This window comes from Erithacus rubecula (genome assembly GCF_903797595.1).
Source record: "Erithacus rubecula genome assembly, chromosome: 23".
NCBI lineage: Eukaryota > Metazoa > Chordata > Aves > Passeriformes > Muscicapidae > Erithacus > Erithacus rubecula.
Genome location: NC_136675.1, coordinates 4,811,194 through 4,881,097, shown reverse-complemented (window position 1 = coordinate 4,881,097; position 69,904 = coordinate 4,811,194). Strand labels below are relative to the sequence as shown.

Sequence of the window (69,904 nt, the reverse complement as noted above, 5' to 3'; positions counted from 1 at the left end):
CATGAGGAAGTCACCCAGCTCACTGGCTCAGTGAGCTCCAGAACGGAGAAACCCAGGTATGGAGAGGGGGTACAACCTGGGGCCAGCATCCCCTCATGCCCCCCCAGTCCTGCACAGCAGGGTTGCCTCTGATTCTGGCCATGAAAACCACGCTGTGCTGCAGTGGCTGTATCCAGGGCTGCAGTTATTTCACCTCCCATCACTGCCTGCCCACACCTCGCCAACGAAGGCACTGAGTCACCAGCCGGTGTTTTCCAGCTCGGCAGGGCTGGATTCGGTACAAGCAGCACCCAGCTCCGGGTTGAGGCACAGTGAGCACGAGCTGCTGAGCCTGGGTGACCTCAGCTGGACCCCAAAGGAAACTCTGGGTACTTCAGTGGTCCCTTTTTCCTCCTCATTCCCCATCGTTAGCACAGTGAATTCTCCATCTCTCCCACACCACAATTGTCACTCACCTTGGGTCGGGCAGGAGCGGCTGTGTCCCCTCTGGCTGCTCCTCACTCTGATCCCCAGCCAGGCTGGGGACAGCTTTAAGTGCTGGGGGAGGCAGGGGCTGCCTGACCCCCACCCACCATCTCAAGCCTCCCTGTGGGACAGCAGCTGGAGTAGGGAGAGCACCTGTGTGTGTATGTAATGGGGGATTCCCTGCTGGAGCCACCCTAAGATCCCCTGCGCCGGCTGAGGGGGCTGGGGACATGTGGGAGTGGCCAGTACTGGCCTGGCTGACCCCCCTGCGTGCCCCCAGCCACATCTAATTCCATTTCCCAGGGCCCTTCTCCCACCCACGCCTGGATGAAAGCAGCAGAGGGTCAAGTTTCTGCACCCGGCAGCTGGGGAGAAGAGGGATGCCCCAAAGGGATCAAAGCAGGAATCTGCCTCCTCCTGGCTCTTTGTGCTTTTGTTGGCTTCAAAGCTGGTTTTAAGGGGAGCAGCCCTACAGCCCCCCCCCCCCCCCCAAGCTCTGTGAGCATCTGACTCGCTGCTTTGTGGCCCTGCAATTTGTGTGTGTTCCCTTGGGACACCAAAGATGTCACCCTAAGGTAGTTCAGGTGCCACCAGGGGTACCTGGGTGTCATACACCCCTTGCTCACCCCAACTCCCCACACAGCCATCCCAGCTCCCTTGCTGAGAGACACATAGGGTTCAGATGAAGTGTGGTTCACCCTGAGAGTGCTGTGCCCATCTGGGAGGGCAGAGGGTGGCTCCCTGTGGGAGCAAGATCCACAAAAAGCACATGCCTGCCTGGGCACTCACTCCTGTCACTCCCTGGGTGTGCAGCAAGGGGCCTGGCACATTGTGGCGTGGCTGTAGGATCCCACTTCAGATGGGCTCTCCCCACTGTCCATCTGCCTCTGTGCCAGCTCCTGCACCAACTCCCACATGTCCTCAGGCCTTGTGTCCAGGCACTGTCCCCAGAGATGGGTTCTCCAGCCCCAAGACATCCCTTTAGCCCCCTGGGAGCTTACCATGGAGGGGAGGCAGAAATAAACAGGGAGGCAAAACATGAAAAACAAGAGGTTTTATTCCAAAATTTGAAAGCCCCCGAGAGAGCAGAGCCAGCCCCTGCTCAGTGTGGCCAAATGCTGGAAAGAGTTGGACACTTTGTGTGAGTTCAGCAAACAGAGCTGCCCCGGCAGTGTCACAGTGGTGCCACAGCCACCGTCCCACAGCACCAGCCCAGTCCCACAGTGTGGGGACAACCAGCACCAGAGTTACCAGCACAGGTAGGAGAGGACACACTGTGTGTCATCAGCATTACCCCGCAGGATGCCACGCCTTCCCTGGAAATCCCACGGAGGCATCACTTCCCACGGGCCGGGCTGTCCGTGCTTCCCGCTGCCGTCACTCGAACTTGGCCCGGGGGGCAGCTGGGTACCCGCGGATGTTGAGCAGCAGGAGGAGCCCGAGGGACAGCGTGGCGGGGGCACACATGGCCAGCGGCTCCTGCAGCGCCAGCAGCGTGTAGATGGCACCTGGGCAAAGAGCAGAGTGTGGGGATGGGGGTCTCTGAATGAGGGTGTCCCAATACCCCACCATGTGCCCACCGGCTCTCACCGATCATGACGACGCTGAGGATGAAGTTGCTGATCTCCTGCAGCAGCTGGGGCCCAAACGCCAGCAACAGCCCGGCTGTCACCTCCAGCCAGCCCACGGCCACCAGGTACCTGCCCGGCTCCGGCACAAACCCCAAATCCTTCAGGGGAAACACCTTGGCAAAGCGCACGAACTCCGATGCCTGGGAAGGGTGGGAGGGGAGCGAGGCAGCTCTGAGCCTGGGGCTGGGGGGATACAGCCCCTCCAGTGTGTCTGCCCTGCCCTGGCTGTCCTCCAAGGGGATCAGCTCTGCATCCTAAATAACTCAACACACACCCTAAGGGGATCAGCCCAGTGCCCATTTTCCCCAGTGGGATTAGCCCTGTGCTCCAAGGGATTCTGTCTGATTCACAATGAAGGGCTCAGCCTTCTATCCAAAGTGCTCCACCCTGTAGTCCCAAACTGTTTATTCTCACCCCGCACCACAACAGGGTGAGCCCTGCACGTTTTCCCTGGGGCTCAGCCCTGCACCCCAACCTGTTCCTTTCCCCAAAGCGCTGTCTGCTTTCTGCGCCGCTGCCCCGAGCCCGCGCTCACCATGTGCCGGTGCAGGTCGGCAGAGAGCCAGTCCGAGACCTTCAGGGCGCCCGTGAGGAAGAAGAAGAGCCCGAGCAGGACACGGAGGGCGGTGAAGGCCGCCGCCATGGCGGGACGGGCGGGCCCGGGGGCGGAGCGGGGCGGAGCGGCCGGGCCCCGGTCCCCTCCCAGCCCGGCCCCGTTCCCTTCCCAGCCCCGCTCCCAGCTCGGCCTCATTCCCAGCCCCGGCCCGCACGCACAGGGACCCCTCAGCCCTTGGATGGTGCCGGAGCAGGGGGCGCTCAGATTTGCAGCATCACCCCCCAGGTTGTGACACGACCCCGCTAGCAGCTCCATCCTCCCACCGAAACAGAGCTGGAGGAAAAAGGGAACCCTCGCACCCCGCAAAAAACATCCCACAGCTGGGGCTCCGTGGGCTCTGTGAGCGGGTGTGACTGACCCATGGCAACAGCGGCTGGTTTGGGGGGCGAGGGGCTGCGGGGAGCGCGGATCGGGCAGGGCAGAGGCAGTGCGGGAGCCACGGAGCGGGCGGCAGCGACAGCAGCGACAGCAGCGACAGCAGCAGAAGCAGCAGCAGCGACAGCAGCAGCGACAGCAGCAGAAGCAGCAGCAGCGGCAGCAGCAGCGACAGCAGCAGCAGCACAGAATCAGCAGCAGCGATGCTCTGTCCCCAGAGAAGCCGCTCTGGGGCACGGAGGCGGCCGCGCTCCCCCGGCCTCTGCGTCACCGCTCCAGCCCGGCCGAGGGGAGCCGCGGGCGATGACGTTTGTGTAATTCAAGTGGAAATATTTTTTTTTTAATGCAAATAAAGCATGAGAGCCTGAAGTGTTTTCCAGGCACGAGGAAGGACTGCGGGGCATAGAAAGCAGCCTGGAGCTGCACCGACCCCAGCTCGGCCACCACAAGATGTGGCTGGACAGCGGCCAGTGGCAGTGACACTATTTTTACTCCTGGCAGCACATGATTGTTCAGCTGCTCACCCTGAGTTGGAGCTCGGGTTGGCACACCATGCAATGACAGCAACAGGGCAGGCTGCAGGCCTTAGAAAGGAATTTAAAAATAAACACCAAACCCTGAAAAAGTGAGTGCAGCAGCTCAGTGTGTGTGCAGGGCTGTGGGGCCAGGGCAGCAGGCACTGCTGCCAGGATATTGTTCAAGTGTACCTGCTCTCACTCTGTGATCTTTTATTAATTACAGAAGCTACTTAATGAACTATTTGGGAGAACAGAAGTGTCAGCCTCACCAGAGGACATCCCAGGTGATAGTTAACAGCAGACACCAGCACTAGGGAAAACCCACCCCATCCCTACAGCACATGGAATGCTGCAATTTGCTCGTAACAGGGAGCTGAGGAGATGAAGTTCAGCACATGGAATGCTGAACAGTTTCTCACAGAAGCAGCCAGTGCTGCAACAGTGGAAATGAGGACAAGTTACTGGAAAATAACAGAATCTGAAGAAAAAAGGCTGCACAAGCTGCAGAGGCAAAGACACTGAACCCCAGCCCCTGCAGGGCAGCTACTGAAGAACCACAAAAACCTCACTGAAGCCTTTTCAGGATCCAGACAATACCACAAAGTCATCAAATCAGTGAAACACCTCAGATTGCCTTCACCCAGCACCTGATTGTCTGAGGAAAAACAGCAGCAGCATCTCCTAGTGCAGCACCAATCCTCCCTGCCAAGAGCTCTCCCAGGCATTCAGATCCCTCTCAAGTATTTCATACCACTTTGTCACATAAAATTCAATTTATTTTCATGTTTCTAATCAGGACCCAGCCAAATGTTTATGACTCTTCATGCCACTGCAGGAGGAAACCCTGCTCCAACGAGCAGAGCCATCACTGGTGTATTTCATCATATTAAACAACTTGATATTTAAACAAAGGATTGTATTTAATGAATGGCAGCATGAACCACAGTGCAGCTGCCAAAGCATCAAGTGAAGCAACATGAACCATGGCAATTTGTGCTGCAAGAGCTAAACCCAGCACTGCTTTGGCCTCTAGAGAACTCTAACTCTTGGCATCTCAGGCTTAATTACTCCAGTCATCACCAAAAAAGCTATTAAAAACCAAGCAGGCACAGGTTTCTACAATACCAAACTACTTAACACACAAAATGAGAGTAAGGAATGAGTGAAATTTCCAGAAATTTGTGTTTCTCAGACCCAACAATACCCTTCGGAATAAAACAAATAGTTTATAAAAATATTTAAATATATTTTATTTTTAAGAGCTGTATGTTCCTGGTTCCTCTTCATTGCACTCAGACTTCTTTTTCTGCAAGTGCAAAGCACATGATTAGAAAGATTTTGAAAGAAAGACAGAAAACAGCAAGAACCACACAACATGGAATCACCATTCAGAATCACAGGCAATGTGAGTGCCCAATATTCTCAAGTATTCACATCAGATTTGAGATTAAATCAACAGAATTAATCTATTTTTAAGATCAGATATGGTTTTGTGTGTTTTACTACCTCACAGCAGTGACAAACCCCAGAGGATTCAATAGGAATTCACCCATTGAATCCCACTGGTTTCACACCTTAAAGATCTACTGTTAATTACCTGTGACTCCCCAGTTAAGGAACTCAGCATGTTGCTCCTCAAACAAGATTTTAAATATCTGAAATTTCACCTTGTAGTTTAGTGGCAAATTAGAGGGAAAATGTCATAAATCCCAGCTCTGCAAGTCAGTTTAATTCCCTGAACTGCTATTAGCTGAGCTCCTGCACATGCTAATTCATACACCAGGTTATTTTTTAAATTCAATGTTCAGGTATTCCAGCAAACAGTTTTTTAGCAATGTTTAGTTGAATTAACATCTGAGAAGCAGCTGCTTTATTTTCCTTTTCCCATGCTGACAATCACCAACTGCAGCCTGAGTGCAGGAATGGTCATTTTTTGTTTGATCACCTGCAGCACACAAAAGACAGAATTTATTTGCTGCTGCAGGGCTGAAAAGCCTCAGCCAACAGTTACATTTTGGCTTTACAAAAGCAAGATACAGAAATGCTATATAAAACTGAGATTAATCACACATTTCAGGCAGGAAATACATAACCCAGCACAGGATGATGGGCTAGAGCCCCCCTAGCAGTGTAAGGACACCAATACTTACTTGTCCACCTGCTCCCTTGGTCTCTCCAAACACCACTGGGCACCGTGCTGGATGTGCTCATGTTCAACTCCTCAGCTGGAAAAACATTCCTAAGTTATTATACTTGCAGTGATTTTGAAATCTTTTGTACAAACCCACGTCTAGAAAGGTATTTTTAGCTGCTGCTGTCAAGATATCAAGCCCAGGTAGAGTCAGGATGCTCAAGCCCACAGTGTGACAGCAGGGACTGTGTTCTACCCTACACATTTCATGTATCCATTGGTTCCAACTTCTCAGTGTTCCCCAGTTCAAAGGTACTCAGTGACTGAACACCATGTGTCCAAAAACCTTTCTGTCATCCATCCAGCACAAAAAAAAAAGCAATACTTACTTCCCATGGATGAGCACTCTGGTGTCACTCAGCTTTCATCTTCACCTAAAGGATAACAACTGAAGTTATTAGAGTCATACACAGCAAACTGTGGCCGTTTCAAAACTAACTTAAAAATAAGATTTTAACATACATGGACTGATTAGTTACGAGGGGGAACTTATCAATTATTCCAGACTATAACGTGGAAGAGTAAGGGGCAGAGATAGGCTAACCTAAACACTCATCAAGAGCTGAAGGAATATGCAGGCAGTTGCCTGAAGAACTGCACCCTGAGCACAACCCATAACCCCAGAGTGAGCACAGTGAGGTTTGATTGCAGCCAGAGGTATACTATCCCTTATGTGAAGGCATTGATTTTGTCAGCTACTTCAACTCTATCAGCCTATTTGTCTCCTGTAGCAATGCCCCCTCTCTTCCCTGTCCTGAGGGAATGAATGCAGTGCTTCTGCCCTCTTGGAGCCCTCATGTTCTACAGTCCAAGTGCTTCAGAAGCCAAAGGCAGACACTAGAGGTTGGCACTGTCACTGCTTTTATCCTCAGCAAGGTTCTTCTCTCCTCAAGACCCCCCTTGACTATAGCTGAGGGCAGCCTGCAGTGGTGAGAGCTGGGGATGCACAGCTCCAGTTGGGAGGCAGATCCCACCATGGGTACCAGGCAGGGACAACTTCAGGCTTTAGTCTCCAACCCACCACCCACGTGGGTTTCCTCACAGCCCCTGGGAGCAGGAGTTATGCACGTTTTGTTTTCTCTGCCATAGCAACAAACACCATGCATAAGGGATACTATATCTTTGTGCATCCTTTGAAAACTCCAGATTCCCTGCTAGCCACACTCCTCCCAGCCCTCCCCAGTTAGCTCTTCAGTACTGGTGTTCAGAAGCAACATTTATAGAGATGGGGTGTTCACAGATCACTGCAGGATTGCACAGCCAAGTCCTAACGTGTCAATCATTACCTAGCAGCAATGACACAGGTGGGAGAAGGCCAATCCTCCCTTTTTTCCTTTTCCAGGCAGCAGCTATTTAACAGCCCCACTAGCTGGTATGGAGAGTGAAAAAAAAAAAATCTGAAGCTAATTAGCTGATTCCAAAACTTGCTGGTAGTGGAAGAAGCCAAGTGATTCCCCAGAGCAGCATACTTGGATGCATCCTCCCCAACATGCTCAGCCTCATTGAACATAATGGAACAGAACACTGGCCTTCCTGATCATGTCACTGCAGCTGGCAATGATTAACAGACATGCAACCCCATTACTGCTCCAGTCCTAAAACTACTCACAGGCCTCAGTGTTTAGCTATGGGGAGAACTGCAAGCAAATCAACACTTTGTATGCTTAATGTTACAATAAAGCCCCATCCACGCTGTGCTGTGCTCTCCTGCCAGCACCAGGCTCTGCTTGGAGGGCCTAGCAGTACGCAGATGTATTCTGACACCACACTTCTGAGCTTCAGGTCAACTTTTGAGAAAAAGTGTATTTCATACACAGATAAAACCAAGATGAAACACAATGCAAGCACTTGAATGTCATTTCTTGTACCCACTTGTTACAGATTGACTTAGAGCAGACATGACTAAGTTTGCTACCACACCAAGTTTCATTATTGCAGCCAGAGCTGGTCTGAGCCCCATGGTTCAGTCACAGATTGCTTGCTCCAAGAGTGTCAAAAACCTGCTTAGTTCAAGTATGTAGAATGAGGCAGATGTGCCAATAACCCCTCCATGACATTCCTGCAGGTCAAGTATCCAGAGCACACTGGAAAAACTTAAGACAGATCTTGAGCAATGGTTTAAGATCACTAATTCAGTTTTGCTACCTGACAGCACAGTGGCTGCCAGCAGGTCTGCTACCAGATCCCAGTCCCAGGTAAGGATAAGCCATCACAAAATGGATTCAAGTCACAGGTAAAGGTAAACCATCATGAAAAGCCAAACTGACTTTGTGACAAGGTGTCACTGTGTGACCAGCTGGCATGGGCTACACTCACTGTGGTGTAACCAAAGACCTACTGCCTTTATCTTACAGTGCACCTGCTACTTCAAGGGTTCAATGGAACCTGGGAAGGTGGCTACAGCAGAGGGCAAGGCTGTCCAGCAGATCACTGTTCACCAGCAAGAGTCCTGCCTGGAAGGTAACAAAGAAGGGTCCAGAAATGACAATAACACCAGAAATGAGTAAACAAAGCAGAACTTTCCAGAACAAGGGAAAACACATTACAACACCTGTGAAATAAACTGAGTATCAGACAAGAGCTAGATCATTTGCTGGAACAAGGGATCTTGAAATTCAGGTTCAAGAGCTAATGCAAAAGAGCTGGAGATCAGCACATCTGGATGTCTGGCAATGTAAGCATGTTGATCCTGGAACACTACAGTCAGGAGTTCTACTAATGAAGAGATCAGAATTACATCACAAGACTGATGAAAAATGAAACTGTACATAACACTATGAAGATGATTCTACGAGGCTGAAGTACAGAATCTCATCACTGTCAAAGCAGAGGAATGTATCAGGCTTGTCAATCAAAGGTTAAAATAAAGATTACTGCAATGTCCAATAAGCTCTATGAAACTCACAAGGATATTCAATCACTCATTTATGTCCTCAAAAATATTCTGGATCAGTCTCAGAGCTGCTTGTACCAGTAGCTTGAGGTGATTCTCACACAGCACACGAGGCAAGAGCAGTGGTTACTGACACATTCCCACCAAGCCAAGACTCTACACATGGATGAGCTGCAGATGGGCCACTCCATCACTACAGAAAGTTTAAACGTGTTCTTTTCCAGGCACTGAGAGCACCTTGTCAACTACTGAACTGAGTTTAAGATCACATGCCCTCTTCCCCACAGTGCTTCATTTAAGAGTATCTTCGTTACATCAGAACTAAGAAAAATCCACCCAAGCCAAGTTTGTATGTACAGAGGAATCGGGTCTGGAAATCCTCATCTAAGAACCACAGTAAATTATTTCTTGTCTCTGAACGAGACAAAAATCTTCCAACCGAAAACCACACAGCTTTGATGCAAGCTCAGCATATACAGGTATGGAGTGCTGCACTGTAATTCCACAGTCAGAAGTGTGATGTCAGAATACCCACAGTATAAGATTACATAGAAAGTCACCAAGTTATATTATATTGCTTGTTACCTACCTGTACGCAGTCGGCAATGAGAATCTTGGAGCAAGCAGGAATACTACATCCGGGTCCTAATGTCCATTGCCATTTGTGGTACTACGTTCCTCACAGTTATGAACTGCAGAAATGCTGGCTAAGTGCAGTTATGTAGCAGGCCACTAGTTTAAAGTGTAAATTTGCAGTCTCAAACTCCAGCAAGAACTTGCTGCCACAGTAAATGGTTGCCAAGGAGAAGCCAAGAATTTGTCTACCACAAAAATACCACAAAATCTCAAAAGCATTTTCAATTTCTCATCAGCTGTATAAATGATTAGTGTAATGTATCTACGCCAGAAGGTAAGATTATTCTGTATTCATTTCTGAGAAAGTGTGAAGACATATGTGTAACGATACCAGTTTCTACTTGCTGCAGTTTTTAGAGCTCCAAGTGTCAAAATGGGCTCAATTTTGATAAAACAAGCTAAATTGCAACAGCCAATGTCCTCCAAGTCCAGTACAAAAAATGTTATGTGATCCAGACCATCCAAAAACAGGTCTGACCAGTAAAGCACTTTTCTGAATGATTTTAGAAGATTCAATTATATAAATCTGAGTTTATGAAAGTCCAAAACCTCATAGGAACAGATCAAAGGAATGTCACTTTCTCGCCTCCCACATTTAGTAACTTTTATCAGATTTTAAAGTTGACAAGTTTGCCAGCTTTTAAGACACCATCTTTAAAAGGTCTTGAAAAGAAGTTGGCTAGTTCATCATATGCCTGTTTAGTACATGCAACTCAAAGCAGAACTTGTTTTAGAAATTCTGCTTATGCAGCTACAACAAAGCCAGATTTAACCAATCTTTCAGATCTTTTGAAAACTGACAGATCTTTCAAATATATTTACTAATCATGGTTTTGCAGCTCAGCTATTTTAATACCTAGCAACAGTAGCTTACGTACAAAACAGGGGTACCCAAAGAAAAGATCTGTAAGGTACAAAGACAGCAGCATCCTTCACTCTTCCAAGTTACAGAACTATAAAAGAACATACTTTAGGATATGCACCAGCATCTCTTTTAATAAAGAATGACATGTAATCTGAAAAATAAACTGAAAAAATTAATTTAATGTTCACGTTCAGAATTCCCCACCTCAGACACTTTCACCTTTTGAGGGTGTCCCATGAACACCCTCCAGAAAAGATATTGTTTAAAACCTCTTCAATAATGCAAATTGCATTGATACTGCTCATTTGTAAACTATCCAATACAAGTAACTTCCAAATACTTGGTCTGCAGTTTAGGAACTGCCAATTTAGCATTCCCTCCTCAAGAGCAATTCATTGTTATAGCATGTTACCAACCCCCAAGCTTTTCTGGGTAAACAAAAAGCATTCACCAAACAAGCTCAATTGCTCTTTAGTGAGCTTCATGTACCACAGCAGTGTTACCTGTATCAGCATTTCCCAACTTGCTATTCTATTTAAGGGGTAACAGTACTTCAAGAGGGATCAGCCATCTGTACCCTAAAAGCCTGCAATCTGACACTTAAGTTTTAACCACAGGGAAAATTTAGCAGAAAATTTAGAATTAGCCAATGCTTAGCACAAGGAATGGAAGGATATTGGGAAGATTAAAGCTATTCACAGAACTCTGCTGGTTGGGGATCATGTGAAGGTACAGCCAAGCTAACTCTGTGCCAAGCAGGTTGATGTATCCTGCATTAACACCAAGGTATTTGACACTGGGAAGTCACGTTCCCAGTTTACCTGGTACATTGGAATAATAAGCAAAGCAACTACCTTACCAATGAGTCCAGAATGCTTTGAAATTCTTCTGGGGCTTAATAAAATGAACAGCAAACTAACGAATTCATCAGATCTTCTACAAAAAGAACCTTAAAGGGAGTTTATTTGCACTGTGTAGTATTAACTCTTAAAACTCCAGATTCAGATACTACTTTTGAAGCATTATCTCCAAACATCAATAATAAAAGAGCGATAACCATCATGCAAGCAAGCTGATTGCTGTATTTTACATACAGGATTTTAGGATTTGCCCACCAGCTACACAATTTAAGAATAGTTCCTGCAGTCCCCATAATACAGATGATTGTATTCTGAACTAGGCAAATTAGTCCACTGTTAGCATGAGGACATAAGCAAGTTAACCTTAATCACTCGAGTAACACTTCTGGTCTTTTTGCCAAGCAATTTCAGGCAGGTGTACAATATGGAGCAAGGCCAGATCCTGTAATCTCAAGACAGCTTAAGAGCATATAAATATCACATTAACAATCCTTTAGTGAGGAAGTCAGCCAATACAAGGCATTCTATGAATTTATTTTAAAATAACCATTGCTAGTCTTCTGCTTAAAGTCTTTGAAAGATTCCAAGCAGTAACTGCCAGGGTGGTAAGTGCTACCATCCACCACCCATAGCTAAAATATGGAATTCATTACTGCACTGCTTGCAGTGAAGCTTTAAATAATGTATCTTACAGCATTTGTAAGATTTCCATTTGCTTCCTTATCGCAGCACAATTACTGCTCAAAAAATCTGCACCTACTGCAAAGTTCAGCTACAATTTAACCCAATCTTTGGCTAGAGAGGCACTGTGGGAAGAGATCTCACTCTTCACTGCAGTTCCACACCCTGGTCTAGGTCCGACCTCAGCTCGAGGCTCTCAGGTTACTGTAACAGGTGTGGTATTCAGCCTCATTTGTTTAACCACGACTGGCAAGAAGAGTTACTACATTTAGTTTTCTATTTATTTGAAGCACAGTAAAAAAAAGGTTGGTACACTTTGGGAATTCAGTGGCACAAGGTACACTGCCATCAAGTTAGGGACGTTATACATCAAAAAAACAGCTAAATTTGATTTTGAAACACTGCATTACATAATTAAATTGTACTCGCCCAAACAGACCACTTACAAATATTAGGTCAGTAAGTTTCTAACATCCATAAAAACGTAGCTTTCTTACTAAAATGCAAGAATTAAGAAGTCGGTGTCTAAACAAGACAGACAAAAACAAACTGGAATGAAACTACAGGTCACATCTAAAATCGGGGCTTTTTGTTTGGGGCTTCATATTCTTCTCTCCCTCTACCATATCCTGCTGGTGTTCCAGGCCCCATTCCTCTAGGACCCTGGCCACCCACGGGCCCCGCACCTCCCTGCCCAAAGCGTTCAGGACGCTTTTGGAACAGAATTAACAGTTCATTATAAGTAGTTGATGTCCATGTGTGTTAAGTATATATTTTTAGAAGGTTCCGTAGTCAAGGTTCGTCGATACAATCACCATTGAGCCGATCCACAGGTACCGGGAACATAGAAAGGAAAAAAGGGTAATTTAAAAATTAGTTTATTGTAATACATGCCTTGAGGTATGTTCCCACTTGATGCATTCTCATACATCTGTTACAAAGAACAGATCCTCCCTGCAGTGCTAGAAATGTAAGCATTAGTGCAGATGTGAATTAACAACCTTTCCAAATGAGCTCTAGCAAAATTTTCAACCAAGTTAATGCAAATAGCTTGCGAACTTCTCACCTTTAGTGCAGTAAAAGCTCAGATTACATCACTGTCATTTCCAAATAAGCCTAATGAGAGAATGCAGCTCTGGTTGGCTGAAGCAGGAGCTGACATTCATCAAATGTAACAGAATGCCTACTCACCAGGACTGGCATGTGCTGTCTAGAGACCATGTGCTTTTCAAGATGGGGTTAAGACTACGGTCTGCTGACTAAACTGCAGAGGCCTTTGGCAGTACCAAAACTCATTGTGAGCACTACTGCATTGCAAGAAGAAAAAAAAAAATGTGAAAAAAGCTACTGACCAGTGCTTTACCTAACCAACGCAACTGCTCGAGCAAAGACTGGCACTTGTTCAACCCAACGTACTCCGGAGCTGCATCAGATGCAAAATGTGTTCCAAGCACTCAGGGTTTCCAGTTAGAGCTATGCACAGAGGGTTGTGTGCATCCAGGCAGTATCTCCCCTCCCACCCCACCTTCACCACAAACTCTTGGAAAATTCACAGCTTCACAGCAATTGAAAGGTTTCACACCAAGGTGTAACAGCTATGTTACTCTGCAATAAAGCAGAGACTTCAGGTCTATTTACTAGTACCTCTAGTTGCATGTACTTTGTTCAGTTATTGTATTACTAGGTGTGATCAGCATTCAGCCTACAGAACTTACACATTATGAGGTCAAAGAGAGCTTTAAATTTTCATTTCAACCAAGGTTCCCACTACTGAGTCACAGAACAATGGTAGGTGGTTTGTTACAAAAAGTATCTGCAACTGAAAATGCACACTTCAGAGCTCCTGACTTCTGAAAGTCAGCATCAATCCTTCCAAGAAAGGAGTTTCACAAATATTACTTAGGTTATTTCTGCCTAATTCATGGCAGCTTCAGCTCATCTCCAGTTCTGTTTTATCAGCCCAAGAACTGTGACAGCAATCCCCAGCCTAAGAAACTCCAGGCAGTTAATCCACCTCACTGTCACATCTTTTGACCAGACCACATTTCAGGTATTACACAAGTTCAACATGCACCTGTACCATAGTTTTCAGGAAAAAATGTACATAGCATCCATCACACACTGCCTAACTGCTCACAGGAAGCTCAGGAACTGCTTATGTATCCGTAGGTTATGGAGATACCTTAAGGCCAACAGCACTGTCTACTGAATCAATGATGCTCTGTGAAGTTACCATTCCAAAGATATGTTCCCCAAAAAGATAAAGTATCTGACAAGCTACTATGGTAGTTGAGCTCATTAAGCCAGAGGCCTAAACCCACCCAAAAATCATTTAGTTCAGCTTGTGCTACACGTGTACACCCTTTCAGGAGGGTGAAAGCACACGGGTATTGCCACCTAAGCCAGCAGATTCCCATCCTGCCCATTAAGCACTTCTGTTATCTACATCCATGGTGCTTCAGTGTAGGAGCACCTAGCAGGCTCCAAGCCCAGTCACACATGTAGTGTGCCAGAAATTAGTACAGTTTGGAAACATACCTCAGAACAGGAGATATGCTGTAGTTTTAACAGGTTCTACCTTTGTGTCATGCCCAACACAGGAAAACAGACCGGGCTATCATTCCTTTGGGAGACAGGAACCACAAATGGCTACAGTCCAGGATAACTGGAACATGCCTGAAGCTAAAAACCAGCATTTCTGCTTTTCTACAGCAACATCAGCACAGACTATGGGATATGCTGTTTACCATTGATTACTTAAATTAATCTGCTGCTGGAACAGACCTGAGCGCAGATTTTGGACTGAGCAGCACACCCAGACCAACATGCATCCAGCCTACCTAGGCTTGGAAGGGCAGAAACAAATAGTGTTACACATTGGGAAGGAGAACAAAAAAAAAAAATAAAAATATCTCTCTTGTCCACCAATACAGAACATCAAACTACTGAAAAATTACCACATTAAGCATTTTGATGAAATTTGTCAGATTCTCTAGAGTTCAAAAAATATCCTTCCAAGCCTACCAGTGACGCAGAATTTCCAAAGTCCAATGAAGTCAGTTAATTGCAAATATGCTTAAGAGCACATTTGAATTCACTTGCAAACAATTTCTGAGTGTGTAAGCTACCATAAAGGTTATCAACTACTCTAGTGCTACACACTGCCACGTTGTCCTGTGTTAAACACCTGACAAGAGAGTCAGCAGTTAACAGTGACATTTCCACAACCATCCGAACACTGGAGAACTCATTCCCAACCACAATAACTCCCTTGTGCTAAGCTAAAGGCACCACAGGATACGTTACCATGTCACTTCCCATCATAGAACCACTCATGGCTGCTTGGCCAACTCCTGGATTAGCTTCATAACCTATGCCGCCACCACCTCCCAGAGGTGGGAATTTCTGGGCTGCTGAAGCATAAGGATCTAAGAGAGAGAAATAGATAATCATATTCTGATAATTTCTAAGTCAGCTACCTGAAGTAATTATTTAAAAGATTCTTTACCTCCCATGTTCATTGTGGCAGCACCACCCATTCTCATGTCTCGCTCCCTCTGCATAGAAGAAACAACTTTTAACCTGATAATCACAACCCCCAAAATCCAAACTTTTCAGAAGACATAGCACATGTACAGCCAACTACTACCACTGCCCATACACAAACACAGTGCAATCCCCAACCCAAGGGAAGCAAAACACAATGATCTTAAAAATACATCAACAAACTTGCTGAACATGGCAATATATCCCCACCCCACCACGATGTCACTTACTGGATCCATGTAACCCATTCTACTATAATTCTCTTCCCTCTGTCTTCTCATCTGCTCCTCCATCTCCCGCTGGCGGATCATCATCTCCTCCTCCCGCCGGCGACGCTCCTCCTCCTGCCTGGTCACCCCAAAGCAGACTGTTAAACCCCAGGAGTGCAGCACATCCAACAACACCAACATCACTTGCTCCAACAATAGAAATGCACTGAGTGATTACACTTCAGAAAAAAAAATAATATACTCTATGATGCTCAAATGTTGGAGAAAAAAACTTACACAGCAGTTCAATTTCGCAAACACAAACTGAAGCAGCAATGGTGTTTCTTGAAAAATAAAAAAACTTTCATATGTAAGTAATTGGGAAAAAAAATGTGTGCATGTAACTTTGAATAAAAACCCATGAAAGCCAAACTAACCTCAGCTGAATTTCCTTGCGTTTCTGCATTTCCTGATTATGGAGTTCTTCCATACGCCTCAGCTCCTCCTGGCGCCTCATGAGGTCTGCAGGGATGAAACTTGTGAGCAGCTTTTTCACAAAATGCCAAATTTTAACTATTTAACTGAATTAGATCTGCCTCAATTGCACTGTGGTAGAAAAGTACCTTCCAATGTCACTGTTCCTACCAATACACCACTGAAATAAATACCAAAAACTAACAGTTTCTCTTTACGTCTGAAATTCTCAAGTTCACAATCAGAAATCATGAATTTACTCACTAAATCATTAAAGAGCCATATATTTAAGCCAGCATTTAAAACAGAAGGACAGAAAGAATTCAGAACCCATTACCTTGGCGCAGGAGGTTTGCCTGATGCTCATGATAAGCATCTTCCATCTCACTTTCAAGTTTATCCTTGGCATCTTTCATATTTTTTGCCACTTGCTCTCTCTGCTGTTTTTCCATTTCATCTAAAGATTTCCATCTCTGGGAATATTCAAATTCAAAACTGCCAGGCTGAGCAAAACGGGGAGGAGTCTCTCTTTCCCTGCAGAAAGGAAGATACTCAGAGTGGGCAATCCTAGAAACTCAAGGTCAATACAAGATCACAAGCAAAACAACTGAATTATTAGGGCACATCAAGGGCAACCCTGAGAATACCTGACAACCATGGGACAGAGAACTGGCTCTGATGGAACTGCTGCACTTTACACACTCAGACTGGACAGAAATAATTATCACAGCACATGTGGAGACTCCTGCACTACCACAAGCAAATTTTCAGAGTGCTGCTGCTTGCTTGCCTCATTCTTAATTGCCTTTAGACACTTCACTGCTGACAACTGCAGGTGCAGAATCCTCAAACAAGACAGGCCTCTGCCCAAGCAGGCACAACTGAGGTGAATTTTTGCAGTGCCAAGGCACTCTGTGGCAAAGGCAAATAACAGCCTTCACTTTCACTTAAATAATTCTAAAAATGCCTGAGGGTCAACAGTTTGTTTTGTCATATAAACAAACTCGAATTGAAAATTCAATAATTTGTGGAACAAAACTACCGAGTTTAAAAGCTTTCCATACACTACCAACATTAAGTATTTCAACATTCTAAATCACTGTATTAATTCACATTCTTTTCAAAGCTGCCTCTTACAAGACCACGTACAATTTTTGATCAAAGCAAGGAATTTTGAACTCTTTCTAAGCCAAGCAAGACTGACTGGATCTCCCTCCCTTTTGTGATGTGGGAAAATATAAAATTCCTACAACAGCTTTAATGCACAGATAATAACAAAAAACTCCTGCTTCAAAAAAAGATTTATCTTGATTCTTTACTTCTCTAGACTCTTTGTCCCTTTATACCAGTAGTCAGCTTACAAGGCAAATCCACATGCAACAAGTTTATACTAATCGTGGAATGAGTTAAAATTTCAGTTTATTTCTCATTTCAAACCATGACTGTAAATTTCCAAGTTCCCCTTGATGATGGGATCATCAACCCAAGACACGCCTTAAGGGAAAAGGACAGCTTTTAACAATAGCATGAAACAAATCAAGTCTGACTTCTCAAGTTTCTACATACACCAAAACCATCTGTCGAGCTGCTATTTCTTTGTAATACAATGTAAAAAACTGCTTGTGTAACACTTGGTGAATACACTAAACAAATCATTATGTTACTTTAAACTATGAACAAAAAACCCTCCCAAGAAGTGGAAATACAAACTAAAATATAAAGCCTGTTTCTGAAAATCTTTCCACACTCCCTAGTGCCAGGGGCAACCGCTTAATACGTCACTAATACCCTCTTTATATGAAAAAGATTGTGCCTACTTTTGATACATTGGATTCTTCTGAGCAAGTTTTTCTGGAAGACCATCTTCATCATCCAGTTGTTCCAACGGTTCCACAATAACTGGCCTGGGAGTGCTGAACAGAAAATACTGGGTTTACTCCTCTAAAAACCTTTACTCTTGAAAACTAGAATCCTGCAGTGTTCAGCTCAAAACTAAAAGATCCTGGCAAAGTACTTACGTTGTCAACAAAAACACCCCCTCAGTACACCGTTCAAACGCTTTCCTCGCGGCTGGCTTTGATGCGAACTCAACAATGCCTTTTCCTGTTGATCTACCTCGATCATCTACAATCACAACAGCTCTTTCCACGGGACCGAACTGGGAAAAAGCTTCCTCGAGTAACTCGTTGGATACGTAGGGTGAGAGGTTCCGCACCGACAGGGCAGCGGCGTGCGTGGCAAAGCGAACGCGGAGCTGCCGGCCCCTCATGGGGGTATCGTCCAACTCTGCCTTGGCAATTTCTGCCAGAGCTCTAGATTCCTGGGGGAAGCGCAAAACCCAGGTTTAGAAACTAATTTGTACATGGCGAGAAGGGAAGGATGAACACACAACATGAATGCCTACCAATTTAATGAATCCAAAGCCTTTCCCCTTGTTGATAAAAACCTCTCCTGGCTCCCCGTATTTGGCAAACAGTCTTTTAAAGTCTTCATCTGTGATATCAGCAGGCAAATTCCCAACAAACAACCGGCAGCGCTGCGTGTACGTCTTCTCCCCGGGCCGCCTCAGCAGAGAGAGGTTCGCTTTAAACCCCTACAAAGAATCAGACCAGTTCGAGCCACCACTGAACGCTGCACACAGAATTGCGGGGAGACCTGAGGACCCCCGGAGAACTCAAACAACAACGTTGGGACTGCACGGACACCGCGAGGGGACCCAAAGAGCAGCCCCGGCACCACCAAAGGACCCAAATCATAGTCCCGAGCGACCGCGAAGAGACCCAAACCGCAGCCTCAGCACTGCCGGGGCACCGCTCGGAGATCCAAACCACAGTACGGTGTCACCGCGAGGGAACCCAAACCTCAGCCCCGAGCAACGCGACGGGGCGCAAACCGCAGCGCCGGGACGGCGCGGACACCGGGACCGCTCGCGTCCCGCCGAGGCGCCGCCGCCTCCGCCCCGCTCCTCCCCTCAAGATGGCGGCCCGGGCGCGCGGAGCCGCCGCCATCTTGTGCCTGAGGGAAGCTGGGGGGGGCCGTGACTCACCTCGTCCGACAGCTTCTCGCTCCTTTCTCCTGAGCCCTGCTGTGGCCCGAGGCTCTGCTGGCCCGGGTGCTGCTGCCCGCGGCCCCGCGGCTCCCCGCCCGGCCCGCCGCGGTGCCCTGGACCGCCCTTGTGCGGCCCCTGCTGCGGGCCCCCTGGCCCCTTGGGGCCACCGCCAGGAGACTGTCCTTGTCCTTTCTTAGGGCCGCCGGCCGGCGTGGGGCTGGGGCTGGGCTTGGTTTGCGGCTGTGGACCGGAGGGAGACGAGGAAGGAGCCGAAACTGGCGGCTGCTGCTGTGGCTGCTGCCCCGCGGGAAGCGCAGAGGATGGAGGCGCTCCCGCCTGGCTGCCGGTGGGTCCCGCGGTGGTGGCGGAGGCTGAGGAGGATGAAGAAGGCGGAGCAGAGGTGGACGTGGGCGGCTTCGGTGGTTCGGGCTTCGGGCCCCCTCCCGGCGGTCCGCCTGGGCCTTGCGGGCCGCCCGCCATCGGGCCGCGGTTCTGTCCCATGCCCATGCCGGGCGGCGGCGAGCGGAAATCGTGGTTGGGGCCGCCGCGGCCGCCACCGCCGCCGCGCCGGTGAAAGCCGCCGCCACCGCCGCCACGGCTACGGAAGCGATCCCGCGACATGGTGCAGCGGAGGGAAGAGGAGGAGATGAAGACTGAGCTCCGGCCGCGGCGGCTGCTGCTGCTCAGCGCCCGTTGCGCAAAATGGCGGCGAGCTGGACGGCCTCGCCGCCGCCTTTGTCCGCCCGTAATATAGTGTCCCCGCCCCCGGAAGCCCCCCTCCTCCCCACCAGCCAACCACCGGCACGGGCGGCGGTAACTGAAAAGCAAAGTCACCAATAGCGTGTGGCAGTTCCGCCAACTCTTTGATCTCATTGGTAACGAGCCTGCCCTCTGTCCATTGGCGCGTTTGACCGCCGACGTTGGCAAGGGATGGTCCGTTAACCCCCCGCGCGCTGATTGGGCAGTTTGAGCGGCGGGAGGCGAAGTCACGGCGGGAGCGCGGGCTGTGATTGGCTGGCGCGGCTGTCAGTCACAGGGAGGCGCGGCCCGGGCCTGGCTGCGCGGCGCCTCAGGGCGCGCTGAACTCTGGCTGCGGCTGGAAAAATGTCAAATAAACGTATTTTCAATTACAGGCCGGAGCCTTCCTTGCTTTGAAACCCAATCTGAGATTAAAAATGCATTTAAGGGTGGTAGTGGAACCCCGGTGCCAACATAGGGAGTCACGTTCGGTCTGTCTCGTGTGAATGTCGGGCAGGGAAGCCGCAAAAAAAAAAAAATTCTGATCTAGGAACAGCGATCCGCAGTTTCCTTCCAGACGCCTTAGGAAAGCAGGACATGGCTTGATGCAAACAAAAAGCGACAGCAGTCCCCCAAAATGTACACGGTGTATTCCGAGGTGAAAAATAAAGCAGCTGTGCCGAGACTGTAGTGGTTACAGTCCCAACATTGCATGTTCCATTACAGAAAACAGGCCAAAAGCACTTTCCATCCCTTGAGTGTCCCTGTTTTCAGCAGTGCCACGCAGGGGACACAACATGACACCAGCAGGAGGTTTTTATACCTTCCCTTCAGCAGTGCTTCATTCCTCTCTCGAGCTCCCAGGGATGTTTCACATTCAGTTTCAGATCTGAAAAAAAAACAAAATCCAATCCCGTGTGAAACACGGGAATGTCCCAGGTTAATTGCACAGAACTGTGGCAGAGCTGTGATAAAACAACAATCTCATAAATATTTCTGACACCTGGGGAAGCCAAAGACCAGTTTCATTCTTCGTTGAACCATGGAATCAGAGTAGTTTGGGCTGGAAAGGACCTTAAAGCCCATCCTGTTCCTCCCACCTTCCACTATCCCAGGTTTCTCCAAGCCCTGTCCAGCCTGGCCCTGGACACTTCCAGGGATGGAGCAGCCACAGCTTCTCTGGGCTACCTGTGCCAGAGCCTCCCCATCCTCACAGGGAACAATTCCTTCCCAATCTAGCCCTGCCCTCTGGCAGTGGGAAGTCATTCCCATTTGTCCTTGTAATTTCTCTCTCTCCCTCCTTCCTGTCAGCTCCTTCAGGTACTGGAAAGAATTAAGTCTTCCCCAAGTCTTCTTTTCTCCCTGCATAATCCCATTCTCCCAGCCTTTCCTCATAGGAGAGCAACAAAATAAATGTCCCCCTGGCTTTATATTTTTTATATTTTTTAAATAAAAAGGAGCCACAGATTGATCCTGGCTCCAAATCAATGTTGTACAGGCTGTGGGACTTCCAAGCACTGCAGGATGGAAACTCTAGGTTGGTTTAAAATGCATTCTGGCCGTGGCTGTGTTTCTGGCAGTGAGTGTTTCCACCACGAGGTGTCTCGGAGGTTAAATCACTGCAAGAACAAATTTGGGACTGGCTTTTATCACACACAAGCAACTGGCATCACCTCACTGTCACATCTGGTTCAGTCTCTTCAGGATACAAATAATATTGAGTGGGAAAGGATAGAGTTTGCCTTTTTGAGTCTGAAGTATAAGTGAACTGTATTTTAGGGGGCTACTAATTTGTTTGTTTGTTCTTCAAAAGAAATAGAGTAAATTACCCTCCTAATTCTGCAAAAATCTGCTGGGCACTGCCCAGGTCCCCAGGGAATGAACCCAGCCCCGAGGCTGCCAGAGCTCCAGGAGTATTTGGACACCACTCCAGGGATGCCCAGGCTGGGATTGTTGGGGTGTCTGGGCAGAAACAGGAGTTGGACTCAATGATCCCTCTGGGTCCCTTCCAACTCAGGATGTTCTGTGATTCTATGAAAAATCTATACCACAAAAATCTGTAGAATTTGTCTGAAGTCCTCAAAGTGGCTTTGAATTTCTCCAGATCCAGTAGAGGCCAGGGTAAAAGTCCATGTTTTGCAACTGCAATATGAGAGTTTATCCTGGTCTTCAAATCAAAGAAAAACTGATGCTTGAGCAGGACTTGAAGTAAAAACAATCTCTTAACAATTACCTGTTTTATAAGTGTTCATGCTGGGCAGTTGGCTGGTTTCATATTAAAACAGACACTGAGGAAGAAAGCTTGAGGTGTTCTCCCCAGTATGTTCTGCTATAAACAAATATATCTGAGACTGGAAATTCTCTGTGTCACCTGGGATGAGAGTTGAAGTATTTCTCCATCCATCACATTGATCTGTTTATTGGGATGTTCAGTGCACACATACATTAGTTCAGTTTAATAGAAACCACAGAGAGAAGCATAAAAGGAAGAACTTCAGACCTTTGTCACCCTCAAAATATTAATCTATTTAAGAATAACATTAGTGATACTACTTCTGAGGACTTTTCATACTGTACAACTGACCTAAAAATTGAATTAAGCCATGGTAAGAAGCAGTCCATGACTAATGAGGAAAGACCTTAGAGGAATATGCCAGAGGGAATCAGGCTGACACAGAGATGCCCAAAGTTCTGAATGTCTCAGCTGCCACAAGCACAGGATAATCCTCGGGTAATCCCTGTGTGGAGCTCAGCAGGTGATTGATTCTGATAATTTTTTTTTTTCCCTAAACTATTTCCTCCTGTTATAAACATAAACACAAGACTGGCAAGGAGAAATCTGAGCTATGTCTGTATTATTAATTGCAGATTGTAGGAGGAAGGAGCAGCGTGTGTCCAAGCTGCTAATTAGGAATAATTACCCCATGAGGCTCTGTAAGTGTCCCAAGTACAAACAAACAGGAATCCCACTAACATCCCTTCCCACTGAAGAAGCAATTAAATGTTGGGAGGAGATGCCATGTCTGCACTCCCTGGGCATTCCCTGGAAAATTTTGACCAGAAGAAAACAGTTTAAGGGCTGTGTGCACAAACTCCAGTCTGTCCCAGGACTAGAGGTGCTCAGGAATTTTAAGAATCAGGAAGCAAAGGGAGGAGTGGGAGGGGAAAGCAGAGCAGGGAGGCACCCAGAAGGTGCAGGGTAGAGTCCTTGCCCTGCTGCAAGTCTGTGGTACACTGGGATAAACCTGCCTGGAAGAATAGGGATTCCTGCAGAACGTGATGAATCATTCTGGGGCTCACCACAGTGTCATGAAGAAGTGTGACCTTTGACAGAATAAAGGAGGAAGCAAAATGCCAATAGCATTACCTGGTACCTGAAGCTGAGGCAGGATGGCAGGAGTGGCCAGAGCTGCTGCAGTGGCTCTTCAGCTCACAGCCACTTTCCTTGGCACTCAATGATGAGAGTTCTCCTCTCCCTCCAGTGCTGTTTCACCTCTCCTTGAGCACAAATTAAATCTGCTTTCCAAGAGGCTTTTCCTCTGTACCACCACCAATATGCCTGTAGGCTTAAAAACAGAGAGCTCTGAGGTTGGGAAGTTCTGTGACTTGACAAGATCACAAAATCTGGATAATCTAGTCTTTCCCTCTTGCTGTCTGTGTCTCCACTCTCAGCAGTAGCTGCTCTGCCAGTGATTAGAGAGTTCAGCATGCCAGGTCTGTCTTCCAGGAGGCTCCAAGAGCCCTCCATTCCCAGTGATGTTAATTGGAGTTAAGGATGTCACTGCCTTGCAGGAACACTCAGCATGACAAAGCTGCCAATCCAGACATATCCTTGAGCTGTGGAGAGAAATGTGATAGACATAAGTAGAACTTATCCCACTGCCCTAGAGTTAACAGCATCCATGTCATCTAGTAAGAGAACTTAATTTTCTATGGTTTTCTACTCTAAAGAATTTAATTTCTTATTTCTTCAATTAAGAGAATTTAAAGCTCTGTCCCATTTTGTCACCTGCTGGCCACAGTCCTTTAGATATAGCCCAGAAATCCAGCTGTGCCCTGGACTGCATCCAGAGGAGCGAGGCCAGCAGGGAGGGGATTTTCTCAAACTACCCAAAAATATTGCATTCAGTTCTGGTGTCCCCAACATAAGGAACTGTTGGAGTAAATCCAGGGGAGGGACATGAACTTGATGAAGGGGCTGGAGCATCTTCCCTAGAGAGGCAGCCTGGGAGAGATGGGGCTGCTCAGCTGGAGAAAAAAAGGTTGTTTGGAGACCCCACAGCACCTTCCAGGATCTGCAGGGGCCTCCAGGAAAGCTGGAGAGGAACTCTGCATCAGAAACTGGAGTGACAGGACAAGGAGGAATGGCTTCCCATTGAAAAGGGGAAATTTAGGATTAGGGGAAATTGTGAGGGTGGGTACAGGTTGCTCAGAGAAGCTGTGGCTGCCCCTGGATCCCTGAAGTGTCCAAAGCCAGGTTGGACTTGGAGCACACTGGGATAGTGGAAAGTGTCCCTGCTCATGGCAGGGGGTGGAATTGGATGGGATTTAAGGTCCCTTCAAATCCAAACCAGTCTGGGATTCTGTGACAATAAATGTGTGGCAAGAATGGGATATAAATGTTACAGAGAATCTTGTTCTCACAGAGACAAGCAGAGAAACAGATACATCAACTCTGCAAAATCCCAGTTCTGAGCTGAGTTCTGCTCAATGTTTGGCTATGCATGGAATGTCAGTGGGGCAGAAGGGACTCACAATGCTGCCATGGCTCTCTCAAAAATCTAAAGACTGGCAAAATATTCTCTGTATATATATATATTTTAATCCACTGCTATTTCCAAAAGACAAACACAAAAGAGGGAACAAATAATCAAAACCTTTTTTTTTTTTTTCCATAAAAAAGGGGGGAAATTAAAATAAACAGTTTTATTCTGCATTTGGAAAGGTGATGTAGTCACAGCACAAAAACAGCAAGCAGAGTTTGAGAGTGGGCAGTTTTCCAATAAAGATTTGAGAGGAGGTCTCCAAACAACACAAATGGCCAAAGAACTCCAGAGGTTATTCATGTCATTTTCCAGTGACTCTCCAAAGACAAAGATAAAATTAATCCTGCAGTAGCATCAGGCACTTGAAGACACTTCCCAGGGGATTACTGCTCTGACCACCTGACACCTACCCCAGACCTTGAGCACAATCAGATTTTGTGAAAGTCTAACAGTTCCCTTTTTGAAAATTACTTTTGGAATCCTATTATGGCAGATAATAAGATCTAAACATCATGGTATCAAGGTGGCTGGCAGAGCCTGCAAGCAGTCTGAAATGTCTTGTGCAGGTTTTACTGATCTCAGCCCATTTTACATTTTGAGCTTGGTGCCAACATGAACTCTCCCACTGCCAAAGGACCACAGGGCTGTCATGGGGAGGAGGTTTACTTGGGATGGAAATTTAGATTTTCTGCAGGGAGACAAGAGCAGATAGAGAAACAAAAGGAAAAACCCAAAAGTGAAGACAAAAATCACATTTCCTTTCTTGTGCTTCAACAAAAGAATCTCTCATGAACCTGCAGAAAACCTCTGTTACTGTAAACTGGATTTCCATTAGAAAAACTTTCCAATAATTCTGTCCTGGCAGCACAAGAAAGGCATGGATATAGCTGTAAAATAGATAATGAGTTTTATAGGAAAACCAAGTGCAACAAAGAGAAATTTTCTGCTTGCTCTTATGGCAACCTCCACCCACCAATCTGCTGTGGATGAGATACACCCATGTCCCAAGAGGGCATCGAGCTGGTGGTCTACAGTTAAATAAGAAACTCAGTTCTCTGTCTGGGTTTTGTGCTTCTGCCATAGAATTTTTCCCAACAGATCAACCAGTACAAAAAATAAGCTTCAAAATGGTGATTTTTAAGGCTCCAGAGTAAGAAAGATCCAGAGCAGCATCAGCTGTTTGTAACAGAATTAGCTATAAAAGTCTGCATCCCACATCTGCACATTGGTCACTGTCTGTTTAAATATTTCATGATGTGTGCAATTAAGTTCTTTCCTCCCTGTTGACTGTGTGACTTCAAAAATCCAAAGTACTTATCTGGACCCATGTTCTGGGTTTATTTTCACATTTCTACACTGACAATGAATCAAAACAATTTCTTTTGTATTTATAACCAGATTCACTTTGGGGAGCTGAGAGCTGCCATATTTGGTGTGCAAAAACTGCTGTTTGGCATATTTGGGAAACAAAGGCTGTGTTATTGAGACTTAAAAAGAGGATGCAAAATAGATTTATAATTATTGTAATTAGAATAAAAGCATGATTGCACTGAACTTAAATTCTGGTCCAAATGTCATACACAGGCACAAACCATTCAAACAGAGATGAACTTCATAATTAATATTGGATCATTCCTGTTACAAAAGAGGCATTATTAATTATTGATGATGCTTGTGCTTTTCCCAAGCTGTTTCCACCTTTTCCCCTCCAGTTCATGGGGTGCTGGGGGTAATGCAGCACCTACAAATAAATCACTCAGAGGTGTTTAAGTTACTCCACACTCCTGGATGTTCTTATCAAGCAGAATACAGAGGGGCATTTGTTTGCATGAGCAGAGCTAGAATATTCTCTTTAGAGTTCAGCTTCCTCCTTTCATCCCACCCACCACCAGACACTTCCTGACATTTCTCCTGCAGGCAGAGCAAGGCAACTGCCTTTTTCTTTTTTTTTTTTTTTTTTTTTTTTTTCCTTTTTCAACGGCTGCTCCTTCAGTTATCTGTGGGTGGTGGGGGAAGGGGATGTTATCTCAACAGCAAACACAGCCAGAGCAAGTCTGGGAATGAGGGGGAGTTTCAGCATGGAAATTGGCCCCTGCCAGCCCTCCTGTGTCTGTGTGTCTGTGACTAAGCACTGGCTTTTTAAAACTTGGCTTTTCTCTTCCCTTGATCCTTGTTGTTTCCAAGCCTCCTGTTCCCCTTTGTCCTGGCAGCTCCTGACATCAGCAGCACCAGGGAAACACAGATGCCACCCAGCACGTGGAGGGACAAAGCCAGAGCTGGGACACAAACCCACATCCTCACTGCCCCCAGCATCCCCATCTGCTCAGGGCCTGAGAGGAGATGCCACTGCAATTGTTTCTCCACTGAAACATTCCCTGTGTTTCCTTACAGCATCACAGCCCTGCCTTGGAAGAGTCTGCAGCACAAGAACATCTAAAATTAAGAGGTGTTCACAGTTTTGCCCATCTCTGGGACAGAAAAGGCCACTGGCTGCTCATCTCTACATCCCTTCACAGTCAATGATGACAACAAGGACAGAGAAATGCCCAAAGCACCTCATGGCTTAGTGGTGAAGGTGGTGGTGGTGTGTTGGTGGTTGGATTTGGTGATCTTAGAGGTCTTTTCCAGCACTAACAATTTCATTATTCTTTGTGGGTACATCTGCAACAGCCATGTTTTCTTCTACCCATCTCCCAATGCTGTCCTGTTTGGATGCTCAGTGGAAAGGAAACAAGATTATTGTTGTTATTAATTCGTGTTTGGCCCAAAACACCCAGCAGGGCTGTTCCACCTGCACTGGAATTCTCTGCAGAGACCCCACTCTGGAGCAGAGGCAGGAGTGCCCAGCCCAAACCCACGGGGCTGGCAGGTTTGCAGGGTGATCTATATTCAGCTGTGCATGCCCGTGGGGATGTGCAAAGATCATTCATCCAGTTCACTGAACTGCAGCCTGTGTGTGGAGGGGGTTTTGTGGTTCCTTTTTAAATGTCACTGGTTTAAAGAGGAATAGTCTCATGCAGGATTGTGCAGCAGATTGGAATATAGACACTTCAGGGGTGAATTAAAAAGCAATTCAAAAACAATAGTGTGGAACAATCTTATCTTTCCCCTGCCTTATCCAGACATTTATCTTGGTCTGTTCTGCCAGAGTCATCACCACATTATCTATGTATTCTGCAGTTCCATTTTTAGCCACATTAGCACACAGACAATTCATGTAAAATCACAGTATCATGCAATGGTTTGGGCTGGAAGGGACCTTGAAGATAATCTTGTTCCACTCCCTGGCAGGGACACCTTCCACTATCCCAGGTTGCTCCAAGCCCCATCCAACCTGGCCTTGGACACTTCCAGGGATGGAGCAGCCACAGCTGCTCTGGGAACCCTGTGCCAGGGTCTCCTGTGAACACATGGAGCCCCCTGTTTCCTTCCAGGGAACAATTCCTCCCAAATATCCCATCTAACCCTGCCCTCTGGCAGTGGGGAGTCATTTCCCCTTGGCCTGTCAGTCCAAGCCCTTGGAAACAGCCTCAGTCCATCTTTCCTGTTCACTGGAAGGCCACACACAACCAAATCTTCCCAAAGCTGAGCCAACAACACCCAAGAACCTGAACAAGCTGCAGAATGTCCTGCTGTGGTTCCAACACCCTGCAGAGAACAGGCTCAGATGTCTCAGACCAGGGTTGATCTGGCTTTAAATGGTGTCACTGTCACCCCCTTTTGTGTCCATTGCAGCAGCAGCCTCAGCAAACCTGCAGCAGGCAGAGATTTAAACATCATTTAAATCATGGCTGATTTATCATCTATTCTAGTGACAGCATCTATTTCTCACAGAATATTTCATACAGTGGCCTGAAAGAATTTTCTGTTGAATGTTCAAGTTGTCTTGAAGTTCAGATATTTCCATCACTCCCTGATTTACTAGAAGAATCACACAAAGATAAGTTTCCATTAAAATGCTTGAGCAAGTTCATTTTATACCATACAATGGAAATTTGCAATGTAAAAGAAGCTACAGCACTTTTGTCATGCCACTGGAGTTCTCATGGTATTTGAGGTTATCCTGAGTGGCTGAGAATTTGGCACTGGGATGACATGAAAATAGAGGTTTAGTCAACACAAAAACACCCACAATTTCTAAACTTCAGCCTGAAAACAAGAAGGCAGCCTTTGCAAAACCTCAAAAACCAGAAAGAAAAAATTGAGTTTATTTTCCTAAATATCTTAATTCCTAAACCAAACTCAAACTTCTAAGGTCTTCCTCCTACTTGAATTTCTCAGCCTTTTCATTAATATTTATTCTTTATTATATAGTAAAATTACTTCCCTATTTTTTATCTTCCTAGAAAATCCCACAGAGAAATCTGTGCATTTTCAGCTGCTCCACAGCTGTACAGCACATCTGTGCTGTGACCCACATGCTTCTGGGACACCTGAATGTTCACAGTGGATTTTGTGCACAACACCTGGGGAACTCTGACATGTGCAGCCCTATATTGAGACTGTATTACAATTTCTAACTCTTAAAAAAAAATTAAATAGAAATCCCTATTAAATTTTTATTGTTATTGTATTTTGTACCCATTTAAAAAAAGATTAAATTTTTTTATTCATTTGTAGCTATCTAAAGATAAAATTACTTCTTAAAACTACTGCAAAATTTCACATCAGGCTCACAGTTCACATATAACATCTTTTTCCATTAAATAACCCTAAATTCTTTAAGAAATTTCACAAAACAACTCATCAACTAGAATTATTTTAGACTTCAGGAAAAGGATTCTTTTAATTTAGACTTGAGGATGAGCATTATTGCATAAGTGAAAAGCATTAATTATTAAATTATCACATTCATTATCTCTCTGTCCTTGGAGTGCCATGATTTCTAAGAGAGACCTGATAGGATTTCCTAAATGAATCCAAATATTCTGCATTTTTCAGGCCAGCTGAAGGACAGTGTTTATATAAGGATCACTTCAGTCACCACTGAAATGCAGCTGCAGTTCAGCACCAGCCTATAATTGTGCAAATCAGATAAACTGGGAAGTGGAGATTTCCTTTAAGACCAAGTTTTAATTAGCAGATAGATTATTTAATTGTTAAAGAGACAGGAGCACAATATCCTTATCAACTTCTGGGTGCTAGCAACGACCAATATTACTCACAATAAAAAAAACCTCAATAAACTGTATCTCACACATGGTTTTCTTAATAAACCATCAGCGTATATTACATAGTTCTCTTTTAATTAGCGTTCTACCTTCTACTGGTTAACGATTCTCTTGTTTCTCCTGCTAATTAGTGCCCAGCTCAGTGTTTCTCTTGCTTTGGGTTGGTGATTTCTTGACTCAGTGCTCCATGAGTTGGACGCTGTGATCTCCCCCTGCCAGAATTCCCCTTCTCCCAGCTGGAGTTGGTTCAGCACAATTCCCAGGTTGGGTTTATTAGTTCATTCCTCACCCTGGCAGTTCTGCCTCGTGTTTTTGTGCCCATCAATTGCGCATTTCCTGTGTTACACGCTTTTCACCTGGCTTTGTTCAGCTCCCTCTGGGCCTGAGGTCATGAGGCATGTCCAGGGCTCAGCCTTAACAAGGCAACTCTACCGACATCAACTTGTTTCTGCAACACCCGGACATCCATTAGAGCTTGTCAAGGAGGAGAACAGGCGAGAGGCCGTGAGGGCGCCGCTGTGGCCTGGCCGGGCCCTCACTCACCCCGGCGGCGCCGGCGGAGCCAGGAGACCACTGCCCGCGCACCTGCCGGTCCCGCCGCAGCCCCGGCGGCCGCGCCGCTTGGTCCCCGCCCGGTGTCGCCGCCGGGAGCCCCGCGGGGGTGGCGGAGCCGCCGGGCCGCTCCCGCCGCGCCATCCCGGCGCGTCCCCCCCGCCCCGCGGGCACCCCCGACCCCGCCGAGCCCCCGCCGCGCAGGCGCGGGCGCGCGCAGGCGCGCGGCGCATGCGCGGAGCGGCCGCGCGCTGGGCTGGTCGGGGCAGCTCCGGGAGCAGCGGCCGCGGCCTGGCGGGTCCGAGCCCCCCCCCCCCCAACCCCCCGCCGCCCTCGCCGAGCCGCCGGGCCCCCCCCTCAGCCCCGCCCGCCGCGCCGCGGAGCCCCCCGGAGCCGCCGCACCCCGGAGCGCGGGGGAGGCTGAGAGGGAGTGACCCCCGGCCCCTCGCCCCGGGCTGGGACAGCTGAGGGGGGGCGCAACATGGCGGAGGCCAAGGAGGAGGGGCCCGGCCCCCGCGGCAGGGTGAGTGGGGGGCGCGGGGGGCGCGGGCGGGGGCGGGATGCGGCGGGCGAGGCGCGGCCCCGCCGGGGGTCCCGGGGGCACCGAGCCCGCACGGGCTGCCCGGCCCCAGAGCGGCAGCGCTGCCCCTCCGGCCTCGGGGCCCTTCAGCTTCCTCTCCCCCAGGGCAGTGTCTGAGCATCACCGCCGCCAGCCTCTCGGCATCACTTAAATAATAAACTTGCAGCTAACCAGGAGCTGTCGTCACCGTCCGTCTCCTTGTTTGAAGCACGATGTCCTTGCTGCTCCTCTTAATTTCAGTTGTCCGTGTTAGGCCGAGTCAGTTAAGATGGCAGCACCATCCAGTTCTTGGGTGCTCAGGCTGTAACCCTTGTGTGACTTCTGATAGCCATGGCCATCCCAAAACTTGGCTGTAACCCTTGTGTGACTTCTGATAGCCATGGCCATCCCAAAACTTGGCTGTAACCCTTGTGTGACTTCTGATAGCCATGGCCATCCCAGGACTTGGCTGTAACCCTTGTGTGATTTCCATTATCCATACCCCTTCCAGGACTTGGCTGTAACTCCTGTGTGATTTCCATTATCCATACCCCTTCCAGGACTCAGCTCTAACCCTTGTGTGATTTCCATTATCCATACCCCTTCCAGGACTCAGCTCTAACCCTTGTGTGATTTCCATTATCCATACCCCTTCCAGGACTCAGCTCTAACCCTTGTGTGATTTCCATTATCCATGCCCCTTCCAGGACTTGGCTGTCACCCTTGTGCCAGTACCTTTAGCCATGAACATCCCAGCTCTTGGTCCTTTGTTGTCACAACTTGGGCCATCATTGTCACCCCTTGGTCTGTAAACACACTGTCCATTCTCATCTATTTGGTATCATAGAATCATTAAGGTTGGAAAACACCTCCAGGATGATCAAGCCCAACTTTACTTGAAGAATTACTTCATCTCTAAACCAGTGGAAGGTTCTTTGTGGCCTACACTTTGAATGTTTTAAGTAGTGCTGAAAATAATCTTGCCATGAGTCCTGTCCTCTTTCCTGCACACATGTAGCATTTGGTTGAAAGCTTTTTGCCAGGAATGAGGTTTAAATCATGTTTGTGCTTGTGTGGAGGAGTCCATGGCCCGTTATTAAACTGAGCTGTCCAGTTCCCTTTCCCCAAAGATGAAGAAACTTTCCCATTCACCAGCCTTGGGAAATACAAGAGCAGAGCCTCAAGTTTTCCATTGGTGCTCGGAAGAGAAGTTTAACTACTGAATTTGTATCAGGGCACTTGAAAGTTGTGATTATAGTGAAACTAATTGTTGCTGAACATTGAAACTAATTGTTACCAAATAGAACACGACCTCACAGGGTCTCACTGAGTGAGCTGTGTGAAAGTCTGACTACCCAGACATTAGGGAATGAACATCATCTGTCAATTTCTTAGACCTGTGTCTTTCAAACACTTAATTCATAGTCTCCAGGAATTTTGTGGAATTGCTCACATAAACATGCAGGTCTTTGGGGGAATCAAATCTTGGCTAGCTGCAGGAAGTGTGAAGGGAAATGGCTGCATGTAGGACAGTAACTGGAAAAATCTTGAATTCAACTTCATTGCCAGTGATGGAAATGTTAGTAGACATAATGAAACACTTTTCCACCATGAGGACAGCCAAGTGTTGGAGCAGGTTGCTCAGAGGTCGTGCAGTCTGTCTTGGTGTCTCTGCTTTCCTCACATCATGGCCTTGACATGCTCCATTTATCTGTAAAGTGGTGTCACAGAAAAAGAGAATGTTGCCTTTTTTTCTTCCCAAGCTTGTCAGTTTTCTACTGAGGAATAACAAATATCATCTGGTCAATACAATCTTCATTGGTCTTGGGAAAATTCATTTCTCTCTCCATTGACTAATTATTCCCTAGCCCCCATCAGTCTCCATCAGTTATCCCTGTTGATCATGGAAAACTTCCTGTGCTGTTGGCATGGACAAGGTTCTCTGCTCCTGTTGAAGCAGAGAACTTAAGTAAAATTTAGGAATGATCCAGGAAGGTGATGTTACCCTGGGCAAGTGAGTTAGGAAAGAGCAAACACAACTTGCTCGTGAGGCATCACCCCAAAACTGGTTTTGTGCCAAGATGTTCTTGGGGAGAAGGAATCCTGGGCTGCTCCAAAGGCTGATGGAGCCTGTGAGGAGTGAGATTAGCAAACTGTAAATCCAGCACACAGACATCTCCTAATAATTAATGAGGTCATGGAAAACCTGCATATCCCAGTTCCCCACAGTGGCCCAGTTCCCATTCTACAGGAGGTCATGATTTTGGATTCTTCCAAGTCTTGTGCCCAAGGCATAACAAGCATTTCTTATAAAAATTATTTTCCTTTGTGTGGAGAAAATAAGGACTAATTTAATGATTTGTTTAGACAGAAGCTTAGCAGTTGGTGGTGTTTTCAGAATTGTTCTTTTCAGTATTAGAATCTCTGCAATTATTCCAGAGCACATACACTGAAACTGGCATGCTGCAAATCCCATGGATAAGCAGTCACCATCTTTTAACTCATGGACTAACAACAAACTAAAGATTGAAGTTTTTGCCAGTCTAAGACTGAAAGAAGTTTATCTAATTGGATTTTTAATAGGTTTTGTTAAGTTTTTATTGTAAATTGTTTTAGAGCAGTTTCATTTCTGCCTTAAACTGTTGTGTATGCTAAGGAAAACATTTACTACATAAGATCAAGATTAACTTGAAAGATATTTGCTAATATATTCTTTGTGTAGTTTATAAAAATATTTATGGAAATTCGACTTTAATTCCTGTATAATATTGTTGTGAACAGTTCATTGTTTTGACTGGAGTGTTAATTTATTTACAACAGTTGTCAATAACCCCTTGGACTAGACAAGGCAGTTTGGGCTGTACTGAAATTTGACACTTGGGCTGTTGGAAATTAATGTGGTGTGAACAGGTGAACACTTGGCTGTCCACATCAATGAGACAGGTGTTTGCAAAAGATTTTTAATTTTGCATGATGGCAATTAAAAATTGAAGGTCTTCTCATTTATGAAGTTTTGTTGCTGAATTACTCCAGAATGGTACAAAGATGATGAAAATGTTTTTCTGCCAAGGCTTGTTCACCTTTCAAAGGATGTTTTAATGTCATAATTTTTAAATTCTCTTTCCAAAAATGAGCATGATGGATCCCGGGCATTAAGTTAAGACTTTATGTAAAATACAGAAAGTTAAATCAGCTCTTTGTGCCCAATTCAAGGCCTTTGGCATCTTTAGGACTGTGGAATTTCATTCTGAAATCACTCACAGTGTTCTTGAAGTGGTTATCTCAACTCTTTTCTCATTAAGGGTTGGAACTGGGTGATCCTTAAGGTCCCTTCCAACCCAAACCATGTTGTGATTCTACAATCAAAGACTCTTGTACCTCCTCATTCCTTTCCTAAGTAAGTCTTCCAGGAAGTTTTATCTCATGAACTTCCAAGTTTTCTGTCAAAGACTCAGTTGAGATGATTTCCATCATCCATTCCAGGAGTGTGGTAAAGTCCTAAGAGCTCACTTGTGCTGTTGCTCATAACACTTTTTCTCTAAACTCTTCAAAAGGAGGTTTCTGCAGCAGAGAATATTTCATTGAGGACATGGCAGCAGAACTGGGGGTTTTCCTGGTTTCCATCCTCTCAGCTTGTGTTCTGTCTCTAGTGCCATTCTCTTTTCCTCTGGAAGTGCTCCTCTGAAATTGCATGGGAAATGAAAAGTTTAAGAGACTCTAACTTGCTTTTCTAAACTGATATTGAGCCAAAAATTGTGTGATCTATCTGTCCTTTCTGTAAATACTGATTGAAGAGTGATGATAATATATTTAATTTTTGTTACTGTTGTCTCCTACTGCTTTAGATAAATTTGTTTAATTTTAAAAGTTGCTTGGAATATTACAGAGGTTACCTCTACATTAGATAGTTTTAAAATATGTTGTGTCTAATGCCTTTGAATTGTTAGTAAAAAAATGTATGACAACCAATTGTTTCATAACTAAAGTTCAATACATCAAGTTTCTGGTGACAAAGACAAGATTTTAATTCTGCATTTGGTCCTTTTCCCATGTGATAGGTGGTCCACAGGGCAGGATAAATTGTTGTTGCCAGAATTCCTTAATTTCCTTTGGAAAGAGAGGAAACCTGAAGCATTAACCTAATAAACTAATGTTTAGTTGTCTAAATTTAGGTGAGAAGAACTTGAAACATAATTAGCACAACTTTACAGAGTTATTCCCACAGGAGACATTTTGGAGTGCTTCCTTTTTTATTATTATTATTTTTTAATAACTTATTTGTGTACTCCTGCACACCTTGATATTTCTTAAAAGAGTTGAAAGTACATGAAAAGATTTCATCTATATTGAAATTCATCTTTAAAATGCTGCTGTTTGCTCAAAAGCTTTATGAAGTATAGTTAATGCAGGCTGTTAACAAGATTTGATTGTGTTTAATTGTGGAAAAAAACAAAAAGGAAGCCAGAGTTAGGAAGGTGCTTTGAAGAATGAAACAGATATTTTGTCTTTTTAAGGACAGAAATACTGAAATGGAATTGGATGCACATCCAGGCTCACCATCAATTGCTGTTGGCACTGAGCTCCCAGGAGAAGGGAAAGGATTTGCAGGACCTGGTGGAGCTGGGAACACAAACCAGCCTGGGCAGGACATGATCCCACTGTGTTTATCAAGCTAAAAGTGCTACAGTTGTAAATTTTCTAAATTTGTGCACAAAACCACCTTGTGGGTTTCTTAATTGAGGGCAGATTCTAATGACGAGCAGGGAACTTCAGGTTCAAACAGTTCACTCTCTTTAAAGATTTATTTATGGTGGGTTTGGTTTATTTTTTTTCTCCTGTTAGTAGCAACTAATTACTAACATAGTTAATCATCTTTTTGGAAGAGACATTGAGTAATGTTCCTGAGGTTCTGGTGCTGCTGCTCCACCCTGGATTGTCACCTTTGGTATTTTTTTGTTGTATTCAATGGACTGGCTTTGCCTAAACAACGTGGTGATGGCTCTGTCTTCATGAGCTGTTCAGCTTCTGAGTTAAATGGAATTAAGGGGATTCTATGCTTTGCAGAAAATAATCTCCTCACTAGCCATACTTCTGAAAGCTTTGGCCAAAAGCACCCATTTGTGATCTGGACAGTGCTGGCCTGCTTGTGGAATAAACTAAAATATGTAAGTGGACTGAAACACTTGATTTGGAGTAACTGTTGAGCATCACAGCATAAACATAGATATTGTGACACAGACTCTACTCTGATATTGGGGATTTTTACATCCTTGTAATTTCCATTTAGTTTTCATGCCTTATACTGTGAGAAATTGGAATTATTTTTATTTCTGTTCATTTAGAGCCTTAGTGTAACCAAAATCCCAACCTTAGTGGTTGGTTGTGTCTTAACAGCAGCAGAGAAGTTCAGCACAAAGCCAGGGATGAAGTTTTGAGGGAAGAAGTTCTTTGTTTGGAAACAAAGTTTTTCTTGTGGATGTCTTGGTTTGTTTGCTTGCCCTTGTGTTTTGTGTCTGTGTGTGTTTCTTAATTGCAAAGCCCAAAGCACATCAAAATCTGGTGTTTTTGCAAAGACTTTTGCAAGGAAGTTTGTTCCTTAAAACAAATAATAGAAAGAAATTCTTCCCTTTGAGGGTCATGAAGCCCTGGCACAGGGTGCCCAGAGTGGCTTTGGCTGCCCCATCCCTGGAAGTGTCCAAGGCCAGGTTGGTGTTCTGGTTTGAAGGACAGGTGTCTGCTAAAAAAAGCAGGAGCCTCTCTTGGAGAATGTAAACCCCCTCCTTCCAAATTATTATGATTTTGAAATTAAGGGGCTTTCAGGCAAAGATATGGAAATAGGAATAACAGTTCTTTACTAGGAAAATTAAAATAGAAATACAGTATTACAAAGAACAATCCCAAACACTGCCAGAGTCAGAATCCAAGCTGACACAGTCAGTCAGTCAGGGTGGTGGCACAGTCCCATTCCATGGTGGCTGCATCCTCCTGCAGTGGCAGATGTGGTTCAGCTGGAGCAGTGCTCCTGGAGAAGGTGCAGTTTCCTCTGAAGGTCCAGAGATGATTTGGAAGGTCTGGCTTTGCTCTGGAATCCAGAGGAAAGAAGGTACCTTGGTGTCCAAAATCTCAGTTTATATCTGGGTAGGAAATGTTTGTCTCCTCCCCCTGGCTGGAGCATCTCCCAGTGGGATGATGGAATTTTATCAGTCATGCACTGGGACTCACTGGTTCATTAACAGCCCATATCTTCCTGGAGGGAGGACGGGTCGTGGAAAAGATAAAGATAAAAAAAGATAAAGAACACTGCCCCGCCCTAACAGATGGGCCATTAGCAGAGAATATCTCCTACAGTGATAAGAATCAGAGCCCCACGTGTTTTCAGCAGATGGTGATAGAATACAAACTTTTGGTCCCATCCTGTATTGCAGCTTAAGACAGTTGGACAGGGCTTGGAGCAACCTGGGATAGTGGAAGGTGTCCCTGCCCATGGCCTTTAAGGTCCCTTCCAACCCAAATCAGTCTGAGATTCTGTGATTGCAAGGTGAAACAACCATCGGATTTGGAGCTGCTTCCTCCTCAAATCCGTGTTTTTGTGGGTGAGTAGGAAAAGGGCTTGGATCCTCCTGTGTTTTTTGTAGGTATAGATTAAACCCACCAATATTCCAGAAAAAATAAGGCTCTCTGCGACTTCTGTGTGTTTGACAAATTTATTTTACCCCCATATATGGTGGTTACAGTATGCAGTTTCTGTGTGTGTGCTGGGTGGGGATGGAATCTATAAGGTTTCTTTGCAATTGTCCTGGGAATATTCCAAAAGCTCAGGAATATCAGAAAAGCCTGGTGACAGAAAGGATTGTTAAACTTCCATGCTGAGCTGCTCCCTGTGATTTTTGGTGAATCATCCAGAATTCTTAAAATGCAGAAATGAAAGGGGAGCAGCACGTGCCTAAATCATCTTAAAAATTGAAGATGTGTAAGCGAGATACAAAGTAAAACTGCATTTAGGGAGCCACAAGCAGCTGGGAAATACCTGCTTTTTTTACATGTACTGGAGCTCATTTGGGATTTACCTTTAAAAATTCCCATCACCATCTCCACCTTAAATTCAAAGCAATCATTTTAAGCGTTGAGCGTGAGTCCAGGGGAAGTTGTGGAGTTGAGGCGTCTCTCCCAGCAGGGCTCGGGGGGTCCCGGGGCCGGCCCAGGGGGGCTCTGCCGGCCCCGCCGCGCTCGCCGCTGTGCCTGTGACCCCGCCAGCTTCTCTTCCTGCCGCAGCCTTTCTTTTCCTGTGGCAGCCTGGCTCTTTGTTAGCCCGTCTCTCCCCTCTCCGGGTGGGATTCCGCAGGGCTGTGTTTGGGTGGGAGCAGCTCCGGCAGGAGCCGCTGGTGATTCTGGCAGAGCTGCGGCGTTTGCTGCCTGCCTGCCATCCCTGTCATGTGGAAAAGGTCAGGGGATGCTTCCTGAGCTCATCCCACCTGCCTCGAGAATAGCAATTGGCGTTTCAATTCCTTCTTTTCTTTTCTTTCTTTCTCTTTTTTTGTTTTAAACAGTGTCTTGTCAGTTGAATGAATTCTGGAGTGGGGGTTATGCTGTGCACAGAGGCACAAGGAAATTACAGGCAAACTGAGAATCATCTCTGACTATTTTTAATTGCAGTTCTTTAAACATCTGCTTCCTTTCCACAGTTTGCTTATGGGCATGTTAAAATCTAGGATCAAACTTCAGAAGCTTACTAGAAAGATGTGTCTGTGTGTGTAAAGTAGTTACACTCTTGTTTATTTTTAATGGAGTTCTCTGCTTTGCATATAAAGCAATACTTTAGCCATAGGCAGCTTCTCTTTTTATACTGCACAAAAATAATCTATGAACTGTTTGATTTATGGGTGCCATGACAATGTTGAACACCCTTAAGGTATGGATCAGCTTTTTAGTTATTTCAAATGAGCACATTGTATTGAAGTGTAAATGTGTGTCCTTCTGTCCCCTGCTCCCAGCAAAGGCAGCTTAGTGCTGAGGCTGTGACACTGCTCCCTTAGAGTCTCATGTGCATCTATAAAAATACAGTGACATATCTGGTGCAATTTTTTTTTTTTAATAAAAGCAATGCTGTCTTTATTTATAGAAGAGTTAATTTTAAGCAAGGCACATTGCTTTCAGAAATACCTTATTGTTTTGTCACCATTTCTTTATTCTTGTTTCATTTCATTTGTTCATGTATTTGTTTTTTACAGCCTGAGTAGACAGAGTACTACTTTGTGTGCAGTGCTAGCTAATGAGGCAGTCACTAAGAAGGATATAGCCTAAAACATTGAATTTCACTAATACCAAACTCAAACTGTTCTGTATTAAACTCTTACAGAGTTAAATGATTAAAAACTCTAAAAATTATTATTCTCTGGCAAATATCAGTCGAGGTGATTTAATGAAGGTGTTTCAGAATATTGTATTATTGAGTTTTGTTTTACAACTGCAAGTGTGTTTTGAGGACTGAGTTGAAGAGTTGAAGCCTCAGTATTTGGGCAGAAAACTCTCTGTTGCTAACACTTTCCTTTTGGAGTTATCAAGGACTTAGTGTGGGGTATTGAGGTTCTTCTCTCCTTAGATCTGGCTAAAGTGACCCAGGGAAATGCCATCAGTTCTACATTTGCCCCTCAAGTACTTTTGCTTCACTTCTCACTAAATCTTAAAAAATCTGAGCAGAAGAAATAAAGGGAATTAATGGTGATGCTGGCTAATGAAAGGAGGAAGCCTGAGGACTAGAGAGAGGGAATTGTCTTGCAGAACTGTAATAGAATAATATAGAAATAGTAAGTTGGGTGTTGCTGTTCACATTTCCCTGTGATACAAGGCCCTAATCCAGTTAAAAGCTAACATACCTGATTGATTAAAGTGACACATTTTTGTAATTGGTGATATACAAAATTTCCTCCTGAGATGGCATTAAATAAGGCTGCAGTGACATTGAGGATGGGACTAGAAGTGTCTAACTGAGAGAATACCCCACATTAATGCAGAAAAAAAAAAAAAAGGCTCTAATTTCAGGGACAGTCCAGTTATAGACTTATAGAATGAGTAATTTGTGGGGTATAGATGTGTATATATATATATATATATAGTGTGTGTAGATACATATGTGTACACACACACAATCATCCAAACACTTTCCCTGGTTTTCTCTCTTTGAATTTACACTATGTGGGAGTTCTGATGCTTTTCACAGTCAGAAACTAGAAGGAGGCTTAGATAAGACTGCTGGTATTGTCAGATGCTGCAGTTCCTGGTTATAAATATTTCCAGGAAATGCTTTTGACCCCAGACACAGATCCTCCTCTTTATTTGAAAATCTTCTGAAAGAAGAAAATATCCAAGATAATCTCTTTTTTTCATAGCCTCACAAAATAATGTGTAAAGAAACAAAAGAAGGTTATTTTTTTTCCCTAGGATGACCTTGTGTTTGGATTCTCTCCAGGTAGATTGTAAATGTTTTCCAGCTTCTCTATAATATTTATGGGAGTCCCTCATGCTCTTGCAGGTGGCCCCTTGTGCTGACTTGCCTGTTAGTGTTTCTTTGAATGAAACAATTAGAGAGATCCACAGTGCAAAATGTATCCCTTGCTAATACCAACATTCCTGGGGTTGTGAGCTGTTGGTAAAAATTTGTTTCCAGAGAAAGAGGAGAAGGAATAGCTAGGATTTGGATGTGTAAGGCAACCAGGGTTCTGTAGGACCTGGAATACTTTCCCCCAGGTGCTCTGGGTCTCAAAAGAGTTAAATAACTACTTTGATACAAATCTGCTCTGAAAAAAGGATGAGCTCATGCTTCATATAAACTGAAAACTCCTTTCATCCTGCCATCAAATTCTGTTGTGACATTTTTGGAGAGAATAGAGAATTTCTGACAGAAAGCAAAAAAGGATCAGAAAAGGTCAGTGTAGAGTCAAGGACTCTGGGCTATTGTTTTTGCCTCCCAAAACTTTCTGCTCTGTTATTATTATCAAATGGCAACAAGTTCCTTTCCATGTTCTTCTCTAAAAGCAGCCCACCCTCAGCAGCCTGTGTGAGCACTTAGTGTATCCAGTATTTATGGGGATTAGTTTTACACCTGTGTAAACTTAGTTGTCTGTGAATGGGCTTCTAGATCAACATTAAACTTCATCTCCTGACACTCCTGAGATCATAACAGCAGGAACAGAGCTCAGGCCTTGCAAACCTTCCTGGCAGGTGGTTCTTCACTCTTTTCCTTGTAGATAATTACATGGAGGAGACTAGGATCTGCCTTGTGGAACTGTAACCTTCTTTTGTTTTGGTTTGGTTCTGTGTTTCACTTTTCCAGCCTCAAGTGTCTGCTCAGAGAAACTGGAAAGTTCTGGTGCAGTATCCAACTGACTTGATACCATGCTGGACAGTCCTCACTATTCCATCTGTGTCCAGTTAAGCTGAAGGAGCTACCTTGTCTTTGCAGACCTGCAAGTGGTATTGGAAAGGGTTTTTTTGCCATCAAGTGACCTCTGGGACAGTCTGTTATCATCCTTTCCTAGTGCTGGCTGCTACCAAACTCATAGTTCCCATCACAGTCCTGAGAAACACCAGATTTATCAACTAAATGTCTTGAGTTAAAAGAAATTAGGGCTCATCCCTTTGCTATCAAATCCCATTACTTTCCCTAAGATGGCTTAAGAATTGCAGTGTGAGCAGGATCTACCAGGAAAGAAGTGTAGAGCTGGCAATGCAGAGAAAGGAGAGAGAGCTTAAATGAATTCCTGTTATCTGTTGAGCAGAAAAGAAGGCTGCTAATGAGTTGGACATTTCTGAAGGAAACTTTAATTATCCTTCTCCAGGCAGCATCCAAGCATGCCAACAACTCCAACATCTGTCAGAGGATGTTTAATGCAGACAGATGTTTGTGCAGCACTCAGCATCTGGTTCTTCTGTGCTTATGCTCACACACTTGTGCTGGGAAGTTCAGCATTCCATTTCCCTGTTCCTGGAAAGGGGACATTCCCTGTTCCTGGAAAGAGGACATTCCCTGTCAGAGAGGTGAAACCCTTGGATCTGTGCAGCCCATGGCACTGGGAGCTGCCCATGCTCCTGGTTTTCATTTACAATGTTCAGAGGGAATGAAGGCTTGTACAGCATCAGGGCAGATTCTGTGGCCTTGACCTGGTACTGGTATCCCAGGCAGAAGAGAAAATTGACATTCTTTTCCCTCTCCTCTGGGAAGCAACACTATTTCTAAATTTTCCTTGTGTGCCTTTTCTGTGCATTCTGAACTTATTAGGGTTAGTGTGGCTTCTCAGTGATTTAACACTCTTAATTCATGAAGATTTGCTTGGGTCAAGGAAGGAAGGAGGAGGAGGAATTGTGATCCTTCTGCTTGGTTTTCATCAGATACTTTTTAGCAAAGTACATGGCAGCTGACCAAGACAATGACACAGTGCTTTCCTTTTTTACAGTTTGAAGATAAATCTGATGCGGTATTTGATATTACAGAAAAATGTAAGTATTTCTATTTATTCTCTAATGTCATAGTTTCACAAAGCCTTCCTTGGAAGTGTCATTGCTGCTGAACAAGACTGTCTTGCCCTCATCCTAGCCCTTCCTGCTTATTCCCTCCTGCATAGCCTTCTCCACAAGTGCTGCAAGTGAGGTGAATGGAAATTAATGTTTTTTCTTTCTTTGGTTAGTTTTACTCAGTTCAGCTTCTGCTTCAGAGTGGTGAGGGGGACAGAACTGTTCCTATGTCAGCAATATTTCCACAGTAATGTTGGCCTGAGAAGGCTGAGTGTATTCAAGGAATTCCACCATCAGCCAGATTAGGACACTCACCTTTGTCACACATGAAGTTAGTCCATTTTCTGACTGTTCACTGGGATTTTTTTCTCTGTAGGTGCTGAAATCCTGGATGCAGAGATGTCAGAGGATGCTGACCACAGCTTAACTCCCGTCCTCGACAGCTTGTCCTTCGGAGTGAATCGAGCAGGACCTGAAAATTCACTGCAGGGTGATGATCATGATTATTTTCTGAACTCTGGGGATCTTGCAGGCATACCTGTTATTGGGAGTGACAACGAAGATGATCAGAATTTCACTCCAAAAGACACTCTTTCTTCAGCAATTCCTGATGAAGATCATCTGGAAGAGGGCAAGAGAGTTCCAGATCATGAACTGGACAGTGAAAAAGAAATTCAGGTTCAGAATGCAATCCAGAAGGATCTCACTTCCCCCTTTGAGCAGGGCCCTGTATTTAAATCCCTTCGAAAAGATTTTAGCATAACACGAGATAATGGCAAAGAGACTTTTTCAGCAAAGGACAAGAATAGAGAAGGACATTTGCAAGATAATGAAAAACGGTTGGAAAAAATCCCTAAAGATATGGATTCTAGATTGAAAAGCAGTATTCTTGACAAAGCAGGTAACTGTTGACATCATAGACCTGGCTGCCCAGCAAAGAGGAAGAAAGAACTAGAGAGAAATCAGCAATAGGGCTAGTTATTAAAAACATCACCTTGTTGAAGAGAACAGGCAGAGTGTGTGTAGGGGAGCATTTTATGAAGAACCCTGAAATCCAATGAACTCTGTGTTAGGAGGAGGATTTGCAAAGGGCTTGACAGTGTCAGGGAGATCTCATCCACCACAGCTGGTTACAGAGCCTCAACAGATCCTTTGTTGTTGTGGTTTCCTAAACCAAGCTGGGTGACAATTCAAGCTTCCTTTTGGTTTTTCTCACTGTTTCTTATAGACCAGGGGACTTCTTAAAAGAAAAGGTGATGAAGTTTAGGTGAAGTTGATGGCCAGTAAAGATTTTTTTGAGTGAAGCACTAATTCTTCACTAATGCCTAGGCATTTCAAGCAGTAGGGATTGGTAGTATCAGGGAAAGGCTTGCTAGAAAGGAGTTAGTGTCTGCAGGAACTAAGCCAGAACATAGCTTAAAATCTGCTTTTCCTGGGAGGCTGCTCCCCTTCTTCCTCAAATACTTGTGTCTTGGACTTCATCCAGCCAACATGGAGAGAACCTAAGATGCCTAAAATCCCTTTCTCATTTGACAGTTACCATAATCTTCCTGCCCACACACTTATTTTTGACTTCTGAAGCTCTGTAAGTTACAGCAGAACAGTGAATGAAGGAGTTAAGAATAACCAAGCAGGAACACATGATTTAATCTTATTCAGCAGAGGGAGGGTGAGCCAGCATGAGGGACTCCTGGCTGCTTGTTCACATTCTGAGGTTTAAACTATATTTTCAGCAGCAGCATCTTAGAATCAATGCTTCCAGGTGGCACCAATGACAGAGAAGTAATAAAGATATTTTTTAAAACAAAGAAAAGTTACAGATGTATCTCTACTTTTACCTTCAGTTAGAAATCAAAGGAAGAATGTTTCTTTACATAAAATGTATTTCAGAAAGTTGTAAATACCTACAGTTAGAAGATCAGATAAAGCAGTCAGTAGCTGAAATAGGAATGATAAATGTTCATGGTAGCATCCAGTATCCAGGCAAATCCAAAATTTTTTAATGATGCATTCTAAAAAAGCAGAAGATGTTATTTCCTGAGAAGAGGGGAAAAAGGCAAAAGATCAGAACAGCAAAGAAAAAGCTGGAAGATGTTGCTCTGAAAAGTATTTCCTGATTTAAATGTCAAAACCAGGGGAGTTCAGAACCTGCTGGGGCGTGGAAAATTCTGAATGAACAATTTACGTCGGAAGTTTGTGACTATTTTGCTGGAATGGGAAAATAATGATCCAATAGAATAATGAAAAAAGAGTCAATTCTCTTCAGGGATTACCACCTTACCTACAGGGAGGAGAAAGGGAGTAGTTTCATAGTGGTGAGGTGCTGTCAGACACTGGGGTTGGGGAGCAGGATGAGATTCTGATAGTTTTAAAGGAAATGCATTGGAACCTGTATTCATTTCTATTTAATGTATATGTTTTCCTCAGTTCATAATCAAGTAGAAGAAACATTACGGACGCAGTTAGTGCCACAAACTCCAGAAACTAACTTCAGGGTAAGCTATAGATCTTTCAACCACTTTTGCAAGCACAGCAATATGCTGGAATAATTCAAAATACGTATTTTTGTATTTGAGTGTAAATTTGAGTGTGAAGGAAACTGATCTTCTGACTCTTAGGCATCTTTGCTACTTAAACAGTACATATAATTTTGTAAAATTTTCCTGACCCTCTGTTTGGATGGAGGATTCTTTTGGTAGCCACTTTCCTGTTCAGCATGGTTGGAGTGACCGGTGAGCCGAACCTACAGCTGGATGCATCCACTTGACCTGCTGCCTTTTTTCCACATGAGCCAGGGAACAGCTGTATCCACAGGAGACACACCCAAACAACCAACTTACAGAGCTGGGTGTCTTCTGCTTTGGCCAGAAGAGTGGAAAGCACTGGGGGTGGGATGAGAGAGGGGGCTGCAGGGAGCTTGAGGCAGCAGCTGCTGCCCAGCATTTCTCCCACCTTGGCAGGACCCAAATCTCTTGGTCTGCAGCACAAACTCCCCTTGGCAGCAGCCCAACTCCTCATGGCAGATGCAGGAGGGTGAATTCTTTTTCATATTATTGTTTCAGGAGTCTAGCTACCTATTTTCTAGTAAGGAATCTATTGGACAAGAGCTGGGGAATTCCTTTGCACCAAATATTAGAATTAAGAAGGAGCCTTTGGATGACGAATATGCTAAAGCTATGGCCCCACAGCAGGGACTGTTAGACAAAATTAAAGATGAACCTGGTAATTCTGAGGTAAGTTTCCCATTGCATTTCTCATTTTGGTCTGACAGCTGACCTCTTAAGCTGAACATAAATTCAGCAGTTTATTTGGTTTGTTGACCGAAATTTAACTTGAAGAACGTAGTTTAGTAGAAGGATTTTTCCCTCTTACACTACTATGAAACCCACCCCCCTCAACTTTTTGATGTCTTGTTACCTTGTCTCTGAAAATTTTTTTCTTTTCAGTTAGAAACAAAGCCAAGTGCTCTAAAACTTCTGTAACTAAATCTGTGGCAACATAGATGCTTTATCTAACTAGGAAATAAACTTTAAAATCACGTTTTGTAAAATAATTTAAGAATAGTCACAATTAGAGATAGAAATTAAAGCAGTGCTATTGCTGCTCCTCCCTTCTTAAAAGTTACCTTTGCAAGCACAGTAGCTTGTTCTTTTTTTAAATTAGCACTTTAAGGTCTTAGCCACAAGTCAGTGAAGTCAATTTAAGTATGTGTTAAAGCAACTTTCTCATTCAAGACTGACACTTTTTATGATGATGCAGGAAAAACTCAGTAATTGCACCCTGGAGAAGGTCTGACCTATGGATTGAGCAGTGCTAGGGCCAGGATTGCTGAGCTGCAGCCAACCTCTGGTTTGCTGTGTGACACCAGGGAAATGAGCTGTGCTGCAATTCCTGTCTGCTCACTGCTCACATCTGGCTTATCTATCAGACTTTTGATGTTCAAGGCGTGCAAAACTTCCCAAAGTGATGCATCCCTTTGCACTGACACAGGAGTGTTGGTGTTCCTGTGCAGGTGTTGGTTTTTAGCATCAGTCTTTGTCCTCTGCTCTCTGGGCCTGTCTTCCCAGCACTTTCTCTTCTTTTCCCATAATACCCTCGATTTAATAAGTAAAATATTTGCAACTTCAGATTTTACTGTCCTTCTGATGTGTTCAGTCTCTGTGGGGTTTTTTGGGTTTATTTTTCCTTGAACCTATAGAATGTCAAACCACGTGTAGATTAGTTAAATCTGTCTCTTCTTTTGTCCTCCCAAGATGGCATCTGCTGTGTGGATTTGTGTGGAATGCAAGGAGAGATGTCTGTGGTTATCAAAGATCATATTAATAAGTAAAAATGAAGACTTGAAGAATTTAAATGTCAAATATCGTATGGTTCAAAATATTCCTTCCTGGAGTAAAATCCTGTGATTATCAACTCTGCCTGATACTGGAAAAGTAGGAGAACTGAGTTCATTTTGTTTTGCTTTAGAATGGAATTACTATGGGGGGGATTTGATGGATTTTTAAAATATATTTCCTGAAAGATTAAGAGCATTTCTTGCTGTAACCAATAGTTGGAGCTGAAGGTTTTTGGCTTTCAGCACTTGTTATGCTGCTGTGAAACTGCTTGATCATGCACAGTTGATGTCAGGATTTGCCTCCATTTCTTTTCCTACTCTTAATTGCAGTTAAAATGCTTTTAAAAACTGTATGTCTGCAAATGGTTAATTTTTAAATAATAGTAATAAAACTGGTGCTTAAGAATCTCATCATAGCATGCCCATACTTAGCTTAGAGCTTCTCTACCTGAGATTAGATTGTTCCATTTCTGGTGGTTCACATGATCAAGGAATACCACTGCCTATCTCCTGGGAAACATGTTGAGAAATAATTTGGTTGTCTAGTAGAGAAACTTCCCAGTTTTCCCACAGGAGTGAGAGGAGTGCTCAGTTTGAGCACATGCTCAGTGGAGGTTGTTGTGGGATTTTGGGAGCTGGCAGAAGCTGAGGGAGCATCTCTGCCACTGGGAAGGAAGAGCTTCCTTTAGCTCAGTGATTCTGAATTGGTTTCCCTGGCAGCCAGGCAGCAACAGTGCATTTAGCTCAGTCATAACATGACATCATGCCTCACTACTCCCAAATGACTGTAAGCAGGCTAAATCTTATCATCTCTGTAGTTCCAAGAGATTATGCTGTTCAGCCTATTAAGATTTACATGTGGAGTGTTCCAAGCAGCTTTCTGGCTCAGATTTCTGGGGAGAGCAGGAGCAGGAAGTGTGGTGTCAGTGTGAATAGCTGCTGGGGACTAAGCCAGTCATTTATAGCATGTCAGCTATTCCTGCAGCAGCTGTCCAGGGCTTTTCTCAGCCTCTACCAAATGGGAGGTGATTCCCCTTGTGCTGGAGCTGGGATGTGATGGTCTGGCCTTGCTGGTGCCAGCCTTGGTCTGCTGCAAAGCCTCACCTTAGGCTGCTCCAAGGTTCTAATTCCTAGTTGGTACAGAATGCTGCCCAGCGAGGTCTCAGCTCTATTTCATTGCTATCCTCCTTTATGTGAAGATAAAACTTCTTTCCCAGAGCTGCAAAAGCATTTCCAGCTGGAAAGTTTGAATGGAAAGCAGAGATTTCCTTAAGCTTTGGCTGAATTCTGAGGTATCTTGGAGTGCAGCTGGAGAGGGGCAGCCCCCCCTGTCCCCCCTCAGATGTGGTTTGCTGTGGAGCTCTGAGCAGGAGCTGTGTGTGGTGCTCACTTGTCACCCAACCTTTGGAGCAGGCTTAGGACATCCACTCTTCCCTGAGGTTCAATGCAGCATTGTGAAAGAATGGAATCATGTAAGCTGTTATTACATGTGTGTATTTGTTCTCCTTTTCTTTTCCCTTTTTTTCAGGAGTACGGCCAACAGCCAAAATCTCAGGAAGGGGAGCTAAAAATCAGTGCTGTATTTTCAGTCAGTGGCAATCCTCTTGGTAAGGAATAGAAAAGACTAATTTCATTTAAACCTGTAAAATGTGTCACCTTTGCAAATAGTCTTGCAGGTCACTCTGCATTTCATTTGCTGTGTCTGATCCCAGTAGGAATGAAGAACTAGTTTGGTTTAGAGAGAATAAAACAGATTATAAAATAATTGTGGTTTTGAGTCATAGGAAAATTGAATGTGAAATGCATAAGAGAACTGAATGTGTTAAATAGTCTTAAGCTGAAGGAGGGCAGGTTTAGTTTAGGTCTTAGGAAATAATTGTTCTCTGGGAGGGTGAGGAGGCCCTGGCACAGATTGCCCAGAGCAGCTGTGGCTGCCCCCATCTTTGGAAGTGTCCAAGGCCAGGTTGGACACTGGGGCTTGGAGCAACCTTGGGATAGTGGAAGGTGGCCCTGCCTTCCCACCTCAACCATTCCATGATTCCATGAAAAGGATGTTAAAAGTGCATTCTCTGTCTTCAGAGTAGTTATAAAAATCTGCTATGCAGAAAAGCAGCAGAGGGCATGTATGTGTGGAGAGCTCATGTGCTATTTGATTCTCCTCTAGACCCTGACAACCCAAATAAAGCCATGAGCCTTGTGCTCTCCCCTGCACATCAGTGTGTTCTGTGTAATAGATCTATAACACTTACTCTCTGTTTTCTCTGTGTGGTTTTTTTTTTTTTTTTTCAGTTCCACAGCTGTCATCAGGTTTCCAGCCTGCTGTGGCATCCTCTGGCATGAGTAAAATGCTACCCTCAGTTCCAAGCATAGCTGTTCGGGTTTCCTGTTCTGGCTGTAAAAAAATCCTGCAGAAGGGTCAAACTGCCTACCAGAGGAAAGGCTCAACCCAGCTCTTCTGCTCCACACTGTGCCTCACTGGATACACCATTCCAGCTTCTCGCCCACCAGCTTCTACCAAGAAAACCTGCTCAAGCTGCTCAAAGTAGGACATTGTATCTAATAATCATTGATATTCCAGCAGATAATGAAAGGTTTCAGTTCTGTTCTTGTGCCCCTTGCTGTGTTGGTAGTGCTGCTCCTCTTACACTTCCCTTCAAAATGTGGTGGTTGATGCTGTTCCTTGTTAATTGGTCTGTCTGCTTGCAGTCCCATTTCCTTAATTGGCTTTTATGTACACATAGATTTAAAAGCCTCTGTGGTACAGAATGCATCTTCTCTTTTTTTGATTTAAATGAGCCAAATATGAAAAACTGTATTTCAAAAGATCCTACATCTTCCTCCCATTTCAAAATGTCATTGCAATCTGAAAACTACTAACAAGAGTACATCTTCAAAAAAGTATTTTATGCATTGTTTTTATAGAGAAAAATAGATTTATGAATCCTTAAAATAAAGTAAAACATTGGGTGAGTTAGTATATTCAAAGCAGAATATTTCCTGAGATTCTAAAATAAATTCACTTTACATTTAGGCTCCATTGTCTGATATTAGATTTCTGTAGATCTTAGATTTTCAATTTACATCACTGCTGCTTTAATAACATGTAGAGACATTAAATTTATTAACAATTTAGTGGTTTAGGTAATGGAAGTTTTAGCACCCAAATCAGTTACTTTCTATCTAGGTCTAGAGTGGAAAGGTGAAGCTGAGAGTTTTTGAACTTATTTGGACAAAATAGTTTAGAAAATACCTAAATTTTCCACAGTCCTGCTGGATACCAGACACAAATCTTCAGCTCTAAAAACATTTTAATTGTTATAATTTTTTTTGTTCATTTGTTTTATGTCCAAATTAGCAAAAGGAGATCTTTGTGGCTGGCTCTGTAAGATGTCATTGCTGTACATTCACTCCAGGCAAATCATTTCCAGGCTGATTGAGCTACAGTCTGTTTATAGAGAATTGGTCATATGTATTATTTCTACTTATAAAAGTTACTTTGCCAAAGGAATTGTTCATCATTTCTTCAACAACAAATTTATTGCTTCAAGTTTTACAAGGACAACTGAACTTAAATTTGAGGCTTCAATTAATTATTCTTTTCACTTGCTGCCTTAGAGTGAAAAGGCCTTGTAGCAAAGTTTAGAATTCTTGGCTGTAATTTATATTTATTCTGTTAAAAAATGGGTTATCTCTGACAGGACAAGTGAGAATGAGGCATCCTTTCAAGCAAAGAGTTTATATAAGTATTTTCTCTTAGTTTTCTGGCTTCAGGGCTTTGAAACTTGTCTGTGAAGGACTATTTTGAAAGAGAGAAGGAATAAGGAGAAAGTTCAGGGTGTTAAATCCATCAACAAATAAAAAAAGTCTGGATGGGAGATAAGAAAGTTTAAATACTCATCAGACCATGGTGGACTGAACTAATGGTGGTTAGAAATTGTGGTTTTTCATTTTTTCCCTATCCCCTTATTTGTTAAAAGGAATTATGCAACATATATACCCTGCTTTCTAAATTGTTTTGTTAATAAAGACTGTGCAACACAGTTACTTTCTCCAAGTTCTTTAGAAAAGATTCCATGCTAGAGAGTGTTCTTTTTATAGGCCACTCCTAGGTCCAGATACAAAATGTTTTACAAAATACCTACTTAAGAATTACACTTCTTTCTTGTTTTCCTAATAGGACAGCAAAAATGAAGTCAGGTACTTAGCAAAAAATAAAGGTTTAAATTAAATGGATCCACCCTCTCCTGGAGAATGTTTAGTCTCCAGAATCAGCAAGAACAGCAAGTTGACATGAAACCAACATTAATCCTTTACCTCTGTCTTTGTTTTTCATTTTCCATAGAGAAATTTTAAATCCAAAGGATGTAATCACTGCCCAGTTTGACCACACAGACTCCAGTAAGGATTTCTGCAGCCAGTCTTGCCTGTCCACATACGAACTGAAAAAGAAACCCATTGTCACCATCCACACCAACAGCATTTCCAGCAAGTGCAGCATGTGCCAGAAGAATGCAGTGGTAAGTGCCAATTTCCTCATTTGAATTTCTTTAGCTCAGAGATGAACATGATCTTTCTGTCCTTGCTATATATTCCTTTTCTTGCAGATCAGGCACGAGGTGAATTACCAGAACGTGGTGCACAAGCTCTGCAGCGACGCCTGCTTCTCCCAGTTCCGCTCGGCCAACAACCTGACCATGAACTGCTGTGAATACTGTGGAGGATACTGCTACAGTGGCTCTGGCCAGTGCCATGTCCTGCAGATAGAGGGACAGTCCAAAAAGTTCTGCAGTTCCATATGTGTGACAGCTTTCAAGCAGGTATGCATGTGATAGGACAAGGGGGAATGGATTTGCCAGACAGCAGGGTTGGATGGGTATTGGGGGGAGCTTCTGGTACAGGCTGCCCTGAGAAGTTGTGACTGCCCCTGGATCCCTGGAAGTGTCCAAGGCCAGCTTGGATGGGGCTTGGAGCAACCTGGGCTAGTAGGAGGTGTCCTAGCCCATAGCAGGGGTGGGACAGGATGGGCTTTAAGGCCCCTTCCAACCCAAAACATTGTGGGATTCCATGGTTTTGTATTTGGACAAAGTACAAAAAATAGAATCCATCTAATTTTAGGTATTTTAAGAAACACCCAATTTACTGGTTGATTATTTCAGTTACTGTATTGGTCTAAGGTAACTGCTTTTGTCATTTCAATAATAACAGAATAATAAAAGTTGGAAAAGCCTCCAAGACCTTCAACCAAATACCCCAATGCCCACTGAACCATATCACAAAGTGTCACGGGTCAAAGTGGGTTTTGAACATTTCCAGGGATGATAATTTGCTGTTTAATCTTTGCCCAGACATGTTGCTCTGTTTTTTCCTCACCACTGGAGCAGCTACCAGAGAATTCCAGTGTGGGAGAGGACACAGTGGGACCCCCAGTAACAGCCCCTGTGACTGTTTTCAGCCTTGAGATGCTCCTTAAAGAGTATTCTTCATTAAATTGTAGCCTTTGAATTAAGTGGAAAGGAAAAGTAATAATTAGTTGATAATTATGATTTTAACTTTTAAACTTTTCTTATTTATTTTTGGTTATTGAAGACCTGAGCATTTAAGAGAACCTTAATTTATTATAATAGCTCAATTATTTATGAATGTTTTATTCTAATGTAATTACTTTAGGAAAAATTACCCTCTGATAAAAGTATAGAACTTTATTTTGTGACTTGACTCTGCTGTCGCATTATCCAGTCCACTTAGGTCAAGAAAGGCCTAATGGATTTAAAAAAAAAAAATATGGTAAATGTATTTCATCCAGAAAATTACCTTCAGAATTAGTTGTCATCTGAAAGAAATCTGGAAATAAAATTAAATAAGCTGGAAACATTTTCATGCTGCTTTTATATCACACATCAAAACCCCATATGTGATAGTTCTCTTGAAAATACAACATGTTCAAAGCTTATAAATTTAAGTCAAATTTGTTTTAATTGATTTTTAAACAATTCAGCATTCAGCTCAATTGTCAGGTACATTCTGATAGTTTCTGGAGGTTTATGGGTGTTTTTAAATTCCTAAAAGCTTATACTCTGTTCTGTGCTGTGAAGAGCTGGAATAGCTGGTGATTAACAAAGTGCATTTTTAAGTCATGCTAAAATAATCTGGTGCACTAATTCTCTTAAGTTTTTTCCTAACTTAAATTCCTTAAAAAAACCTTAAGCACAGAAAATGTGTCTATGAAAATCAGGCTTTGTCTCTCTTCCAAAGAAGTTTGTAGACCACACACTGAATACTGTGATTATTATTAGCAGGTGGATCTCTTTCCCATTTTGCTATCAAATATTTTCAGGGGACTTACTTCTCCCTGTTCCTTGTTTCCTCCTCTCTTCAGTGGGAATATTGTTCACCTACACAGCAGATGCATTAAAAACCACAAGTAAAATGTCAATCCTCAGCAGGATGTTGGAAGTTGTGTGATACAAGGTACAAGTGCTGTTTCAAGCACACTGTCACATTTTATAAATATTTTATATATTAGTGACAATTTCCAGGTTAATAAAAAATGCTGCCAAGTTTCAAATGAAAAACCAATTTCCATGTTTCCACAGAAGTCAGCTAAAATTACACCCTGCACACTGTGTAAATCTCTGAGATCTTCAGCTGAGATGGTGGAGAGCACAAATAACTTGGGGAAATTGGAACTGTTTTGTTCTGTTAATTGTTTGTCAGCATACAGAGTAAAAATGGTCACTTCTTCAGGTGAGCTTATCCTTTTACTTCCATAGAAACCTAATTTCATGTGGCTCATATCCCAGTTTTATTTGTCTTGAAAGTTAAGGTTGATGTTTTTTTTGGGAGGGTGGGAAGTGGCTTTTTTCAAGGGATGAGATGAGAATGAAAAGGCATAGTATTGTAGATAAATGTAGCAGTGAGAGTATAGCTATTTCAATTTTGGTTACAGGGAGATTCCACATGATAATCAATTTTAAATCTATTAATTTTGCTCTTGCAAGTGCAGCTGGTGGGTTTCCCAGCTGGACAAACCTCTTGTGTGGACATGTACCACACCACTACTGGGTCTCTTCTTTCTGCCCCTTTTTCCCTGGGGTGATCAGCTTTATTACCTCTGCCCAATGTTGCATGGAGCTAGGCAAACATTTTCAGCTATTTTTCATGTGGAAATAGAAAAATGCTTACTGACATCCTAGGGATATTGGGAGATTAATTAAATTTCTGGCAAGCAACAGGCACAGCAGCTGCAGTGTCTGCTTCTGAATCTGTGGAAACGTCGTCTCGGGCTTCTGTCTGTGCCTTGGCTCATCTTTCAGACTCTAATGCAAAATTAGCTTCAATACAACTTGATGTTGCATAAATCACTTTTTTTTTTTTTTTCTCTGTTTCACCCTCAGGTGTTCAAGTTCAGTGCAACAGCTGTAAAACCTCAGCAAACCCTCAGTATCACTTGGCCATGTCAGATGGGAGCATTCGCAATTTTTGCAGCTACAATTGTGTAGCAGCTTTTCAGGTGTGACATCTAAGATTTCTTCTTAGCTGAACGAACAGAATGCTAAACTGATGGTGGAAATACCCAGGTGTAAATTAAATCCTGCCTGTTTGCTTTCCCACAGAATCTATTCAACAAACCTGCAGGACCCAACTCCTCAGTGGTGCCCCTGTCTCAGTGCCAGGTCGTTGTGAGCATCCCCTCGGGGACAGTGGTCTCAGCCAGTGTCACCACCTCCACTGTGTCCCCCAGCTCCACCAGCACCTCAGCTGCAGCAGGGCTCCAGAGATTGGCTGCCCAGTGCCAGCAGGTCACCTTTACCCGCTCTGTTGTGAAAATCAAGTGTCAGCACTGTAACAGATTATTTGCCACCAAACCAGAACTGCTTGACTACAAGGTAATAAAGATCAGGGCTTTCAAAGATTTTTTTCATAACAGAAACCCAAACAGTTGTAGTTTATGTGCACTGGTCTGTCAGTACTGCTTTGTTGCTTGCCAAGACCTGCTATGGAGGGTTTGGAAATTGATTTGGTTTAACCAATATCAAATTAATACTGATACTAGCTCGATGGTCTTAAAAAACAGAAAAAAAAAAATAAATCTCCAAAAATACCCCAAACCAAACAAACACATTCCTGTCTCTTGAATCCAGGGATACTCCTTTTAATCCAAGGACAAAGCACAGTGGTGAGGGCTTTCTGCAAGGAATTTTGCTTTATTATAAAACTAAATGGGGAGACTCATTTGCCAGTGCTCTGTTACTGATTTCTAAGGGTATAAATACTCTTCTGCATTTTTATTAACAATTTAAATGTATTATCTGGGATGTGACTCATTCAAACACTGAAACCAAAACATTCTGGCTGTGTTGCAGGGTAAAATGTTCCAGTTTTGTGGGAAGAACTGCTGTGATGAGTATAAGAAGAAGAGCAATATGACAGCTTTGTGTGAATACTGCAGGTTTGAGAAAATTATCAAGGAGACAGTGAGAGTCTCAAGCATAGATAGAACATTCTGTAGTGAAGGTAAGAAAGGGCAAAACCCTGTCTCAGAGAAATCAACTCACAAGTATTTGGCCTTAAAATTATCACTAATACTAAAATAAATCTATTATTTGTAAGTTAGGAATCTAGGTTTTTAGGAACATAGAACCCTGTTCACACTTTACATTTTAATGATGTTTCAATGAATTCTTACAGACATCACTAAAGACATGAATTAGGAGTGCTGAGGGATTGTCATATTGGTATTAAAGAATGTTTTTGCTGTTTTCTTTTAGTTTGTAAACTGCTCTATAAACACGACCTGTCAAAGCGCTGGGGAACCCACTGTAAAATGTGCAGTTACTGTTTACAGACTTCCCCCAAACTGGTCCAGAATCACTTTGCAGGGAAAACAGAGGAATTTTGCTCAGAGGAATGCATGTCTAAATTCACAGTTTTGTTTTACCAGGTAAGAAACATTCTCACATCCTCTAGGTTTTTATACATAAACTCCTTGTTGGTGTTGCCAGGTGTGTTCAGTTTCTCCCTCACTCTGTTTTCCTAGATGGCAAAATGTGATGGTTGCAAGAGACAAGGTAAACTCAACGAGTCCATCAAATGGCAAGGGGAGATGAAGCATTTTTGCAATCTGCTTTGTATTCTGTCATTCTGTAAACAGCAAGGTGCTTCTGACCCTCCACTCCCAAACAACACAGGTAAACCAGGTTGGGGATATTATTGCCTTTTGATGTGTGGGGTAGTGAGATGCATGTTTGTCTGCAAACTCACTTCAGTGAGCTCTGTAAGATCTGTCTTCTCCTGGGGAGCTTGTCTGTTGCTGTTGAGTGGTCTTTGGTTTAGATTGCTCTTACTTGAGACCATTTCAAACTTCTGTAGGTGTGAAATGCAATTGTTTCGTGTACCAAACAAATTTTAAAGAAGATGAAGCAAAAGCACTTGCTTTCAGTCACTTTCATGAAACAAAGTCCTGTTTCATTGGGGTAAAATGTACTGATATCTAGTACAGATATATTAAATATCAAGCTTGTCTTCATAACACCTAGAAGATATGGTAGAACGTTAACATTCTTTTAACAATCAAGTGGTGAAATTTGTAGACTTAATGGTTTTAAATGCAGACTCCTGTATATGCACTTAAACCAGCTGCTTCTGTGCAGGCTATAGGCATATGAAGAGTTCCTATTTCTGTGTCATTAAGTGTTGATTCTTGGGAAGTATCAATCCCAAGGTTAACAAGTGCTGTAGTTGTTCCCCTGAGCAGGTGGAATGGGAATGAGGGTAGGAATGAAGCCCACAGGAATAGAAACAATGAGTTTCTGTAGGGAATGAGACACAAAGGGATGAAAAGCCCCCAAAGACAGGAAGAGAAAGGGAAACAAAAGGCAGGAATATCACTAATCATAAAGAAGGGCATCATTTCCCACTGACTGATGGTGGCTGCAAGAGTAAGGTACCCAAAACCAATAAAGGATTAACTGGAAGTTTTTAATGTGTACCAGGCCATGTTCAGCTTGGTGCTCATTGTTTCAATTTGGTGCACATCTGTTGCTTACATTGGTGGGAGCTCTCTTCCCTTCTTTCTTGATTTGCTTGTGGAACCAGCTCCTGTTTAAACTGAAATGCTGCAGCTTGACACCTACATCCCCTTCTCACACAACAGCCTCTTTCATCTGGAGACAGATCTGAAGGGTGGGTGTTGTTTCTGAAATGCTTTTTTTCTCAGTTATCTTACTGCTTATTCTCATTTTCTTCTGTCTACTGTGTCCAGCAAACCTTTCCATGGCACCAGCCTCCTCCTCAGGCCCTCCTTCTTTAAGAAAGGACTCAACCCCTGTCATAGCAAACGTGGTGTCCCTTGCAAGCACCCCAGCTGCCCAGCCTACTGTTAACTCCAACAATGTTTTACAGGGTAAGGCAGCTGAATACCATGCCTGTACTTTTACATCTCTACTCCTGAACATTTATATTTGCTCAGGGATTTGATTTTTTACTGAGAACAGCAGCCACTTCTTCATTATGCTTCACATCAGTGCAGATGGTTGCATTTGTCCTTCCTTTATCCAGGTATAAATAATGACTTCAATGTATGTACATACATCAGGGAATGAGTTTTAATTGGAATTATTTTTCTTGACCTTGGCAGAGCATGGATTATAGTTCTTGATGATAAGTAGACATTGTATGGGTTTTTTTTTTCTTCACAGGTGCAGTCCCTACTGTGACAGCAAAAACAATAGGAGATGTAAGTTTTACAAGAGATTTTCTCAGTTTTGCCCAGATTATATTAATAGCAAGTATATGAGAATTTGGCACCATAATTTTGTAACTAATTTTTGATTGGGATTTAAAATTCATCCAGTTTACAGATGCTTTTTCAAAAATGGATAGAACTTGCATGGTTGTCCTGGTTTGGAGGACAGGTGTCTGCTAAGAAAGGCAGGAGCCTCTCTTTGAAATGGAGAATGTAAACCCCCTCCCTCCAAATTATTATAATTTTGAAATTAAGGGGCTCTCAGGCAAAGATATGGGAATTAGGAATAACAGTTCTTTACTAGGAAAATTAAAATAGAAATGCAGTATTACAAACAACAATCCCAAACACTGCCAGAGTCAGAATCCAAGCTGACACAGTCAGTCAGTCAGGGTGGTGGCACAGTCCCATTCCATGGTGCTGCATCCTCCTGCAGTGGCAGATGTGGTTCAGCTGGAGCAGTGCTCCTGGAGAAGGTGCAGTTTCCTCTGAAGCTCCAGGGAGATGTAGAAAGGTCCAATTTTCCTCTGGAATCCTGATATTCCAAGTCTCAGTATTTATCTAGGTAGGAAATGTTTGTCTCCTCCCCTGGCTGGAGCATCTCCCAGTAGGATGATGTAATTTTATCAGTCATGCACTGGGACTCAATGGTTCATTAACAGCCAATATCTTCCTGAAGGGAGGATGGGCTGTGGGAAAGATAAAGAACACTGCCCCACCTGGTTTTAACAGCTGCACCATTAGCAGATAATATCTCCCACAAAGAATCACTGCCCCACTTGGTTTAACAGATGGTGATAAAATACAAACTTTTGGTCCCATCCTGTCTTGCAACCTAAGACAATGGTACAAAAGTCTTACTGTGTCCACTGACAGATTGGTTGTACTAAGGGAAAACTTGTCAGATTGTAGCTCTTGAGGCCTGTAGTTCCCAAGTCATTCCTGTGTGGCTTCTGCACTCAAGGCTGCTTTTTGTGCCCAGAAATGGGGTAGGATGGCAAAAGGACCAGCCTGGGCTGCTGGGGCTGACATGACCAAGCCCCTGCAGCTTCATTTTCCTTCCCCACCCCCTGGCAGTGTGGTAACAGAGCTGTGGGAAGCCACTGTCACCACTTACCTGGGGATAACTCTGAGAGTTCCTATTCCTGAGCTCTCTGAGGTATGTGGTGTAGCATCTTGCAACTCTCCTAAAATACAGAAATGCTTTTATGTAGCTTTAGGTTCTGGAAGACTGACAGCTTTGCTTTTAGCTGGAGTGTCACTTATGGATTAGAGTATGAGTTTTCCCTCTTGAAATAGATCCTGTTATTTGAATGCATGACTGAAAATTACAGTTAGCAGGACATGGAATTAGTACAAGCATGAATAGTCAGCCTGTGTGTATCAGGAAATGATACTGCTGCTGCCAGCATTGCTGTTCGTTTTTTACATTTATTTGTTTCCAGTGGTTTCACATTAGTTTGCTCAGTTTTATCAGTGTCTGTATCAGCCAGACTTATAGTCATCAAAAGTATCTTAACATAATTCCTCTTTATATCTCTGCCATCAGTAAAATTCTAAGGTCAAAAGTTTATAGTAGTTGTTTGACTACAGAAACAAAATATTCTTGCAGATTTGGTCTCTGCACTGTTAATAAAATTAGCTTTATAAGCAAAATTAGCTTTAAACAACATTATTGTTGGATCAAAGTAAATTGAGATGGAGCCCAGAAAGCACCAAATAAGCAAGCTTGTTTTGCAGTAGTTTTTAAGTGATCATTTTTAACAGCAAATACAGTTTTAAATTGTTCAGCTTCCCCTAGCAGAGAACAAACTCTGATCTTATGTTATCCTTCAAATCAACGCTGATTCGACCCTCTTTGTGTTTTCCAAACAGGCAAGTACCCAGACAGATGCCCTAAAGCTCCCATCATCAAAACCACCCAGGCTTCTGAAAAACAAAGCTTTATTGTGTAAACCAATCACCCAGACTAAGGCCACCTCGTGCAAACCTCACACACAAAACAAAGAATGCCAGACAGGTGGGTGCCTGATCTCCTACCCCTGTTGGAATTGTCTGTACTGAGTTGAGAGAGTGATACATGACTATATAACAGAGAGTAATTTTTAATGTATTATAAAAGCTTAACTGCTTTTCAGGTTGTGGTACAATTTTTGGTTTGTTTTGTCTTTGGTATAACAGAAGGAGAAGAAGCACCTGCTCAACCCCAGGTCATTGTGGTTCCTGTTCCTGTACCAGTGTTTGTGCCAGTGCCCCTCCACCTCTACACCCAGTACACACCAGTTCCCCTGGGGATGCCAGTACCTGTAAGTTATGCTGCAGTTCACTACAGAGGACAGAGGTTTACAGGCTTGTTTTGCATCCAGCACACCCAGCATTGTGTCACTGGGTGTTGTGTCTGCTCATACAAGTGGGATTTGGAGTCCTTGAAGCCAATTCCCTCCTTATTACATCATATTTGGTTAAATGTTGTCACACAAAACTACCAAATTGTAGGGAGAGTTCAGAGCTGTTCAATCTGGAGTTATCTTTAAATTCATTTAGTGGTCTTAAAATATACATCAAGTTATATGGGAGGAATCTGCCTTGTACATTTGCTGTTTCCCTTCATGCCTAAGTATGTGCTGATATTTTCCACATGTTCCATAGGTACCAGTTCCCATGCTCATCCCAACTACCCTGGACAATGCTGATAAGATCATTGAAAATATTCAGGAAAACAAGGAGAAGGTGTCCATTAATCCATTTGAAGCTGATCTCCTTCAGATGGCAGAAATTATTGCAGAAGATGCAGAGAGAGAAAAAACACATTCTCATGGTGGTAGGTGATGGCTTTAAAAATGATATGAAATGCAGTGAGGTGAAGGTCCTTTCACCACAGAAATTTCTCTTTCCCTTATTGTAGGTGCAGATTTGGCTTGTGGTGACAGGAACAGGTTAACAGATGTAGAAATCTCCAGATCAGTACATCATGTGTTAGAAAGAGGAGTCAAAATCAGGAAGACAGAGAAGCTGCCTTAAAAGAAAAATTTTCTATCAGGCTCTTTATGGAGGATTTTTAAAGGGTGAGACAGATCAGAGTTTGTTGGATAGTGACCATGTAATGAAAGTGAAACAAGCTGGAAAGAGATAAATAATATATCCTGCTGGTCTACAGATGATTCAAATAACAAGCAGGGAGGGATGAAAGCCTTTGGAAAAGCAAACCTATGTTAGTTCTGCATTTCTGTTTCCCCTGCAATAGCTTGACCAAGGTAGAAAGCTGTTAGGAGAATTCCAGTGGAGGAGAAGGCACAGCATGTGTGACCTAATACACAGGTTTTAGCTGTTCAAAATATTTTAAATTAGTTGTGCAAGCTGTCAATCACGTGTAGATACAGATTTCCTTCTTTCCTTCTTTTTTTTCTTCTTTTTCTAAAGGATCTCAAACATCTGAGCACGAACTCTTCCTGGACCCCAAGATATTTGAGAAAGGTCAGTCAGATTTTTTTATTTTGCAAAGGGATTTTGATCCTGCTGCATCTTTTCTTGCAAACTCCTTGTTCTGCCTTTCCTGTAGCACATGGTCCCTGTGATCCCTCTCATTGCAGACCAGGGCAGCACATACAGTGGAGATCTGGAGTCAGAAGCAGTGTCCACTCCACACAGCTGGGAGGAGGAGTTGAATCACTACACCTTACGATCCAATGCCCTGCCAGAACCTGATCCAGAGCTCAAGCAGTTCTCCAAAGGTGATGTGGAGCAGGACCTGGAGGCAGATTTCCCATCAGGTCAGTGTCATGTGAAGAAAAACTCATTGTTTTATAAAGCACACACAATTTTCTGTATAAATGTTGTCCCAGCAGCTGCTTGTGTGTTTTCATGTAAGGACAGTGGATGTTTAAAACTGCAGGAGTTGATCAGCTCTGCAAAAAATTACTATTTTTGGAATATTACTGCTGTCTTTAAAGACAGCTCTCTGCAGAACCCCTGACAGGAGTAACAGGAATCTCTTGCTTGCCTCCTTTGAATTCATCACTTCTGTGTCCCTGGGTATAATCCATGTGAGTGGTGGCTGAGATCATATTTACCTGAATAAATACACCACTGTTCTGGAGACTTTTTTGTCCTATTGAGAATGTACTGTCTTTATACAACAACTGCACAGATGGCTTAATTACTCAAATATCAGGATTATTTGAATATAGGTGTGATTGTTCACTGTAAGGTGTTCCATAATATCTCAGTGACAGTGACACTTCTACCTGGGCTGCTAAATCATGTGATTAAACTCTTCATGGTGTTGGTTTGACTTCAGACTCATTTGACCCTCTCAGTAAAGGACCTGGTTTGCATTCACGTTCACGGGCAAGGCGGAGACACAGGGATGGATTCCCCCAGCCAAAGAGACGGGTAAGGAAAAACTTCTGCAGCACAAATCCCTCACTTTTTCAAACAACAACATTATGTGCCCTAATCTAACCACCCATGGAGAAGGAACTGATTTAATGCTGCTTTTTTTTGGATGTCTTTTCTTGCCTCTAGGGAAGGAAGAAGTCTGTAGTTGCTGTGGAGCCCAGGAATTTAATGCAGGGCTCCTACCCTGGCTGCTCTGTTTCTGGGATGACCCTAAAGTACATGTATGGGGTAAATGCCTGGAAAAACTGGGTCCAATTGAAAAATGCACAGGAGGAACAAGGGGACCTGAAGTTTTCAGGTAAATTTGTCTCTCAGTGGAAACAGAAATATTTAGTTGGAGAGGACTTGGCTTGATTTATTGTTCAGGTTAAAATTAGGATTAGGTACCATTGAGTAGACAAGAGATTTTATAGAATTCTGTCTTGCAACTTTCCATGCATTTAAAAATCATAGCTATTACATTCTTAATTGATCTGTTTTCCTTTAAAAGCAGTCTCTAAAGCACTACAAATCTCCACTTTGCCTTCCTTTGCATTCAGTAGTTCTTAATTTGTAACACAGATGCTTTATGCAGCTGCAGAGCTTTTCTGAGTCATTACAGAACCATGAAATTACAGATTTATCAGGCCAGAATTCTAAGTTGACAACAACAACTTGGCCCCATCCATTTTATCTGCAGCTGGCACATTCCCAAAGTATTTGTTGGTCAGCAAAACTGTTTGCTGCAAAAAAATGCTGGGATCCAACATCAGAGTCTTAACACTTTATTTCTAGGCTTCACACCTGGAAGGAAACATTTCAAAAGTCTGCCCATTCTGTGCTGCAGCCTGCCTGAAACTCACTTTATTGCTCCTCATGTCTCATAGGAGTAATACATAATTATGACAATTAAATACAATTTTTAAATTTTTTTCCAATGATGAATTATTTTCTTTTTTTTTTTTTTTACAAATCCCAGATCAGGGATTTGGCAGTGTCTGACTCCCCTTTTCCCTGATCTTACATCATTGCACTGAGTTTTGTGGGCAAATTTTCAGAGTCAAGCAGAGAATTTAAATTAAGAATAGAATTGAGCTCCTTGGGAATGGTGGGGAAGAGAACAAACCATAACAAATACTTTTGCAATTTAAGGAACCAAGCATGGCAGGACTTAGATAAGAAAGACCCCCAAAGGGAAAAAATCTAGTTAGGATGAGATCTGCTTTTTTATCTCTTACTTGGAATTTTTGTTGTCACTCCATAAGAACAGCTGGGGTTTATTTCCCAGAAGAGGAGTATTCACATGAGTTACTATGTTTTCTTCTTGAGGCTAAGGAAGTAAATATTGCAGTCATTTCCAGAAAACTGTGCCCACTCCCAGAAAGATTCTCTGCTTATTCCCAAGCAGGCACTTCTGAGGTGTGGAGGAGCCAGGCCTGGTAATTTCATTGCAGATCCTTTGATCAATCAATTCCTGATTGTGCTGCTTCCTTTTCCAAACCCCCTCCATGTCCCATTAAACTCTTCCTTTAAGAATAAATACTCAGGGTCTTTCTCTGACTCTGTTGAGTCTCTCACTCCCCTGAGTCCAGCTGGAGGGATAAAACCCATTTATCACCCCCAGGCTGCTGATTGCAGCCACTGCTGTCCCACATTTTGGGTTCAGCAGACTCCCAAACATTTACATGTCTGGGCTCTAAATTCCTGCAGCCTCAGTAGTCACTGTAACATTTATATTGATTGTACAAGCAGCTGCTCTGGGTTTTATTGGCCAAATCATTCAGTTCTCATCCAGCAAATAGGAAGGAGTTCACCATTTTGTCATGCAGGGTAATTCATGTATGAAAAAGGAATTTAGGAATTCTGCCTACATGAAATAATAAGGAATGTGGGAAGATTTAATGTGCTGAATTAATTGTTCTAATCATTTCTTTGACCCCAGTCCATCCTGTGAAGCTGAAGGAGGACATTCTCTCATGCACATTTGCTGAGCTGAGTTTTGGCTTGTGCCAGTTTATTCAAGAGGTTCGGAGACCAAACGGAGAAAAATACGACCCTGACAGCATCTTATACTTGTGCCTTGGAATTCAGCAGGTAACTCTGGCAGCTGGGGCACTGCTGGCAACATGCAGAACTTGCTCTGCTTACTTACAGGACATCCTCAATCCCACAGAGCAGCTTGAGCTTTGTAGAAGAGGCAAGAATGTCTCTTTTTTATGTTTCCGTTTGCCTTAGTCCCATGTATGACACATTTTTCTGGACTTTGTTATGGTCACAGTGAGCAAATACTTCTGTCCTTATAAGAATGTGAATGTGGGGGTTGAGTGTTTCTAGCTAGACATAAATACTTGGATTTGGAACTTTTTTTGATCATTTTTTATGTATAGAAAAGATTTGCTCTTCAGAAATCCTTGTTTTAAGATGGAAGGGTTTAGAATCTAAAATAATTGTACAGTGCTCTTCCAATATATAACTTTATATGGAAGAGGTTGCCCAGGAAGGATTCTCAGTTACCTGTTGTGTTTGCAATATTTACAGAGAAAATACATTGGGAATAACTGCATTGTAATTAGTGAATACTAAGAGTAATGTAGTGAGTCCTTATTACCACCCTTGCAACAGTAGCACTACAAATCTAGAATAATGCTAATTTGTGTTTAAAACTCAATGGTCAGTACATTTCTGTTTCCTTTAGAACAGCCTGCTTGGTCCTGTTCTGAAACATTTATTTTGAGATAGATTCAAAAGCTGTTTTGACATAAAACCTGTTTAATTAGACATGGAGTTATTTTAATTTTTTTTTCCTTGCTATGCTTGGACAAAATGTAGAAAGAGTTAAAATACCAAGTGCCATTGATAAGTTCTGTGAGTATCAGGAATTTTTGTGTCATAGTTTTGACTTATTTATTGGTACAAATACCAGACTTTTAGAAAACTTTTTCATACTGGTGTGGTCCCAGTCTCTTCAGAAAATTTGATTTGCTGTTTGACTGGAGATTTTTTACCCCATAAGACACTGGGACACAAGAAAGGAAAATAATTTTGTGTTGTATCTTCTCTACAATGTTATATAATCATAAACAGGTTTTTTTTTTCCTGTTTTTTTTTTCTCTTGTAGTACCTGTTTGAGAATGGTAGAATAGATAACATTTTCACCGAGCCCTATTCCAGGTTTATGATTGAGCTTACAAAACTTTTGAAAATCTGGGAACCTACAATTCTTCCAAATGGTAGGACAATTCTTGTATTTTATGTAACTGCATGACAAAATTGTATCATAAATTAATGTTTTCTCAGGGCCAGGAAGAGAATGTGATCTGAGGCTCTCAGATTAGTCTCCCCTCTCTACACCATGTATTTTATTTCTACAAATTGTGATTGCACTTAAATGTATCTTTGGAAAGAAAGGATTCCCATTTTGGCACTCAATAGTTTTCTTCTTCCCTCAAGTTTTAGCTCTTTTTTTAATACAAGTAGCCAGAATTTAATATTAATATTAATATTTGAGATAAGATACTGCAAAATCTGTGTACAGTTGCACTGATATTTCCCTATTACAGCTAGAAATTCTCCTGGTGACTTTGGAGATCTCATTAGCAAATCATTGAAATCTTGTCTCAACTCCAAGTTAAGATTTCCCAAATTCTGCAGATACTTTTAATTGGTTTTCAAGATTGCTTATGTGGTTTATAGAGCTGGAGACCAGCCCTATATGCATCTTTGGAGTATCAGTGAAATTTGAGTAATGTTGGCAACTCCACAACTGCCTTTTCATTTAGAAAAATTAACTTTTTATTTAATACAGAAATAATCAAATTACCTATAGTTTGCTGCACACAGTTATATTTTTTTACAACAAATTTCTTCTAAGCCCCCATACTTCCCTTTCCTAACTGACTTAGGATAATCACAATGGGCTATTTATTCACAAAATGGGACATTTTAAACTCATACTTCACGTTGTAGGAATTACACATTGTTGCAATTGGCTGACTGTAGATTAATACAGTGAAATTAGAACTTAGTGAGAATCTGCTGGTGTCTGCAGATTCTTTTTATCCTTCTCTTCAGGTATTGGAAGATCATGCTGTTCCAAAGCTTGGTTCTCCATTCTCCCCCTTATGTGCATGCAATATTCTGCTTTTATTGGATTAGTTGCTGATGATAAGTGTGAATTTGATTTGATATGTGCTTCATTAATAGAGTTTAGCTGAAAGAGGGATTTATATGCATAAATAACTTTCCTTTTTTCTTTGCCCATTCTTTGCAGGCTATATGTTCTCAAGAATTGAAGAGGAACACTTGTGGGAATGTAAACAGCTGGGTGCATATTCCCCCATCGTTTTGTTGAACACTCTTCTGTTCTTCAACACCAAATATTTCCAATTAAAGAATGTCAGTGAGCACCTGAAACTCTCCTTTGCCCACGTTATGAGGCGCACCCGAACTCTGAAGTACAATACTAAGATGACATATTTACGTTTTTTCCCACCCTTTCCAAAGCAAGAGGTAGAATCAGGTGAGTTCTCTCTGGTTTTTGATGTTTGGGTAGTCACATTTGTGTGGTCTGAGTTACAGAATCAGAGAATTCTGTGATTTTATATTGTCTGCTTCTCTTTTAAAAAGGACTGGAGATGAGTGTTCTGCAGTAAGCAGAGCTAAGCATGTGCTGTTATCCTGAATACATTTGCAGTATTTTTCACTGCTTTAAAGAGAAATCCTGAATGAGCCAAGGCACCCAAGAAAAACTTACAGAGTCACAGATTTGGCTGCAAATTTGTTTAATAGTCTAAAGCTCTGGTAATACTGCAAGAGTTAAAGGCCTTTCCTGAAGTCCTTTTCTCAGCACTTCATAATCCTGGGTTTTGCAGGTTCAGACCTTTATTGTGCCTTTTTAACTCCCATATTTATCCTGGGTCTGTGTGGGGAACAGACCAGGCAGCCCCTTGGAGAACAACAATATGGGGCTCACACTCAGAGGCAGACACACAGATTATTGTTCTCAGTTAATTTTGGCATTTGAGAAAGGGAAATCTCTGATCCTTTTGGCTTCTTCAGTTCATAATTCCAGTGCATTATATGAATTTGTCTTTAATAAGTAAAATTACATCCTCCATATTTTCCTGCTAGTTCTTGGGGGTTTTCTAGATGAGGAATGGGCTGTGGATCTGACCTGTAGGATGTGCAGTCCTTGCCCACCCACCAGCTCACACCAGGTGACCATGGTTGGATGGTGACACGTGACAAAACCAGTTCAAGGAGTGGGTTTGGGTGGTGCAAAGTCACCACTGGGTGCTGGGCTGACACCAGCTCTTGTTTCTGAAGGTGCTGCTTTTCACTGACCTTGTGTGATGCCATTTTTGTGCATGCAGATAAATTAGCAGTAGGCAAAAGGAAACGCAGTGAAGATGAGGAGGTGCCAACAGCAGTGGAAATGGCTGAGAACACAGACAACCCCCTGCGGTGCCCAGTGCGACTTTATGAGTTTTACTTATCAAAATGGTAAGTGCCAGAACTTGAGTTTTAGAGCAAGCACTTGGGCAAGGAGCACATTCAGACCTTCTGCCTGTGCTGTGGTTCCTCTCCCCCCTTCCCAGTCCCTCAGTGGGAGCAGAATAGGATTTCCAACAGCACTGCTGTGAGACCCCCAAACAGGTTCTTTTTTTTTTGTTACTGGTGTTGACTCAAGAACAGAGTTACAGAGAGAGATGTATTTTTTAAATAAATAAATTATTTGATATAAATGTGAGACATTACTACAATGCCCATTCTCATCTCCCTTAATTCCCATACACCATCCTTGTGAGGAGATGATAACTAATACCTGAGTTATCACATTCCTTGTGAAAGAGTGCAAGAGAAGTGTGAATTAGGTAAAAGTCCTGATAAATTTTGCCTGCTTAGATATGTTATTAACTTATGTTTAGGAGTTAGAAAGGAGACTATAGCAAGGGCAGAGATATAAATCATTTTTCTCACCTGTTTCTGTATAAACTTCAGTTAGATCCTTGAGCAGGTGGAAGATTATGTTCTTCTCTCTTCAAAGATAATAGACATGCAAAATGAAACAGCATCTCATTAGTGTCAGCTGAAACTCAGATAAATCACCCTCAGAAATGTACCTACTGAGCTAACTACAAATATCCCATTTCTGAGGCAGAGACAGGCATCAGCTCTCCATAGTCTTTCTCTCCCTCTTATTTCCTTCCTTGTCTTCACTGGCACATTATTAGAAGCTTTTAGTTGTTCTTGGGCTGGGAAAGCATTTTTATGCTCCCCACCATGTTTCATAGCTGAGCCTCTGCAGTGGTGCAGGCAGCAGTGCAAATTCCCTTTGCTGTTTTGGTGTGATTATCTCAAAGCCAGGCAGGAGAGATCCTGCCTCCAGAGACTTTACAGCCCTACCAGGGCCTGGAGCTGCCTTGGAGTCAGTCAGGCTTTCAAGCAGATGGGCTTAGCATTGCAGCATGGCCAGGCAAGCTGGGATTTCATTTTCTTGCTCTTAAACAGCACCTTAGAATCATTTAGATTCAAAAAATCCTCTAAGCCCATCAAATTCAGCTGTTCCCCCTGCACTGCCAAGGGCACTGCAACTCATGTCCTCAAGTGCCACATCCACATGGCTGTTAAATCCCTCTGTTAAATAGGAAGGGACAGGATTCCACCACTGCCCTGGGCAGCCCTTTCAGTGAAGAAATTTTCACTAATGTCCAGTCTAAGCCTTGAGGCCATTTCCACTTGTCCACATTATGCAGGAATCCCAGAACCAGTTCCACTCAGAGATTGCATGTCAAATGCATTTATCACTCTACTATTAATTGGATGACACTGAAGAACCACTGCTGTAAAGAAGCTACTCTGATTTTCTTTGTTTCTTTATAAGAAACTAATGCTGAGTGACCTGGAAACAACTATTCCCTAGGAGAAAGGGGGGAAACAATATTGCCATCTCAATGTAACTTTGTTTTCTTTACTGACTCTCTGTTAAACTTTTGGTGAGATTGTAAATGCAGCCCAGTGTTCCTAAACGTTGTTTGCTTTGCCTTGGCAGTTCTGAAAGTGTGAAGCAGAGGAGTGATGTGTTCTACCTGCAGCCCGAGCGCTCCTGTGTTCCCAACAGCCCCATTTGGTATTCCACATTGCCAATAGACCCAGGAACCTTGGACATCATGTTAACAAGGATTCTTATGGTGAGGGAGGTACACGAAGAACTTGCCAAAGTCAAATCAGAGGACTCTGATATTGAGTTATCAGATTAACTGCAGTGGGGTATTTTCCTTTGAATACAAGTCAGAAGCACCAAAATGTGAATACGTCCATCCTTTGGAAAATGTGTATCAAATAAGCCAAGATAACATCACCTACAGGCAGATTTTGTACCACAGTGGATGTACAAACTGGAACTGGAAGGAAGCAAGCTGTGTAAGCTGCAAATCTCAACGTCCTGTGGCACCAGTCAATCCTCAGAACAAATCCAAATGGAACTCACCTACTGGATTGGTGCATAAATCCTTTATCTGTTTAGGATTTTTAAAAGTTGTGAGATATTTTTAAAGCAAATGGTTGTGTAAAATCTACCCTCACACTGTTGGGCATGGAGAGCTAGATTGTGGCTCAGGTGATTTCCCAGCCTGCTGGCTGGCAGCCCTTGCTGCCAAGGAACTCATGGAGATCCTGGAGGATATGAGAGAAAAGGGGTGAGGTTTAGACAAGCAGACACCTTCCATTATAAATACACCTACACCTACACTTTTATAACTTTTGTTTTGTTGGTTTGTTGGGGTTTTTTTTGGTTTTTTTTTTTTTTTTTTTGGAAACTGGGATCAAATGTTAGGAAGGCAGGAGCCACTGGCCATCCCAATGGACAACTCTGGCTGCTGTTAACTGGTCACACGAGGTCAGACTCCAGCTCCCTCTCTGGGCTCATGGCAGTCTCACTCTGCTGGAAGAGGTGCTGTAGGTCAAACTTCTGAGTGACCTTTTGGGGAATGTCCAGGAGGGGATGTCCTGGCTCTGAGCAGAGTCCCTTCCCCAGCCCAGTATCTCTGCAGTCTGTCCTTAGAACCCAGCAAGTACTGTGGTGCATGGAAAGTTTCTTTCCCTCAAGGCAGCTTTCCTTTCTCCTCTTTCCCTGCTCCTATGGG

General features: G+C 43.4%; 3 protein-coding genes across 11 annotated transcripts; 1 reads left to right on the top strand and 2 right to left on the bottom strand.

Moving 5' to 3' along the window:
• Nucleotides 1-1,504: 1,504 nt before the first annotated feature.
• Nucleotides 1,505-2,798, bottom strand: TMEM35B (transmembrane protein 35B). The gene is made up of 3 exons (XM_079325458.1): nucleotides 2,632-2,798; nucleotides 2,056-2,236; nucleotides 1,505-1,973 (listed from the first exon to the last, which is right to left on the bottom strand). Exons 1-3 carry the CDS (start codon nucleotides 2,737-2,739, stop codon nucleotides 1,843-1,845), a joined length of 420 nt encoding a protein of 139 aa, XP_079181584.1. The 5' UTR covers nucleotides 2,740-2,798; the 3' UTR covers nucleotides 1,505-1,842.
• A 2,032-nt stretch (nucleotides 2,799-4,830) lies between these two features.
• Nucleotides 4,831-19,757, bottom strand: SFPQ (splicing factor proline and glutamine rich). 2 transcript variants are annotated; one of them, XM_079325860.1, is made up of 12 exons: nucleotides 19,007-19,757; nucleotides 18,365-18,553; nucleotides 17,979-18,280; nucleotides 17,778-17,873; nucleotides 16,298-16,494; nucleotides 15,924-16,008; nucleotides 15,508-15,625; nucleotides 15,240-15,288; nucleotides 15,038-15,159; nucleotides 6,126-6,170; nucleotides 5,756-5,830; nucleotides 4,831-4,911 (listed from the first exon to the last, which is right to left on the bottom strand). In XM_079325860.1, the coding sequence occupies exons 1-10, from the start codon at nucleotides 19,628-19,630 to the stop codon at nucleotides 6,150-6,152; spliced, it is 1,803 nt and encodes a 600-aa protein (XP_079181986.1). In that variant the 5' UTR covers nucleotides 19,631-19,757; the 3' UTR covers nucleotides 4,831-4,911; nucleotides 5,756-5,830; nucleotides 6,126-6,149. The 2 variants fall into 2 exon arrangements, with proteins under 2 accessions (XP_079181986.1, XP_079181985.1); XM_079325859.1 differs by lacking the exons at nucleotides 4,831-4,911; nucleotides 5,756-5,830; nucleotides 6,126-6,170 and adding an exon at nucleotides 9,651-12,442.
• Nucleotides 19,758-30,501: 10,744 nt separating this feature from the next.
• Nucleotides 30,502-69,568, top strand: LOC306811829 (zinc finger MYM-type protein 4-like). 8 transcript variants are annotated; one of them, XM_079325853.1, is made up of 29 exons: nucleotides 30,502-30,759; nucleotides 42,246-42,288; nucleotides 42,680-43,204; nucleotides 44,731-44,798; nucleotides 45,366-45,536; nucleotides 48,168-48,246; nucleotides 48,929-49,181; nucleotides 50,982-51,156; nucleotides 51,244-51,456; nucleotides 53,236-53,383; nucleotides 54,034-54,149; nucleotides 54,253-54,525; nucleotides 55,003-55,153; nucleotides 55,408-55,580; nucleotides 55,677-55,827; nucleotides 56,901-57,041; nucleotides 57,337-57,374; nucleotides 59,259-59,403; nucleotides 59,565-59,689; nucleotides 60,033-60,204; nucleotides 60,804-60,857; nucleotides 60,974-61,153; nucleotides 61,681-61,775; nucleotides 61,908-62,079; nucleotides 63,703-63,854; nucleotides 64,879-64,990; nucleotides 66,031-66,279; nucleotides 67,133-67,262; nucleotides 68,812-69,568. In XM_079325853.1, the coding sequence occupies exons 1-29, from the start codon at nucleotides 30,718-30,720 to the stop codon at nucleotides 69,017-69,019; spliced, it is 4,554 nt and encodes a 1,517-aa protein (XP_079181979.1). In that variant the 5' UTR covers nucleotides 30,502-30,717; the 3' UTR covers nucleotides 69,020-69,568. The 8 variants fall into 8 exon arrangements, with proteins under 8 accessions (XP_079181979.1, XP_079181978.1, XP_079181977.1 ...); XM_079325852.1 differs by having other exon boundaries at nucleotides 30,503-30,759; nucleotides 53,233-53,383; nucleotides 59,568-59,689; XM_079325851.1 differs by having other exon boundaries at nucleotides 30,503-30,759; nucleotides 53,233-53,383.
• Nucleotides 69,569-69,904: the final 336 nt, after the last annotated feature.

Coding starts and splice junctions, on each gene's coding strand:
- TMEM35B (XM_079325458.1), bottom strand. CDS start 2,739: ATGGCGGCGGCCTTCACCGCCCTCCGTGTCCTGCTCGGGCTCTTCTTC. Junction 2,237..2,631: donor CCGACCTGCACCGGCACATG/GTGAGCGCGGGC, acceptor CACCCTTCCCAG/GCATCGGAGTTCGTGCGCTT. Junction 1,974..2,055: donor CCTCAGCGTCGTCATGATCG/GTGAGAGCCGGT, acceptor CTCTTTGCCCAG/GTGCCATCTACACGCTGCTG.
- SFPQ (XM_079325859.1), bottom strand. CDS start 19,630: ATGTCGCGGGATCGCTTCCGTAGCCGTGGCGGCGGTGGCGGCGGCTTT. Junction 16,009..16,297: donor GGCAAACCTCCTGCGCCAAG/GTAATGGGTTCT, acceptor TCATCCCTGCAG/ACCTCATGAGGCGCCAGGAG. Junction 15,289..15,507: donor GAATGGGTTACATGGATCCA/GTAAGTGACATC, acceptor TCTTCTATGCAG/AGGGAGCGAGACATGAGAAT.
- LOC306811829 (XM_079325851.1), top strand. CDS start 30,718: ATGGCGGAGGCCAAGGAGGAGGGGCCCGGCCCCCGCGGCAGG. Junction 45,537..48,167: donor ATGAACCTGGTAATTCTGAG/GTAAGTTTCCCA, acceptor CCTTTTTTTCAG/GAGTACGGCCAACAGCCAAA. Junction 54,150..54,252: donor ATTGTGTAGCAGCTTTTCAG/GTGTGACATCTA, acceptor GCTTTCCCACAG/AATCTATTCAACAAACCTGC.